This window comes from Hemibagrus wyckioides, linkage group LG11 (genome assembly GCF_019097595.1).
Source record: "Hemibagrus wyckioides isolate EC202008001 linkage group LG11, SWU_Hwy_1.0, whole genome shotgun sequence".
NCBI classification, from domain to species: Eukaryota; Metazoa; Chordata; class Actinopteri; order Siluriformes; family Bagridae; genus Hemibagrus; species Hemibagrus wyckioides.
Genome location: NC_080720.1, coordinates 1,051,200 through 1,123,288, shown reverse-complemented (window position 1 = coordinate 1,123,288; position 72,089 = coordinate 1,051,200). Strand labels below are relative to the sequence as shown.

General features: G+C 40.2%; 1 protein-coding gene, 1 long non-coding RNA gene and 1 pseudogene across 5 annotated transcripts; 1 reads left to right on the top strand and 2 right to left on the bottom strand.

Moving 5' to 3' along the window:
• The window catches only part of LOC131361413 (serine protease 27-like), a 12,803-nt pseudogene extending 1,939 nt beyond the window's left edge, over positions 1-10,864 (top strand).
• Positions 10,865-41,656: 30,792 nt separating this feature from the next.
• LOC131361407 (serine protease 27-like) lies at positions 41,657-44,199 on the bottom strand. Its single transcript, XM_058402478.1, has 7 exons — positions 44,062-44,199; positions 43,357-43,377; positions 43,071-43,233; positions 42,723-42,991; positions 42,488-42,633; positions 42,074-42,280; positions 41,657-41,873 (listed from the first exon to the last, which is right to left on the bottom strand). Exons 1-6 carry the CDS (start codon positions 44,195-44,197, stop codon positions 42,080-42,082), a joined length of 936 nt encoding a protein of 311 aa, XP_058258461.1. The 5' UTR covers positions 44,198-44,199; the 3' UTR covers positions 41,657-41,873; positions 42,074-42,079.
• Positions 44,200-48,897: 4,698 nt separating this feature from the next.
• Positions 48,898-66,580, bottom strand: LOC131361415 (uncharacterized). 4 transcript variants are annotated; one of them, XR_009206034.1, is made up of 4 exons: positions 66,361-66,580; positions 65,110-65,246; positions 50,933-51,605; positions 48,898-50,548 (listed from the first exon to the last, which is right to left on the bottom strand). It is a non-coding gene; the product is annotated as an uncharacterized LOC131361415 (long non-coding RNA). The 4 variants fall into 4 exon arrangements; XR_009206035.1 differs by having other exon boundaries at positions 48,898-51,096; positions 51,311-51,605; XR_009206033.1 differs by having other exon boundaries at positions 48,898-51,380; positions 51,585-51,605; positions 66,361-66,579.
• Positions 66,581-72,089: the final 5,509 nt, after the last annotated feature.

Here is a 72,089-nt window from a genome sequence, read left to right as displayed (position 1 = left end):
TCCAGGACCACTGCAGGAACTTCATGTGAAATTCCACAGAAATACCACCAATTTCCTCCAAAATCAATTCTGTATATATTGTACCATATAATCATGCATATATCTACATAAGTATATTCTGTTCAGCATGTTATATTTTTGGTATCTTCACCTGTTACAATTCACCAAGGTCGAAGACCAGGAAGGAGATGGTAAGTTAAGGTGTACTTTATTATGAAGCTCAAGCAGTGATAAGACAGTGAGGTAAATGTAACGAAACTGAAAGAAAGGCACTCAGAATATTAACTGAAACAGTCTTATCTGAAGTGTCTGATGTCTGCACACATTTAAATAAGTCGCACGGGAAATGAGCTCGGCAGGAGCAGCGACGGTAATCCACAATATCTGTGACAGTACCCCCTCCCCCACAGACGGACCCTGGGAGCGGGACGGTCTGGGTGGAGCTGGTGGAATTCCTTGAGTAACAAGGGGTCGAGAATGTTATTACGGTCTACCCACGATCTTTCCTCTGGGCCGTACCCCTCCCAGTTGACAAAGTATTGAAGACGGCCGCCTCGTCATCTGGAGCTTATGATCTCCCAGACCTGGTAGAATGTGTCGTCCATGTCTACCTCAGGTGGAGGAGGTATCTCTGTTTCTGTGGAGGGAGGAAGAACAGGATTAGTGAATGTTTTGAGAAAGGAAACATGGAACGTTGGTGAAATGCAGTAGTGACTGGGGAGCTGGAGTTTGTAGGTCACTTCGTTGATCTGCCTCCTGATGGTGAATGGACCTATGTAGCGGGGGCTCAGATTCCTGCAGGGTAGTCGCAGGCAAATGTCTTGAGTGGAGAGCCAGACTCACTCACCCGGCTGGTAAAGAGGGGTATCTTGGTGGTGGACATCCACCTGGAACTTCTGCCGTCGGACTGCCCGCTGCAGATGGACACGAGCTGAACCCCATACCCTCTCACTCTCTCGGAACCAATAGTCTACAGCTGGCACCTCGGATGGCTCTCCTGACCATGGGAATAGAGGTGGTTGGTACCCGAGTATGCACTGGAAAGGGTTGAGTCCAGTAGACTCTTGACGCAGAGAATTTTGTGCATACTCGGCCCAAGGAAGGTATAGGCTCCAATTGTGCTGGTGATTGTGACAGTAGGCCCTGAGGTAGCACCCAATCTCTTGAATCTTCCGCTCTGTCTGGCCATTTGTCTGCAGGTGGTATCTAGAGGATAGGCTCACTGATACTCCTAGCTTTCTGAAGAAGCTGCGCCATACTCTGGAAATGAACTGAGGCCCTCTGTCTGATGTCTTCAGGACTGCCATAGTGTCTAAAGATGTTGTGGAAGAAGGCCATTTCCAGGGCTGTAGGTAGACTTTTTAGGGGGATGAGCTTGCAGGCCTTGGAGAATCGGTCTACTGCAACTAAGATGGTGGTGAACCCGTTGGAGGCTGGCAAGTCAGTGACGAAGTCAACGCCTAGGTGGGACCAGGTCGGCGCGGAATAGGGAGAGGTACCAGTTTGCCCTCTGGCAGACGGCATGGTGTGGAGATCATGGCACAGACTGAGCATCCCTTCACAAACCGGGCAACATCATGTTGGGCCACCAATACCTTCCCTCAAGGAGTGAGAGGGTTCTCTGCCTGCCTGGATGACTGGATCCCAGAGACGCATGTACAGAGTCCAGAAGGGGAACTTGTAAGGAGGCTGGTACATAAATTCTACCTTCCAGAACTCCCGGCAGAGCGGGTTCCTCCTCAGTGGCGGCATGTATGTCATCATCCAGAGACCAGGTGATAGGACATACAAAAATTTCTGGAGGGAGTACAGGTTCTGGTTCCTCCAGTGCAGGTTCTGGGTCGTGGATCCTGGATAGCACATCTGCCTTCGTGTTTTTGTGTCCAGGACAGTAGGAGATTATGAAATTGAAACAGGTGAAGAATAGCGCCCAACAAGCTTGTCTAGGATTCAAGTGTTTAGCTTCCCTGAGGTACTGCAGGTTTTTATGATCGGTGATGACTTCAAATGGGTGATTAGCTCCCTCCAGCCAGTGCCGCCACTCCTCAAAGGCCAGTTTAATGGCTAGCAATTCTCTATTGCTATGTCATAATTTTGCTCCGCCACAGACAATTTCTTAGATAAATAGGCCCATGGATGGAGTACTGGGGCTTCTCTTCTCCTCTGGGATAACACTGCTCCCACTGCTAGAGAGGAAGCATCCACCTCCATGATGAAAGGTTTGGTTGGATCAGGATGGATCTGCTTAATTCGGACAAGACAGAGGTGCTTGTACTAGGACCACAGGCAGTTAGAAGTGAGCTTTATGATTACAGAGTAATGGTGGATGGTCTTTTGGTTTCATCTTGTCCAGCAGTAAAAGATCTTGGTGTGATTATTGACTCTGGTCTTTCGTTTGAAGCTCATGTAGATAATATCACTAGGGTAGCCTTCTTCCATCTTAGGAATATTGCTAAGATAAGAAATATGTTGTCGCTTCATGATGCAGAAAAATTAGTTCATGCTTTTGTTACCTCTAGGTTGGATTATTGTAATGTCTTACTATCTGGATGTTCCAGTAGGTGCATACACAAGCTCTAGTTAGTCCAGAATGCAGCAGCTAGAGTCCTAACTAGAACCAGAAGATATGAGCACATCACTCCTATTTTAGCCACACTACATTGGCTCCCATTCAGATTTCGCACTGATTATAAAATACTGTTACTAACCTATAAAACAGTAAATGGTCTCGCGCCACAGTACCTGAGCGATCTTTTAGTCTTTTATGATCCACCACGTCCACTCCGATCAAAGGGTGCTGGTTACTTGGTAGTACCTCAAGTAGCAAAGGCTACAGCAGGGGGCAGAGCTTTCTCTTTCAAAGCCCCAAAGTTATGGAATAGCCTTCCAATTAGTGTTCAGGATTCAGACACAGTCTCAATGTTTAAGTCTAGGCTGAAGACACATTTGTTTAGTCGAGCTTTTAATGTATAGTTTTCTTAGATAAAGGAGCAGATCTGGAAGGTTCATGGTCATAGAGTGTTTGGTGTACTGGGATGTGTTGGATGCTGTCATCTTACCACCCTCGCAAGTCGCTCAGGTTTGCTGACTGTGAAGTGGTTGGATGCTTTATATCCTGGGAAGCCTTCATGTCTGTGACCTTCTGGCTCTCCCTTTTAGTTATGATGTCATAGCTAGTCTTGCCGGAGTCCCTGCCTGCACTTTACACATAATTCTCTTTACACATAATTGTCTTTAAGCATCACATGATCAGAAACATAATATCTTTCTCTTTCTCTCTCTACCTTCTCTGTCGAGCTATACACCCCACTCCTGAGCTCCCAGTGTTTGCCAGTTTCCAGTGTGACCACTGCCCTACCCCTGGTCGGAGCCTCGCCGCTTGATGGTGCCCACTGATGCTGTGGATGGATCTGTGTGGACCAGGAGACAGCCATGGACAGAGCCACTTGGGGACTTTCACACAATCACAGATATGCCATTTCATCTGTCAGCCCGTGACAGCAAAGAACTAGTGTTTATAATGACCTTAGAAACTACACTGACCTAATAGTTCCTCATGGGTCATTGATTTCTGTTATAGAAAGGACATTAATCAGCTACAGTTACATTATTTACTGTTTAGTGTCACCCAAATGAGGATGGGTTCCCTTCTGAGCCTGGTTCCTCTCAAGGTTTCTTCCATTCCATCCCAGGGAGTTTTTCCTTGCCACCGTTGCCACAGGCTTGCTCATTAGGGATAAAATAGTCTAATTATAGAATTTAATAATTTATTCTTATTTCTAGTTAATTAGTTATTTTTTATTTTTTATTATTATTTTTCAGTTCCCCGTCCCCTTTCTCTATTCTCTTCTTTTGTAAAGCTGCTTTGAGACAATGTTCATTGTATAAGGCGCTATACAAAATAAACTGAATTGAATTGAATTGAATGGAGGAGGACTGGAGCTGTACAGAAGGCGGCTTTTAGCTTCTGGAAGGCTTCGATCACATCCGCTGTCCAGATGAGGTTCTTGGGTTTTTTGCTTAGAAGGGAAGTGAGTGGCGCTGTGAGTTCACTGTATCCAGAGATGAATCTGTGACAGAAGTTTGCAAACCCTAGGAAGCGTTGAAGATCCTTGATGGTGAGCGGCTGTGGCCAGTTCTTCACGGCTTCCGCTCTGATACGATCCATTTGGATACCCTCTGGCGTGATGACATAGCCAAGGAACTGGATGGTAGGTTGGTGGAACTCACACTTCTCCAGCTTCAGGTACAGGTGATATTGCCGAAGCCGGTTGAGTACCTGTCGTACATTATGTATATGTTCGGAGCGGTTAGGGGAGTAGATGAGGATGTCAACAATGTAGATCATCACAAACCTGTGTAGCATGTTTCATTCATAAAATTCTGATAGACAGATGCTTTAGAGAGTCTTTAGAGAGTCCATATGGCATGACTTGGTATTCATAGTGTCCAGAAGGAGTGATGAATCCAGTTTCCCATTCGTCTCCTTGACGGATGCAGATGAGGTTATAAGCTCTGCGGAGGTCTAGCTTGGAAAATATGTGAGCTCCACGAAGTTCCTCAAGGGTTGCCAGTACCATAGGTAAAGGGTATGCAAACTTAACCATTTGGGAGTTGAGAATGCGATAATCAATACATGGTCGAAGCCTTCCATCTTTCTTAGCCACAAAGAAGCAGCTGGAAGCCACAGGAGAGGTTGATGGTTGAATGAACCCCTGTTGTAAAGCCTCTTCAATGTATTCCTCCATGGCCTTGAGTTCAAAGAGTGGGTAGATTCTCCCCTTAGGTCCCATGGTTGATGTGGTGGAAGTCTTGTGGCAGCAGTTTTGCTGAAGATGTCCTGAAATGCCTGATACTCTTCTGGAAGGTTGACTTGGGTAGTGATTTCTGGACTTTCGATGGAGGTGGATCCTAGGATGGCAGTTTCCTGGGCAGGAAAAGGAAGCGGTCGTAGGCATTGGAGAATGCAAAAGTCACTCCATTGTTTGATACACCCAGAACTCCACCTGATGTTAGGCTGGTGTTTGGCCAGCCAGGGGCGTCCCAGGACAACATCTACAGCGGACTCCTCCAGCACCAGCAGAGATATAGTTTCCTCATGTAGGCAGCCGATGAGGAGAGTTAACTCTGGAGTTTCCCACTGTACCAGTCCGTTGCTCAGCGGCTTCCTTTGAATGGTAGTGATCTTATACCCCATGGAACTCCTTCGGCGAGGAATGTTACAGGGGGCTAATAGGTGTGATGAAATGAAATTTCCAGATGATCCAGAGTCGAACAGGATTTTTACTGGGAAAGACCAAGAGGCATGGATTAACCGGGCATCATGGTATCACGGATTATGCACTACAGAGTCAACATGGATAGCACTCACTGCTGGGCAGGTGCTGGAACGTGAGGTGTCAAGCAGAGTTTTTTCCTTGCAGGAGACCGCGAAAAGGTGTTGTGAGACCTGCTGGGCTTTTAACATAAAGTTTTCCAATCCCACAGAGTCATCACAGGTCGCCATCTGCTGTCTGAGCACAGGATCTAACCCGCACCGGTAAGCTGCTAAGAGTGCAATGTCATTTGAGCTGCTGGAGGCCACTAGCATGCAGAAGTGAAGGGTGTATTCATGAATAGTTTGATTGGCTTGCCGTAGCCTAAGCAACTCATCATGTACAGAGAGAGCGGAAGCATTACTACAAAACACGTCCTTAAAGTGTGCTGAAAAAGAGTCATTAGATTGGGTTACAGGACTTTTGGAGTTCCACAGTGACTCCACCCACTGACGAGCTTTTCCAGACAGCAGAGACATGATGAACGCAACTTTCGCACGGTCTCCAGCAAACTGATTGGGGAGCATCTCAAAATACAGCTGACACTGCATCAGAAAGCCATTACCCTCAGACAACTCAAAATAGATAGATTTTGAGTTCTATCTATTAAAATATAAAATAGAAGTCACAAAATAGATAACCATAATACCAGCCGCTGACTCTCGGTTGCGAGTGTGCTTTATAGTGCTCAGGTGATTGGGTGCAGGTGTTCAGTGTTCTGGTGATACATCACTGTGACATCACCATTGCACATTGCTTGTATAAACATATATAGACCACTTATATCCCTATTTATCATACCTTTTTCAACTCCTGTACATAGGGCATCCATTTCTCTCTACATATCACTCCTATAGCTGTATATCTTTATCCATGATTTATTGTAAATATACCATTTGTGCACTTCTGGTTAGATGCTATCTGCATTTCACTGGCTTTGTGAATGTACATTGAACAATGTGAATGAAATTAGGTGTAATCTACATAATCATACACTGTTTAAAGCTTTCTATTTCATATACTATTTATAATCTACATTTACACTATTCATAGATGTTTAAAGCAATGTTTTCATGCACATGAAAATAAACATGACACTTGAGCTATAGTGCTACAAAGAATTGTTTTCAAAATGAGGTGCAGAATAGAGCCCTCATTTAGATGAGGAAGTACTACTTTTAAAAAATTATCAATAAATTTCCCATCTATTTTCTATTCACATACCTGGAACTCTTTTCATTAAGATAATTATATGTTATGAGAGTATGCTGAGCAGAAACAACATGCTTTTTATTTCCTGGGTAAAGGAGAAAGAGGCCAGTGATGTAACAGGAAGGCTGGGTAGATATAAGAAGTGTCGAGAGACTGCTGACTTACACAGACAGAGACAGAGAGCTGAACGCAAAGATGCTGAGATTTCATTACGTGACTGTGGCCCTGGTCTTATATTTAAAAGGTAAGGTTTATTAGTTATTACTAATTAGACATTTGATATGGCTTTAAAATGTATTCTATGTTCCATCTGGAGTTTTCCTTGCCATTGTCACCTCTGGTTTGCTCATTAAATTCAAATAATTTTTATTATCTAGATTTCCATAAAGCAGATTTATGTCAATGTCCATCATTAAACGTGCTATATAAATCAAAGTGGATTTACTTGGTTGATTAAATGTATGTGACATAATTTAAAGTTGAATTTGCTCACTCAAGCTGGCATTGGGCTAGTAAAGTTTAATTTGAAGGTCAGAATCTGAGACACTCCTCTGATTGATTCATTTCCTACCCCATGTATGGTGCTCTGGTGTAACTTCTGAACACAAGTCTTTAGTTATGTCTCAGGTCTATATATCTGTGTAAATTTGGTATTAAATCCTCATTATGCATGCTTAATTCAACTCATCTCATTTCAGGGTCCCTTTCCCAGCTCAGTGGTAAGTACTTCTTTTAATCTTAATCACTTTCACTCTTTGATGTAGTTGTTTTCATGACAACAGAATTGTAACTGATGTTTTTATTTTTCCAGTATTAGATTAGATTAGATTCAACTTTATTGTCACTGCATATGTGGGTACAAGGCAACGAAATACAGTTAGCATCTAACCAGAAGTGCATTTCGCAGTGCAAATAATTAGCATATATATTAAGTCTATACAATAAATAATTTGCATATATAAACAATATTCAAAAATATATAAATAATTTGCATATATAACAGTATATAAACAGTATACAGTGGGAGGTAAATACAATGAGTAAATGCAATGAGTGCAAATGAGCAATGATTATAGTAAATGCAAATGAGTGCAAATGAACAATGATTATAGTATATACAATGAGTGCAAATGAGCAAATGATTGTAGTGGTGCAATAAAGAAGGTGTTGTATACCATGATAATAATTAAATATGTAAACAGCATACAGAGGAGTTATGTACAATGAGTAAGATAAATAACTTGTATATGTAAACTGTACACATATGTAAACTGTACACAGAAAGGGTTATATACAGAAAAAGGTTACTTACACTGATAATAATGTGTTCAGTCAATGTGTGTGTGATCGGGTGGAGGCAGAGTTCAGCAAAGAAACAGCTGTGGGGAAAAAGCTGATCCTAAACCTGCTAGTCTTGGTCCGGAGGCTCCTGTAGTGCTTCCCAGAAGGCAGGAGTGCAAAAAGTCTATTGGCAGGGTGATAAAAGTCCTTTATGATTTTGCGTGCTCCGGTGAGTCAACGCTTCCTGTAAATGTCCTCGATCTTAGGAAGTGGAACTCCTACGATGAGTTGTGCAGTTTTCACCACCCTCTGCAGTGCTTTCCGGGCTGACACTGCAGTTCCCATACCAGACAGTGATACAGCTGGTCAGGATGCTCTCGATGGTTCACCAGGATGTCTGAAGAGAGATGGTTCTTCCTCAGAGCCCTCAGGAAGAAGAGGTGCTGGTGAGCCTTCTTGACCAGACTGGAGCTGTTGGTAGTCCAGGAGAGATCCTCAGAGATGTGGATACCCAGGAATTAGAAGCTAGTGACACAGTCCACCACCTCTCCATTGAGATGAGTAGATGTGCGTGTGTCACCTTTCTCCTTCCTAAAGTCCACTATGAGCTCCTTGGTCTTCGCAGTGTTGAGCAGCAGGTTGTTGCCAGCACACCACGCATATAGACGGTCCACCTCCTCTCTATAAGCTGACTCATCATTGTCTTTGATGAGTCCAATCACAGTGGTGTCATCTGCAAACTTGATAATTGTGTTGGAACTATGTACAGGCTTGCAGTCATAGGTGAAGAAAGAGTAGAGGAAGGGACTCAGCACACAGCCTTGTGGTACTCCGGTGCCAAGGATGAGGGTGGAAGAGCATTGGCGATCTATCCGAACATGCTGGGGCCTGTTGGTCAGAAAGTCCAGAAGCCAGTTGGATAGTGATGCGTTGATGCCCAGGTCTCCAAGTTTGGTGACTAACTTGGAAGGGATGACAGTGTTAAATGCTGAACTAAAGTCCAGGAAAAGCATTCTGGCATAGGTGTCTTTATTGTCCACGTGAGAGAGGACTGAGTGCAGCGCTGTGGAAACTGCATCCTCCGTGCTCCTGTTCTGACGGTAAGCAAATTGATGAGGGTCAAGGGTGGCAGGAAGACAGGTTTTGAGGTGTGCCAGGACCAGCCACTCAAAGCACTTAGTTATGATGGGGGTGAGCACCACTGGGCGGTAGTCATTAAGGCAGGATGCAGTGGAGTTTTTTGGTACAGGCACAATGGAGGTGGTCTTAAGGCAGGTGGGCACAATAGCTTGGGCTAGAGACAGATTGAATAAGTCTGTTAGGAACCCCGCCAGCTCCCCAGCACATGCTCTGAGGATGCGCCCGGGGATACCATCAGGCCCTGCTGCTTTCCTTGCATTGATCCTGCTTAGTACTGCACTGACATCATTAGTGGGGAATGTGAGTGGCTGGAAGTCTGCTGGGAGCTCGATTTTGATTGCTGGCTCCAGATTATCCCTTTCAAAGCAAGCATAGAAGTTGTTTAGCTCATTGAGAAAAGAGATATCAGTAGACTGGGGTGAAGGGTTGATGGGCCTGTAGTTGCTAATGGCCTGAATGCCCTGCCACATCTGCTGGGGATTGGAGTTGGAGAAGTGTTCTTCAATACTCAGCTTGTAGCAATACTTGGCCATCTTAATGCCCCACTTCAGATTGGTCCTGGCTGTACAGTATGTGGTCATCCACCCTTAAACACCTGTGTTGTTGGTGGACAGAATTCCTCGGCTGGGGCATGGCCATGGCAGGTTAGTATACAGCACCCTGTATATAAAGATCATTTCTGTGGAGGATCCCTCATCAACAAAGACTGGGTTTTGACAGCAGCCCAATGTTTCTCCAGGTACACATAACACAGTACTAATATTTCTCAGAACGTTAACTGAACAAACAATTAAACTCTTTTGTTTCTTTATCCCTTCAGCACTAACTCTTCTAGCCTGACTGTGTATTTGGGGAAACAGACTATAAATGGCTCTAATCCCAATCAAATTGCAAGAGGTGTTAAACAAGGTGATCCTTCACCCCAACTACAACAATGTAACCTTCAACAATGACATTGCCCTTCTGCTTCTGAGCTCCTCCGTCACCTTCACAAACTACATCAGACAAGTGTGTCTTGCTGCTCAAAGCAGCAATTTTCCAGCTGGAACCAATTGCTGGGTCACAGGCTGGGGAAGCATCGCATATGGAGGTAAAATACATAGACATATACACACAAATGTATGGGACCATGCACAATAACAACATTTATACTTTAGTGTTTTTAAACAAGTTTCAGTCACAGAAGTGTTTAATTTGCATCATCATGTAAAGAGTTTGGTTGCTGCTCAGTGACCCACAAGATAGGAAATTGTATTGTAAGGATACTGAAAATTCCTGGGGAGGCTACAATTACTCCAGAACAAGCTATCAGCTACCAGGACCTTTATCTGATGACTCTATCCTCATTGGGCTGAGGAGAGGGGTAGTGAATATTTGTTGTTCATGGAAATGAAATGGGGGTATAGGTGGGGTCTGGCAACCAAACTCTGTCATAATTTATTTTCGATCATTATATGATATATTTGGTGTTTGTGTGTAGTGAGCTTGCCATCTCCTGGTGTGCTGCAAGAGGCAACGGTGCCCACTGTCTGTACATGTCTTTGTGATTATCTACTGGGATTAGGGTCCATTACCACAAACATGATCTGTGCTGGTTATCTCCAAGGTGGTGTAGACACCTGCCAGGTACACAGAGTCACAGATACAATATAAGCAAATGTATAATAATAATAATAATAATAATAATAATAATAATAATAATAATAATAAAAACTAGATTGACCTTCTTGTTAGAATTTTGCAAGACCATTTATTTTCAAATAACAATGAACCCAGTCTGGGTTCAGGCTGCTATCACTAGTTGGGGTTGGGGCTGTGCTCTGCCCAGATTACCTGGTGTGTATACTCTGGTGTCCCAGTACCAGAGCTGGATAACCAATGTCATTCAAGTAAATCTGCCTGGCTTTGTCACGTAAGACATTATTTGCCTATAAGTATAAGTCATTGATTAACTTTGAGTCATTGAGTCATTTGTCAACTTAACAAATCTTGGTCAAAATATGTCCTTGTGTCTTGACAGGTACTAAATCAGTGCGAGGACCAGTGTTTTTTTCCTGAGATCAATAAGTTTGATAAACAAAACTTTTGCAATTATGATGAATATTTTGATAATCATCATCATGTACTTAAAATGAAATATATGGATATGAATGTTGTTGTGAATCATTTTGTAGAACAATTTAATGCACTTGATGTATTTAGTAGGCAAATGAAACACATACATTTAGGCCTACAGGCACAAACATGTTGCTATCAGACACAATATTATAATAGAATGAATGACTTGAAGAACATGAATGGCACCAAAGAGTCAATTTCCTATATTCAACAAGTTTATTTAAATATCCACAACAAACACAAAAGCCAAAGTCAACACAGCTCCAACATGCACTGTTCAGACAGGCAGTTGGTCTGACTTCCAACTGTAAAGTCACTTAAATGGTGTACATGCTGCTGCCAAGCGTTGTTGTTGGAGATAATTATAAACCATTCATGTAGACAAATCTGTATGCATTATTAAGGTGAAGAATTATGTTCATGAGGTTTCAGAATGAGGCTGGACCCTTTAACAAACCAAAAAAGCCCAAACCATGATCCAAGTACTGTCTTAAGCCCTGTACCCTGGTAAGGCTGATACGGCAACCTCCCAAGTCTTGTGCCAAGGCCTGTACCCTGCTGAAAGCCCCAAGACTTCTTCCACAATGAGGCTGACATAGTGGTCTTCTAAGCCCTGTTCCACACTGAGGTTGATGTGGCAGTCTCCAAAGCCCTGCTCCCTGCTGAGACCAACAAGGGCTGCTCCTTATCCCAACAAAGCAGCAATGCTGAAAAGAACAGCTGCATTTCAGCACCAGCTCGATCATCGACAGCAAGAGAGTAAGCGGAGTTGCAAGGCCAGCCAGGGAAAGTGTGCCAAAAGCAGCCAATCGGAGGCGCCGAACCAAGTTCATTACCCTCTGGGAAATGATTCCTTGGGTGACTGAGGTTCATGAGCACCGGGGTAGGTAAGTTGACCATAACTACTTAGTTTTTGTTTTTTCTGCCATAGCAGATTCTGTTGAGAACCAATGCGATGATGCTTGCCAAGCCTTCATATGCCAGCAGGCAATCATACAGGAGCTGGCCTGTCGCATGCACACAACTAGCAAGGAACTCTTAGTGCTAAAGAAGTTCTCCCAAGCCACCGCCACTCCACAATCTGATCACTGCCACAATGCCCACCAGCGCTTTAGCTGCACAACAGACGAAGTTTATGTCAAAATTTTCTTACAGATGTTTGAATGCACTGCAGTTTGGGAAGGGTGACAGAAACAACAATGGGCCAACCTCCTCATGCTGATGCTGACTGGAGAAGCCCAGCAGGCATTCCATGCACTCTCTTTCAAGACAGCCATGGACTATGACACCATCAAGGTTGAAATACTGATGCCCTGCGGACAACAGTCTCCTGTACATGTTGCGTCTGAATTCCATAAATGAAGCTATGTTCCTGATGCACACCACCGTTCACAGATGGACTCCCTACAAAGGATCATGAAATGCTGGCTACAACCAGAGACACTTAACCCTACAGAGATTTGCTGAAAGAGTGGTAATGTAACTCTTCCTGTGTGCCCTACCGGCTAAAGAGAGAAAGGCTGTTGGTTTACAGGAAGCTCACAGCCCCAGAGAAATGCTGGATGCTCTGGAGTGTGCCATGGAAACCTTGGAGAATGGCCGGGGGGAAAGAAGAGACCTTTAAGCAGGGCCATACCAGCCCTAAACCCAAAACCAGAACCATAAGAGAATAGAAGACCACCCCACCCCAGGACCCATAGATGAACCCATGTCAACCGGGATGCTGATGCATCCTCCCCAGATAAGCCAATCACACACCTTAATCCAATGTCTTCTGTGTATCGGCAGGACACCAAGGAGGGAGGTACTGTTCATTCCCTGGTCCGCCGGGAGGTTTTGTTCGTTCCCCGCTCTGCCAGGAGGTCGTGAGCACATTAAACAAAAACTTTCCTTTCTCCTGCTGTTCGTGCTGCCCAAGCTCCTCTAACTCTGTTGTTTGTCTTGTCTGTTTCGTCTTTGTGTTTTTGTGCATTGTAACAATGGGTGGAATTGGCCAGTCTAAGCAAACTCACAACAGTGATTTGATATACACTATATTGCCAAAAGTATTCGCTCACCTGCCTTGACTCGCATATGAACTTAAGTGACATCCCATTCCTAATCCATAGGGTTCAATATGACGTCGGTCCACCCTTTGCAGCTACAACAGCTTCAACTCTTCTGGGAAGGCTGTCCACAAGGTTTAGGAGTGTGTTTATGGGAATTTTTGACCATTCTTCCAGAAGCACATTTGTGAGGTCACACACTGATGTTGGACGAGAAGGCCTGGCTCTCAGTCTCCGCTCTAATTCATCCCAAAGGTGTTCTATCGGGTTGAGGTCAGGACTCTGTGCAGGCCAGTCAAGTTCCTCCACACCAGACTCTGTCATCCATGTCTTTATGGACCTTGCTTTGGTCACTGGTGCACAGTCATGTTGGAAGAGGAAGGGGCCAGCTCCAAACTGTTCCCACAAAGTTGGGAGCATGGAATTGTCCAAAATGTCTTGGTATGCTGAAGCATTCAGAGTTCCTTTCACTGGAACTAAGGGGCCAAGCCCAGCTCCTGAAAAACAACCCCACACCATAATCCCCCCTCCACCAAACTTTACACTTGGCACAATGCAGTCAGGCAAGTACCGTTCTCCTGGCAACCGCCAAACCCAGACTCGTCCATCAGATTGCCAGATGGAGAAGCGCGATTCGTCACTCCAGAGAACGCGTCTCCACTGCTCTAGAGTCCAGTGGCGGTGTGCTTTACACCACTGCATCCGACGCTTTGCATTGCACTTGGTGATGTATGGCTTGGATGCAGCTGCTCGGCCATGGAAACCCATTCCATGAAGCTCTCTGCGCACTGTTCTTGAGCTAATCTGAAGGCCACATGAAGTTTGGAGGTCTGTAGCGATTGACTCTGCAGAAAGTTGGTGACCTCTTCGCACTATGCGCCTCAGCATCCGCTGACCCCGCTCCGTCAGTTTACGTGGCCTACCACTTCGTGGCTGAGTTGCTGTCATTCCCAAACACTTCCACGTTCTTATAATACAGCTGACAGTTGACTGTGGAATATTTAGGAGCGAGGAAATTTCACGACTGGATTTGTTGCACAGGTGGCATCCTATCACAGTTCCACGCTGGAATTCACTGAGCTCCTGAGAGCGACCCATTCTTTCACAAATGTTTGTAAAAACAGTCTGCATGCCTAGGTGCTTGATTTTATACACCTGTGGCCATGGAAGTGATTGGAACACCTGATTCTGATTATTTGGATGGGTGAGCGAATACTTTTGGCAATATAGTGTATTTGTAGGTGGCTCGTGCTCTAAAACCAATGATAATACCACCTTATGTGGGTATTCAGTCTGTTCTTTGCCTAACGTTGTACACAAAGCTCACTTGATTCATTTTCTTTCATGTCAAGTGGCTGAATTTGTTGCTTTAACAAGGGCATGTTGTCTGTTTAAAGGTCAAGTTGTGATTATACTGATTCATGATATGTGTAGCTCACGATTTTGGTAGGATTTAGCATGCATGTGGTTTTAAAGCTGCAAATGGTAAACCCATTTCACATGCTACACTGGTTTCTGATCTTTTAGAGGCCTTAATGTTAATTAAACATTTAGCTGTTCTTTGTGGAATTTGTATTTGTATTCAAAATCACAATTTAAAATAGTAACTATCTCACTTTGAGATAACTATGGGCAGGCCATTTCCAACCCTTTGGAATCAAAGTAATCCTGGTGTTTCCTTTTCAAGTAACCTGGAGGTAATTGTTAGCAATTATACTCAAACACTAATTGAAAAATTATGTATGATAATGTCTCTGCCCCTCTCCTTCTACTCACAGAGAAGCCAACTCACATTTTTTCTCCCAGGTGATGCAGTACTAGAAAAAGCCTCAGCTCTTGTCAGTGGATCCACTGTTAAAATTAAATAGAATAGGTGATGAAGTTAACATATGTAAATCACCCCAAATACCCAGAGTTAAATGCTGCCTTCAAGTCACTTTTTATTCTAGATCTATTCAACTGCTCATTGTGATCTTCTTGTTTAGTCACACATTTGATTACTATATATATATATATTTAAATTAATATATATAGATATATATATATATATATATATATATATATATATATACATTGTATTGTATTGTATATAGTGTATATATATATATATATATATATATATATATATATATATATATATGTAATGGTGTATGCGGAGCCAGAACACCAGAGGGCACTGTCACCTGAGTATTGACAGTTTGTACTCATTTCCGGTCTTGCTTGGTTATTTACAAAGCTCCCTATCTAGTGTTCTCTGTGAAGTATCGTTTACCCATTTGGAGTACGTACTGAGCCTTGCCTGATTTTTTCTAGATTTTCTAAGTGTATGACCTGTGCCTGTTCTTGTGATTACGATTCCTGGTTTTGCGGTTTTGGTTTGTTTTTCTGAGTGTGTTTGATTTCCCAGCTTTTGACCCTGTTGGCTATTCCATATAGTTTCCGGTTTTGCCTGCTGTTTTGGATTTAATAAAGATCTGCAATATGGATTCTACTTCATCCGCGTCCAGTGCATCCTTACAGGATACTTCACCAGTTGAGAGTCCAGCAGATTTTCAAGCCACCATCGTCTGTCAGGGACATATGATCAGGGTTTACCAGGATCAAGTGGCCGAGTTAGAAGCAGCCAATGCACGGCTACAACAACAACCTCCCAGCGTGACCACAGCTCCACCGCCCGCCGCACGCAGTGAGTTCACACGCTTCACGCTTCCCGAAAGTTTGATGGAGCCGCCGATTGCTGCCGGGGTTTCTTGCGTCAATATGACAACTTTTTCGTGCAACAACCGGAGGTCTACGGCAGCGAGACGGTATGATGTGCATTCATGCTTTCACTTCTGACGGGCAAAGCGTTGGACTGGGCTTCAGCGGTGTGGGATTCGGACCCACAAGTTAAAACATCAGCTGATTACTTCACTAATCTCATCAAGGAGGTTTCGAGTATCTAGCGGGAGGTAAAGACATTTCTGTACAACTCTTGTAATTACGACAGGGGAATGAAACCGCCGCCAATTTTGCGATTAAGTTCCGTACGCTAGCTGCACAGTCAGGGTGGAATGAAACGGCACTGATTGTGGTGTTTCGGGAGGGGCTCAATCGGGAGCTGAAAGCTGAGATGGCCTGCAGAGAGACTGATTTCATGCTGTCACGATACATATCTACAGCCATTTGCCTAGATAATCTACGGTGCCAGCATCGCACCCCCCCTCCACAACACGTCATGTCATGGAATCCTATAGACAGAGGGAGGAAGCCGCAGAAACAATGCAGCTGGGGAGGTCACGCGTTTCAGATGCAGAGCGCGAGCGTCGCTACCAACAGCAGCTGTGCTTTTACTGTGGACAATCCGGTCATAGGATCATTCAGTGTCCAGCTAAACCCACTTCATCCCAGGTAGGGGTCAAGAAACAGGCTTCTATAGTTTCACTTCCCCAGTGTTTCTTGAAAAATGACTCTCGATTTCTCGTCAGAGTGCTGTTTAATTCTGGATCTGCTGTAAACCTGATTGACTGCAACCTGGTACACAAGCTTGGTCTGGCTACTACCCCATGTGTCCCACCGCTAAGAGTTACAGCCATCAACGATCAACCCATTGGGAAAGGACTCCTCACTCACCACGCATCCCTCATCGAAGTGCAGGTTGGACTACTTCATAGAGAAAAACTCAGCTTTTTCATCATTTCGTCACCCTCAAACCCCGTTGTCCTAAGCCTTCCTTGGCTCCAATTGCATGACCCTGTAATCTCATGGAAGGAACGGGAACTTAGAAAATGGTCCACCTATTGCACCAAGAACTGTTTTTTCAATCAGTTAACCCGTCCGTGTTATTCCACCTCCATTGAAAGCCCAGAAATCTCGCTCCCAAGGAATACCAAGACTTTTTGGAAGTATTCAGTAAAGAGAAGGCCTCCAAGCTACCCAAATATCAACCCTGGGATTGCGCTATTGATCTCCTCCCAAACACCACACCACAAAAGAGCCGCATTTACCCCTTGTCACTTCCGGAGAAGCGAGCCATAGAGGAGTATATAGAAGAAGCCTTAGCAGCTGGATATATCCGCCCATCGACCTCACCAGCCGCTGCAGGATTCTTCTTTGTAGAAAAGAAAGACAGAGGTCTTCGACCCTCTTCGACGGCATCGATTTCAGAGGTTTGAATGCGATAATGGTGCCATATCCATACCCACTGCCCCTGGTGCCCGTGGCCCTCGAACAGCTACAAGGTGCAAGAATTTTCACCAAGCTTGACCTGCACAGTGCTTACCATCTTATTCAGATAAAGGAGGATGACGAATGGAAGACTGCGTTCCACACAACACATGGACATTACGAATACCTGGTCATGCCTTATGAACTCATGAATGCTCCCGCTGTTTTCCAGTCACTAATAAATGAGGTATTTCAGGATATGCTGAATCACTTCGTCATCGCATTCATTGACGATATGCTCATTTACTCCACCAACCTCGAACAGCACATCTCCCATGTCTGCGCTGTCCTCCAATGCCTCTCTGATCACAGACTCTTTGTCAAACTTGAAAAATGTGCATTCCTGGGATACGTAATCTCACCTGAGGGAGTAGAAATGGACCAAAGTAAAGTGTCAGCCATTATGTCTTGTCCTGAACCAACCTCCATCAAGAGCCTGCAATGCTTCCTCGGCTTTGCCAATTTCTATCGTAGATTCATCAGAAATTACAGTATCATTGCTAGCCCGTTAACTTCGTTGTTGAAGAATAAGCCCAAGAAATTACAGTCGACTGACCAGGCCAGGGCGGTGTTTCAGAAACTAAAAAGGAGCTTCTCTTCTGCCCCTATACTCTGCCTCCCTAATCCTGAACTGCCTTTTGTTATAGAAGTGGATGCATCAAATTGTGGGATAAGAGCCGTTCTCTCCCAACGTCAGCCAAAATCTAACAAACTTCATCCCTGTGCTTTCTTCTCCCGTAAGCTAACGCTGGCTGAAAGAAACTATGATGTTGGGAACCGGGAGCTACTGTCTATCAAAGCTACCCTGGAGGAATGGAGGCACTGGCTAGAGGGAGCCCGCCATCCGTTCCTGGTGCTCACCGACCACAGAAACCTGGCTTATCTCTGTGACGCCAAACGTCTCAACACTTGTCAGGCAAGATGGGCATTATTCTTCACACGGTTCACATTTTCAGTTTTCCTGGTTCTAAGAAGGGTAAGGCTGACGCACTTTCTCGCATTCACGAAACCCTTGAGCTACCTGCCTGTCCAGAACTTATCCTCCCACCATTTCGTCAAGGAGTTCATCGGCTCGTGCTCCGCCTGCGCCCAGTCCCAAAACAGTCGTCAGCTACCCAAAGGTCTCTTAGAACCGCTGCCCGTACCTCGTTGACAATGGTCTCATATCTCTCTAGATTTCCTCACTGACCTCCCTGCCTCACAAGGTTTCACCACAGTCATGGTAGCTATTGATCCATTCTCCAAGTCATGCAAGTTAATCCCCATGAAGGGTCTACCCACTGCCATAGAAACTGGCACTGCTATGTTTCAGGAAGTTTTTCGCCACTATGGTTTACCCGAGGACATCGTGAGCCAAAATATACCTCCCGTGTATGGTCAGAATTCTGTAAACGACTCGGCATCTGTGTCAGCCTCAGCTCAGGGTACCATCCTCAATCTAACGGCCAAGCAGAGCAGCTTAATCAAGAAACCGGGAGGTTTCTCAGAATGTATTGCAGTCGTGAACAACACTGTTGGAGTGAGTTCCTCCCCTGGGCCGAGTACACCCAGAACTCGTTGCGCCACTCCTCCACAGGCTTGACCACCTTCCAGTGCATTCTGGGCTACCAACCTCCTCTCTTTCCATGGTTCAGAGAACCATCAGATGTACCATCGGTTGAGGATTGGTCTAGACATAGCCAAGAAGTCTGGGAGAGAGCTCATGTGTGGCTCCAGAGGGCAATCCGTCAACAGGAAAGCAACGTGAATCGGCGTCGACGCCGATTTGGTTTGTTTTTCTGAGTGTGTTTGATTTCCCGGCTTTTGACCCTGTTGTACTTTATTTTGAAATATTCGCTTTGTTATCATGGCAACTTTTTGCTTTGGCATCATGGCTGACCCTGCGCTCTGACCCCAACCTCCAAGGGTGGGATATGCGAAGAAAGAATTTCACTGTGCTGTAATGTATATGTGATAAATAAGTTAATTTCATTTCTGAATATATTCTGCTGTTTCCCTCAAGAGTTCCATCATCAAGCAGCCATGCAAACCCAAGCCATGACACTACTACCACATCATACTTGACCCATGAGCATCAGGTCACATGTTTTGGCTCATGAGCAGATCCTTTATCTCTCCACAATTTGTTCTTTCCATGATGTTGGTAGAGGTTCATCTTGGTTCTAGAAATTTTGGTGATCATCTCTGTACATCTTTGTGAATTCCAATTTCTCCTTTTGATTCTTTCTTCTGGTAAGGGGTTTGCATCTTAGGGTATAGCCTCTATTTTTTTGGTCTCAATGTATTCTTTGCACAGTGGACTGTGATTTCTTCACACAGACACTAGTTTTTGGGTTCTCACAATGTTTTTCACAATATTGTTTTCCTTGGTCATGTCTGAGCTGTAATGTGATATTCTTATATTCTCAAATGTCTTTGGTGTACAGCAAAAACAAAGAATTGGCCCTGCTGTTCCAATACTTTCAGAGTTCATTGTACATTTTGAATAGATAGATAGATAGATAGATAGATAGATAGATAGATAGATAGATAGATAGATAGATAGACAGACAGACAGACAGCTAGATAAGACCACACTCCTCCTTCACAACATTTTCTTCATAACATATCTTAAATTTTCATTGTGCTCTATCTACCCTCTAGAACAAGCTTGCAGATGTTGTACAGCACACGGCGCTCTTCCACCAAACCTGGGACGAGTTAACCCACGGATGTTGGTTCCTGGCAGAGGGCTCAGGGAATGTGAAGAAGAGCTAGTTGATGTCTTCACAGACATCTTCAACATTTCCTGAGCAGGTGTGTGTTGCTTACCTGGGGAACACATGGTACCAGGATGCACTATGGGATGAAGGCAATGTTCTGCTGGGAAACCTTGGGTCCTGCTGTCCGTGTGGATGTTACTTTGATACATACCACCTACCTAAACATTGTCACAGACCATCTACACCCTTTCATGGAAACGGTATTCCCTGATGGCTGTGGCCTCTTTCAGCAGGATAATGCACCGTGCCACAAAGCAGAAATGGTTCAGGAATGGTTTGATAATCAAAACAACCAGTTTAAGGTGTTGACTTGGCCTTTAAATTCCCCAGATCTCAATCAAATCCAGCATCTGTGGGATATGCTGGACAAACAAGTGCTATCCATGAAGGCCCCACCTCACTACTTAAAGGATCTGCTGCTAACATCTTGGTGCCAGATCCCACAGCACAACTTCAGGGAACTAGCAGAGTCCATGCCTTGACAGGTCAAGGCTGTTTTGGCAGCAAAAGGAGGGGGAACACAATATTAGGCAGGTGGTAAAAAGGGTATAAAAAGGTTATGTAAAATGGGTAAAAAAAATATATGGTATGTAAAAAAATAGAAAAATAAATATGTATGAGAACCAAATATGTATGAGAGCTATTCATGTAACGTGATACAGAAATACACAGACCAGACTCCAGGGGCATCGCTATGGTGATTTTAATCTAGCCCCGAATGTTTTATCCTGAATTTTGCAACTGGAGTGTAGAGGAATTAAGTAAATGTTGATCGGTTTAGTTGAGCACTGTTGCCGTTTACTGTATGCGATTTTGACTGACATGTCCCTTTCCAAGCGTGCAGACACACACACACACGCCAAAATACCGCAAGAGTGTGAGCTCGAATATGCTCTAGAACCGCTCTCGTGATACTTTAATGTCCTACATATATCGGTCTGCACAGCACCGCTTTAAGTCGAACACACCTATCTGCACTCACCACGTGAGTAACATACCTTACAGCCCTTGAGTGGGACAGCAATGAAAAAAAAACTGTCAGAAAACACAACAATGTTATTATTCAGATAATAGCCTAACTTTTAATTTTTAATGTTAACACAGTTGATAAAAGTCAGCTAACAAATGTATGTTGTGTTAAAAAGGAGGCCCACTGTCCTTGATTCTGAAAACCTCTGCCATATAGGACCCTTTTGAATATTATTCCATACCTAAGATATACAAAAGCCTTAAATTAAATAAGCCTTAAGTCAGATATAAATAAAATATAAACTGTTGAAGTGCTAAGTCATTACAGTCTGAACATCATGACTTTCTATTATTCAACTAATGCAGTATTTAAGTTAAAATACAGACATGGTTTAGGTGAACAATGGGCCAGAACAGACTCCATCATTTGGCTGTTCTGTCAATAGAAAAAGGAATTCTCAGTACTATAAATACTAGTATGGTAACTGACTATTTTACTCAAGTCCAGTCTCAGAGATACTCTCTGATGATTCCACCCTCAAAGAAATAGGATGAATTAGCATGAATTAAACAAGATACAAGCAGCAAGACAGGTAAGAGAATGAGAGATGAGAGAACAATAAGAGAAGAGAGGCTGTTAAAAAGAAATTAACAAACAAAGAATAATGCATACAGTAGTGGCAGCATAAATGAGGAATGAAATGAGAATTGCAAGTATAATATAAATTATTGTAAAATGATAATAATAATAAAAAGCGATCTACACAACACTGCTTCACACACAAGCTGTAAAACAGATAAAACTGCATGGCATACCTGTGTAAGAGAAAATGTCATGAATTTAATGAACTCCTTTTTAGTAGCACTCTGAAATGATGGGAGGAGTCAGAAAAAAGACTGAAGGAAATTTTCTAAAGTTGCATACTCTGATACTCTGCATTCATTTGTGTTTATTATTAAACAATATTACATAAAAATGCCCTTACAAAATGTGTTATTCTTGCTTACCCCCTCTCCCTAATTAGCCCCTGATGTTTCAGGTTCAGCCCCTGATGTTTTCAAATCCTAGAAACACTCCTGCCAGCCTTTATTGGGGAGGTTAACTGGGGGAAGAGAGGAGAGAGTGTTCATTGTCCTGACTGCCTGATGGATAAAACTGTTGTGTAAGGGATGGGTGGAGTCACCTAAAATCCTGCATGCTTTGAAGGCAGCACGGGTGTTGTAGATGTCCAGGACAAAAGGGAGCTGGACACCAATGATCTTCCCAGCTGCCTTCATTATGCACTACAGCAGGGATCCTTAAATCTGGTCCATGAGATCCACTTTCCTGCAGAGTTTAGCTCTAACCTTAATCAAACACACCTGAGCATGCTAATCAGTGTCATTCAGAATCATTAGAAAATCACAGGTAGAGGAGTTTGATCAGGGTTGGAGCTAAACTCTGCAGTGCATTGGCCCTCCAGGGCAAGATTTGAGGAACCCTGCACTACAGGGTTTTCCTGTTGGAGGTGGAACAGTTTCTAAACCACACTATGATGCAGGTAGACTGAATGTGCTCAATGGTTCCTATGTAGAACATTTCCATTATGGTTACTGGGGCTCTGGTTCTAGTTAGGCCTCTAACTGTTGCATTCTGGACTAACTGGAGCTTATGTAAGCTCCTACTGGCCTTGTGGCTTTGCCATAAAGTACAATTGATGTGAATAATTGTGTGTGTGTGTGTGTGTGTGTTGGAGGGGTTGGTTCATGGTACAGAAGTACACAGACCAGACTCTATGGGGGTAATTGACCAGGGGAAGAGAGGAGAGAGTGTTCAGTGTCCTGACTGCCTGATGGATGAAATTGTTCTTCAGCCTGGTGGTGTGGGCCTGGAGACTCTGGAATCTTCTACCAGATTACTTCAATTTTACAGTTTAGTAATTTTGCGTCCGCAAAACACATTAAATAAGAAATGAAGTAGTCAGTCAGGATTACACTGAATCAAACTGGACTATAATATCCATCAGCCCCTGCATGTCACATGACCCTGCATGTGCCGGTCTCACTCAGCACTCACACCTGTCCTGTGTCTGCACTAATCAGTAACTTTATTTAAGTTCCTGTGTGTAAGTATTTGTTTGTCAAAAATATGTATATCTCTGAGAAATCTGGATGTATTATTTTTAATAACACAATTCAGCACTATGTGCTAATGCCAAATCCTCAGTAGTTAAGTATGAGAAGGTGTTTAACCTGTAGTAAGTCATTAAGGTCATGCAATTTTCTCATTATTCTCATTTCTGAAATACCAGAAGTTAGTAGCCAATGCCCAAAAGATAAGATTTAATTAGTATAATTTGTGGCTTAGCCAACTAAAACAGATATCACTATGAAAGGATGATTGATGTAGGACTGATTGAGCTGAAGAGAATATAAGAGCTACAGAGAGGATGTATTTCTACAAGGACAGAGACACAGTGTTGAGTGCAGACATGGTGAAGTTGGGGTGTGTGGTCGTGATCCTGCTCTTTTTTGTGAAAGGTAAGACTCCTGTAATAACTCTCTTGATTTAGAGACCTTGTAACTGAGAAGGGATTAGATCAAGAGATTTACACTACTCACAAAAAGTTAAGGATATTCAGCTTTCTGGTGAAATTTCAGGATGCACCTAAAATGCACTATAACCTTTCCAGGTGAACTTAATTTGACCTTCTCTACACTTTTGAATGCACATGTCCAACTGTTCAGTGTTTCAGTACTTTCTGCAGAACTTGCTGTTCTCTAACTGCAAAATTCACAACTGGTGTTTGATCCATGAATCGACCAATAAATTTTCTGGTTCAATTAGAATTGGTATTTAAACAGTCCTCTTCATCATGCTGTTCACACATGCTGACGACACCTAACAATTGATCAACAGAACCTCACCATTGCGAGGCTTCAAACAAGATGTTCTCAGAGGGAAGTGGCCACTGAGCTTGGAGTATAACAGAGTGTCATCAGCAGGTTGCGACAGAGATAGAGAGAGACTGGAAGAGTCACAGAAAGGCATAGAAGTGGACGTCATTTGGCCACAGCCCACGTTGATGACCGCTTCATTGTGAACAGTGCCCTGCGGAACTAGATGATGAATGCCACTCAACTCCAGGCACATTTAAGGGAGGTGAGAGGAACCCAAGTGTCACGTCAGACCATTCAAAACCATTTACATCAGCATGGTCTGCATGCTAGATGACCTGCAAGGGCACTGTTGTGGTGGTGTTACAGTCTGGGCAGGTGTGTCTACTCAATACAGAACTGCCCATTACCTTGTGAATGGTACAGTGACAAGCCAATACTACCTGAATAACATCATTAATCCAGTTATTGTGCCCCTGAACAACACAGGCCTAATTTCATCTTCATGGACGACAATGCTCCAGCCCATCGAGGTCGCATCATTATGGAACGGCTGCTGGAGGCTGGGGTACCTCAAATAGAGTGGCCTGAACTTTCTCCAGACCTGAATCCCACAGAAAACCTATGGGATCAGCCGAGTCGCCGTGTAGAGGCTCGTAACCCTGCACCCCAGAACCTCAATGAGGGCCGCCCTTCAAGAAGAGTGGAATGCCATGCCTCATCAGAGAATAACTCGGCTCGTGAACAGCATGAGACGTCGTTGTCAAGCTGTAATTGATGGTCAAGGGCACATGACAAATTATTGAGACACTGACATTTTTTGTTGTGGTATACCCACCACTGTTGTTGGCTTTTGTTTCAATAAATTGTTTGAGATGAGGAAATCACCATTGCATGCTTCTACTTAAATGTCCTACTTTCATGATATAATATCACTGTAGCATGAACATTTTACAATTTCCATAAATTTCACCCAAAAGCCAAATATCCTTAACTTTTTGTGAGTAGTGTATATATATTTATCATTTTGCTAATAACCCAGAAGTTATAACTCTTCTACATTTCATTAACAATGGTGCATCTATAAATCACAAGTTTTTTTGTTTCTATTCATTTATACAGTCGGTTCTCCATAAAAATGGATTTTTTAAAATGTGTGAATATGTTGTACCAAATAAACAAGTCAGACGCTGCACAGGTGCTCAGTGTTCCCTCAGCCATAAGTGATAGAAAGAATGGTTGCTACCCAACTATAAAAATCTCATTAGCAAAAAACTCTTTGAACCTTTTCAATCAGGTTTATGTTATTTTTTCTAGCACCGAGACTGTAAGATTCACCAATGATCTGATGCTGATGTCATTATGATTCTTTTTCTGTTAGATCTCAGCTTTTGATACATTGATCCATGACATTTTGTTCTCCTGCCTCGTACTGGATGGTATTTCTGCCCTAGTCCATACCTAGGTCACATCTTACCATATTGGTCAACAAAATTCAAGTGCCCCTTTTACATATGGCAACCCTTAAGGATTAGTATTTGGTCCCCCTTTTTTAACCATAAATATTCTTCTTGGCCGGTCATTCACTGACATGATCTTAGCTTCCTCAGTTACACAGATGACACTTGGGACATGGTCCATCACAGCTCTTCCTCCTACCTCCTTCCTCAAATGTATTTAAGATAAAATCATGGATCCCAAACATCTTGAAATGAAACCCTTGCAAGACTGAGACCTTACTCTGCCCTGTCTGAGCTACCATGGCTCTACACCCCTGCTCAGACTCTCCAGATACTGTTTGTATGTGGTGCACAAGTCCAGACTGACCTCAGTGGCTGGGCGGAATGTGTAATGTTGTAGCTGCCAAACTATGGAATGCCTTCCCTCTGGACCTTCATGACTACACTTCTAATCAATATTCTGCATCCTCTCTATTCATGTTTTAACTGACCTACTGTTTATCCCATTTTAACTCTGCTTTAATTCTTAAATATTCTTTCACATTGCAGGTTCCCTTTCACAGGTAGGTAGTAAGTACTTCTCATATTCTGTAGCTTGTTTGTTCTGTTCTGGTGGGCTTCTTTAGGAAAAGCTAACCAAAATCAGATTTTACAAATCTTTCTCCTTTTTCAAGTATGTGGCATTGCACCTTTAAATACTCGCATTGTGGTTGCCCCAGAAGGGCGTGGCCATGGCAGGTTAGTTTGCAGAAATACGGAAGCCACTTCTGTGGAGGAAGCCTCATCAACAAAGAGTGGGTTATGACCGCTTCCCACTGTTTCTCCAGGTTAATATCACCAACACAATTCTGTAAGTATTCTTAAAGAATTGTACTTTAATTCTTACCCAACTCAGTTTGGCGAACTCCTCTTGCGAGTGCTCTAGTCCATGCACTTTCTGCAATATTTGCTTATACAGACTTTTATTCTCTTTCACATCTATTTCCATCTTTTCCAGTCTCCTCCTTGTTTCTTCCAGTTCTTCTGCATGTGCTTGCGTCTGCTCCTTCAGGTCTTCCATTGTTAAGCGGCTATCTTCCACTTTTTCTTCCATCCTTTCCACCAGTTCGCTTATTTCTTGGAGCTCGCTATCCCTCTTTCTTTTCATTGATGGTATTAGTGTCACTTTTCCTGCTGTTTGATACTCTTCCTCTTTTTCCATTTCAGCTTCGTTTTCTTCCTCTTCCTCACTACACTTATCTTGTTCTTCCCTCTGGGTTAAGGGGAGGGGTCTCTCTTCCCTCATTTGGTTCAATTCCTCATCCTCTCCAAGCTGGGCAAATAAAATCACCTTTTCCCTTTCATCGTCATGCTTGTCCAAGTGTCTTGCAGGGGATTTTCTGTCTTCACTGTTCACCCTTGATGGTGGGTCTCTTTCCCCCTTTTGTGCGGGTGTGCTTGAATAGCCTCCTGATCCTTGCCACTGCATTTTTCCGTCATACTTTCCTTTCTCCAGATTCATCTGATACTCTTTCCATATATTGTTTTCCGTATCCAGTCTCTTGTAGGGTTCTGGCTCCCATGTCAGACTTTCCTCAATTCCTTCCAGGTTCCCCTCTTTCCAGGTCCCCTCTCTCTTTGAGCTCTCTGCTGCTGCTGCGTCTTCACTCGGCCTATATATTACTTTGCCCTCGAATTGACCTTCCACTATCTCTAAATTTACTCTCTGGGGTCATCCTTCTTCTAGGAGAGGATAGAGTCCTGCTGTCTGTGTGGTGGGCATTTCTCTGTATGGGGGTGGTGGTTTCTCCTGCTCCACAAGCTCCTCTGCTGGTGGGGCTGTAGCCTTTTTTTCCCTGTCATCTCTGAGCTCTCTCTGCCGTTCTCCTTCCACTTGGAACCATTTTACAATTTCTTTCTTCCTGTCTGTCTTTTCACTATTTCCTTTCTTTGTCTCTCCCCAACATTCTAGTCTTTTCTTCATTTTTTCACAACTGTCATTATTGAATGTGCCCTCTAGTGGCCACTGCAACTCCCCACGTGTCCGGTCATTCCATTTTTTCATATACTTTTTAATCTCTTTCTCTGCTTTCTTGTGCTTTAGTATAATTACCTCTAGGAGCGTGGTTTGCATCTCTTCTTTACTCATGACACACCCTTGTCCAGCCCTATGGGCTTCACTTTTATGACCAAGGTTACTATTTAGAGGTGTCCAGGACAACTGCACATAAATTTTTCCTACAATCACACACAGCTTTACTGGATTTAGTCTAGATTTTTCTTCCAACAAATTTATTCAATTATATCAATCAATAATGCACACTGTTGCAGTACTACTACCACCCTGGGTTCGGCCGAAATAGCAGCCTTTAGTCCACTAACACTGTTTGGTCTAAACAATCTCCACTAATGGCTCAAAGTACACCACTTCCCTACTTGAGTGTAAGTACAAATACTACTGTTTTTTTATTATAAAGACAGATTTTTTCTTAAGTAAAAGTATAGGAGTATTTGGTTTTTAAAAGTATGTAAGTATCAAAAGTAAAAAATAAATGCCAATGTATTATTGTATGCCATACTTTTGGAGTATTCTATTGAATACACAGTTTGTAAATGTTTTGTAAATGTAACTGTAAATGTTTACAAATGTTAATTAAGAGCTAGAATGTTTAGAATGTTACAAAACCTATAGCAATTAAACGATCAAATTGACAAAAAAGACAAGTATAATGAAAATCATTTTAAGTTCTAAAACCAAGGTACACAACTTTAGCAGCAGTATACAACAACACTGCTTTAACAAAGAGCAAAACAGGAAGATTTATTTGCCATCAAAACAAAAATTTCAAACCAACAATGATACTGACAATGATGCTGTCTCACAGATCACTAGTAGAGAGAAATCGTACTATGTTCAAATTAGCCAAACTTAAAAAAATGTACTTAAGTACAGTTTTCAAGCAAATGCACCTCGCCACTGTCTGCTTTGTATGAATCATCGATAAAATCAAACACTGAAATTAGGATCTGTAGGGGGTTTTGGAGATTCCACTAATGCACATGGTACACTGTAAAAACTGAGATTGGGATGAAGTAAAATTTAAACCAATTAAAAAGAGTAATTCAGCAAATTTGAATAAATATTTAATGTATTTTACTCAATTTTGTTGAAAATACCACTTATTTTATTTATTTTTGACAAAATATACCGAGTAGAATTTAAGTCAGGAAAATTTAAGTCACCAAAAAAGGAAAAAAAGGTGGATTTCATTCAAAAGACAGTGTAACAGTAACTTAGTTTAACTTAGATATTTAGTAAATATCATTTAAATTTTAACAAGGGCCAGTAGTTGAAGTAGATTGAAACTATTTTCAGTCAGAATAATGAGCAAGTGTAACACTTGTTTTTGTTCAAATTGCTTTAAATTAACTAAATGTATTTACTTATATCAACTCATAATTTACTATATTATTAATAAATGCAACACAATTTAGCTATTGCTTTCATCACAATACACAAGACCTAATGTTTTGATTAAATTTACATAACTTATTTATTACAACTCATAATTCTGACGCTTACAATCTACCAATTGTATTAAGTGTCACTTTGTTGCCACAATTTTTTAGGTAACCAATGGTCAACCTTTTTAAAGTGTATTGGGCTCAACACACTCAGCCACCAACTGTTTTCTTTTTTCTTTTTATTTATATTTATTTATGTAATTATTATATTTATTATTTATTATATTATTGTTAGCCTGACTTATCAAATGTCATCAATGCTCACAATTTATCACTAATCTCCTTTCAACCCATCTCTGTCTTTGTCTGTTCTTTCCTAAAAATGCACTCTCAACCCCTTGTTTCTATTGCTAAATCGGTCACATCACACCACACACACCGCTGCTACTCTCTCTAACCTTTCAGTTTAATTTTCTCACCTCAAATCTCCAGCTATGGAGAGTTGAGGTGAGAAACAGGGTCACATGACCTAGAAGCTATTGAAGAAATAGTGACTTAATGAAATTAAAATTAAAATTAAAATCAATGAAGACATTTCTTGGGATACAAAGAGGTGTGCCTTGTGGAGGTGTCCAATTAGATTATTTTGGTACTAGTTTGGGGTCACAGGGTCACATGACCTAGAAGCTATTGAAGGAATAGTGATTTTTTAAATTAAAAATAATAATAATAATAATAATAATTACAAATTACTTCACATGATACATAATTAATACTAAATAACAAAAGCTGTATGCAATGACACATGGCATATGTTTATTTAAGAAGAAATTAGAATAACTGGGGCACGTAGCCAGGTAAGTAACAATACCACATTTTATTCGTAAAGAAATTTGTCAACGGTCCCTAAAATACCGCTTCTGAATGTCTGTCTAATGTCTGAATATCAAGCTAACTTCATCGCGGTGTCGCAATCCCGGTTTTATATCTTGCAAATCTAACTTCATGTTTTGCAATCCTGGCTATATTTATCACGGTTATCGGAAATAATGTGCGATTTGTCCTATAGACTTAACTCAAAATATAATCTTGTTGTTTATTAAATCACAGAAAAAGCATGATAAAGTGGACTTGTTAGATTAACTTCGTCTACATTGCACGCGAGAGATGCAATGCGACAAAAGACAATATGAAAAGAATATGCAACCTTTTATCATATATATTATCTCAAACTCATGTTACAGTCCAACCACTATAAAATATAAGGATATGAAGTATGTGTTAGGTGTTTTGTTCATACAATGTAGGTCAATAGGATTCAAAACTTTTATTAACAGACAAAACAGTTGAGTATGTACATTGCTTTTGCATCCACATCTTATCCACATGCAGGATAAGCAAAATGTTTTCCATGAAATTATAAAAGAAAGACAGACCAGAGGGATGAAAATGGGAATTCTTGCTATAACTGAGGATGATGTTGCCCCTAGCGCACTGCCTACTTTTACAAACTTTGCTGTTGTTTTGGAGGAGGCAGTTGTTCTGAAAGACATTTCAGACCTACAATCTGCTGTTTCTTACCTGTTTGGCCTTATCTTTGCCTTGGATTTTGAATACCCAAAAGAACTCAAATATACTTTTGAGGTAATTGAGAAGGTGTTTATGGAAATGGGCACTCACTACTCTGCAAGTGTACAGTCCCTGAAAACTAAACTCTTTCTGTGAACGTTGAAATCTTGTGTGAGCATCTTTGAAGTTAAACAGATATTAGCATCTTAATGTTAAAATGTTAATTAATCAAAAGGATTGTTCAACTGAGTTGTTGAAAAGTGAAGATAATGTCTTACAATGTCATTTTTATTTAATTTGTTTTGTTGTTGATTGTGTGTTTATTTTTCATCTTTTCACATTCTTTATTGTGCCATTTTATTTGAATTTCATTTGTATTCATACTATTTTTTTTAGTTTATTGTTTGTTTGAAAATTGTAATGCTGATTGCAGTGTATTTTGTAAGGAACATGTTGACATTCTTGGCAATATTACATTGTTGAAAGGTGGGCAGACCATCCAGTGTTGAACTGCTATGTTTTAAAGTTGCAGTTCTAAAAACAATTTATTTTATATTTATTGGTGTTTTAATGTTTTAAGCATTCTAAGGAATAGAGTCAAAGCCCATACATGTTAAAAGGTTAAAAGTGAATCTTCATTTAACTTCAGTTTGTTTTTTATTGATTTTGACATTAATCCAGGATTTTTTTTTTTATTTTTATTTTACTGACTGTCTTTTTTTTCTGTTAGTAAGTATGGCTATTATTTTACCTTGTTTGTATTTCTTTCAACATTCAATATAATAAACAAACAAAACTTGAAGCCTGGACTGTACAATAAACCACACACTACACATACACTATATTGCCAAAAGTATTCTCTCACCTGCCTTGACTCGCATATGAACTTAAGTGACATCCCATTCCTAATCCATAGGGTTCAATATGACGTCGGTCCACCCTTTGCAGCTATAACAGCTTCAACTCTTCTGGGAAGGCTGTCCACAAGGTTTAGGAGAGTGTTTATGGGAATTTTTGACCATTCTTCCAGAAGCGCATTTGTGAGGTCACACACTGATGTTGGACGAGAAGGTCTGGCTCTCAGTCTCCGCTCTAATTCATCCCAAAGGTGTTCTATCGGGTTGAGGTCAGGACTCTGTGCAGGCCAGTCAAGTTCATCCACACCAGACTCTGTCATCCATGTCTTTATGGACCTTGCTTTGGTCACTGGTGCACAGTCATGTTGGAAGAGGAAGGGGCCAGCTCCAAACTGTTCCCACAAAGTTGGGAGCATGGAATTGTCCAAAATGTCTTGGTATGCTGAAGCATTCAGAGTTCCTTTCACTGGAACTAAGGGGCCAAGCCCAGCTCCTGAAAAACAACCCCACACCATAATCCCCCCTCCACCAAACTTTACACTTGGCACAATGCAGTCAGACAAGTACCGTTCTCCTGGCAACCGCCAAACCCAGACTCGTCCATCAGATTGCCAGATGGAGAAGCGCGATTCGTCACTCCAGAGAACGCGTCTCCACTGCTCTAGAGTCCAGTGGCGGCGTGCTTTACACCACTGCATCCGACGCTTTGCATTGCACTTGGTGATGTATGGCTTGGATGCAGCTGCTCGGCCATGGAAACCCATTCCATGAAGCTCTCTGCGCACTGTTCTTGAGCTAATCTGAAGGCCACATGAAGTTTGGAGGTCTGTAGCGATTGACTCTGCAGAAAGTTGGTGACCTCTTCGCACTATGCGCCTCAGCATCCGCTGACCCCGCTCCGTCAGTTTACGTGGCCTACCACTTCGTGGCTGAGTTGCTGTCGTTCCCAAACACTTCCACGTTCTTATAATACAGCTGACAGTTGACTGTGGAATATTTAGGAGCGAGGAAATTTCACGACTGGATTTGTTGCACAGGTGGCATCCTATCACAGTTCCACGCTGGAATTCACTGAGCTCCTGAGAGCGACCCATTCTTTCACAAATGTTTGTAAAAACAGTCTGCATGCCTAGGTGCTTGATTTTATACACCTGTGGCCATGGAAGTGATTGGAACACCTGATTCTGATTATTTGGATGGGTGAGCGAATACTTTTGGCAATATAGTGTATAACACTCCAGTTTATACAGAACTCTCAATAAACTGAGATTTGCACAGGACTCATAAACACGCAGTTTTTGCACATAAACAATTTTTGCACATCAACTAGGTCTGTAACCTTAAACACTTGTTTTGCACATTATTTATCTTGTTTTTTCATCTCATTCTTCATATTTATTCCTTAATTCTCTGTCTTTAGTATTTTTCTGCTATATTTTGTTAAATTGTGTAATATTTTTTTATTTGATATATTTTTTGTTATATTTTTGTTCCCTAATTTTTTTTTAGTATTTTTGTTATATTCCTTCCTATTTTTCTGTTACTTGTGTTTGTGGATACTGCTGGAAGCTGTGAATTTCCCTTTGGGATGAATAAAGTATCTATTTATCTGTCTTATAGTTTTATTTTGTAACATTGTGTAAATGCTAACTACAACAAAACATCTTTTGTCCATGAAACTCACAGAAAAAAGTTCACATATCATTTATTGAGACAGATTAGAAAAGAATTACAAGTATTTTTAACTAACAAACTGTTAGCTGAACAAAAAAGAGACATGTGACTTTACTCAGTGATTTGGGTTGAGTGAACAACTTGGTCCAAAGTTGAATAAACTCAAAAAAGCTGTGCAGCAAGTTGCCTTGAAATTTTAAGTTAAGTCAACTTTTCATTTTTTAGTGTACCATAGTGACTGCAGGGTCTTGGCAGTGTGGCGATACACAGCTGCATGAGCGCAAAAGGTGTTGGGAGATGAGATTTATAGATGGCACCATGAATGCCTGTGGATATATTCTAATATACTACCTGACAAGATAACTCCCAGTCTCCAGAGACTTGGCAGAAGAGAACTATTCCTGCATGATTACGATCCAAAGTACACAAAGCATGCACATTTCGAAAGAAGAAAATGACCTGGACAAGTAGGTCACCTGACCTCATTCCAAAAGAACACAAGTGGGGCAATTTAAAGATAAAGGTCGAGCAATTTAACTCCTCCAGCAAAAAAAGGGTCTCTGCAGGAAGGTGGTATCCTCCATGCTGAGGAGGACTGAAGTGGTCATGAAAAATAAATGAGCACACAAAGATTTGAATCTCTGTAATAAAAGGAGAACTGACTTTTGTTGCATTGAATTCCTACTTTGGAGCCTGTATTTAATCTAAACAGTAATGCAATTATTGCAGTGTGATATCATTTTGAATTTTACATTTAATATTGCAGACACACACAAGCATTTTTCCACAGCTGCGTAAAACATTTGCACAGTACTGTGTGTGGGTGTGTATATACACACCCTAAGTTGCTATGGTTCATAAAATAGTGTGACAACAAGAAACATCAAGGTTAAACCTCAAGGACAATCACTACTTTAAAAAAAAGTAATGTGGGTGTGGTATATACACAATTCATGATGACGGAGCTTATTAAACATTAATTAATCAATGAATATGGCAGAAATATGAGCAAAGACAAAGCAACAATTTGTAGGGTATTAAAATGAAGTGAAATGTAACACTATACTAATATAAAGCACTAATACAAATAATACAAAAGTGATTTAACTACTGTGTTAAGAGTGATGTCATGAAAAATGTTTCACGAATTGCTGTTACCAACTTTATTCATTAGACCCATACAAAAGGTTTTATACATTATATACTTTCACAAATATTGATAATATTCATACACCCTGTATCATTTGGAAAGCTCTACAGTCCCTATGGGTTACAATCAGACCTTAAACCATAGGCATAGATAAAAATAACAGTTTCAAAAACAATATCACACAGAGTCTTCCTCTTCTTCTGCGGTAGTACCTGCCAAAACACAACATCATACTTCAGACACATGGAAAGAGCCAAGACCTCAGACTTAGTGAGGGTCAGATGTTGAACCAAATATTTGTCCTGTAATCTATGACAAAATTGATCAGTTGAAACAAACAGGACACTAGGAAGTCAGCATAGCTAGTTTTAATAGGTCACAAGGATTTATAATGGCACAGCTATAAATGCATGTTAAAACATTTTAACATCTCACCTTTTCCTAAGCTGTAACAGGGGTATAAGTAGCAAAACCAGGCAGATTTAGTTTGATGGTGGTTGATATCCAGGACTGGTACTTGGACACCAGAGTATACACTTACATCTTACAGTCTCGGTGCTAGAAAAAATAACATAAACCTGATTGAAAAGGTTCAAAGAGTTTTTTGCTAATGAGATTTTTATAGTTGGGTAGCAACCATTCTTTCTATCACTTATGGCTGAGGGAACACTGAGCACCTGTGCAGCGTCTGACTTGTTTATTTGGTACAACATATTCACACATTTTAAAAAATCCATTTTTATGGAGAACCGACTGTATAAATGAATAGAAACAAAAAAACTTGTGATTTATAGATGCACCATTGTTAATGAAATGTAGAAGAGTTATAACTTCTGGGTTATTAGCAAAATGATAAATATATATACACTACTCACAAAAAGTTAAGGATATTTGGCTTTTGGGTGAAATTTATGGAAATTGTAAAATGTTCATGCTACAGTGATATTATATCATGAAAGTAGGACATTTAAGTAGAAGCATGCAATGGTGATTTCCTCATCTCAAACAATTTATTGAAACAAAAGCCAACAACAGTGGTGGGTATACCACAACAAAAAATGTCAGTGTCTCAATAATTTGTCATGTGCCCTTGACCATCAATTACAGCTTGACAACGACGTCTCATGCTGTTCACGAGCCGAGTTATTCTCTGATGAGGCATGGCATTCCACTCTTCTTGAAGGGCGGCCCTCATTGAGGTTCTGGGGTGCAGGGTTACGAGCCTCTACACGGCGACTCGGCTGATCCCATAGGTTTTCTGTGGGATTCAGGTCTGGAGAAAGTTCAGGCCACTCTATTTGAGGTACCCCAGCCTCCAGCAGCCGTTCCATAATGATGCGACCTCGATGAGCTGGAGCATTGTCGTCCATGAAGATGAAATTAGGCCTGTGTTGTTCAGGGGCACAATAACTGGATTAATGATGTTATTCAGGTAGTATTGGCTTGTCACTGTACCATTCACAAGGTAATGGGCAGTTCTGTATTGAGTAGACACACCTGCCCAGACTGTAATACCACCACAACAGTGCCCTTGCAGGTCATCTAGCATGCAGACCATGCTGATGTAAATGGTTTTGAATGGTCTGACGTGACACTTGGGTTCCTCTCACCTCCCTTAAATGTGCCTGGAGTTGAGTGGCATTCATCATCTAGTTCCGCAGGGCACTGTTCACAATGAAGCGGTCATCAACGTGGGCTGTGGCCAAATGACGTCCACTTCTATGCCTTTCTGTGACTCTTCCAGTCTCTCTCTATCTCTGTCGCAACCTGCTGATGACACTCTGTTATACTCCAAGCTCAGTGGCCACTTCCCTCTGAGAACATCTTGTTTGAAGCCTCGCAATGGTGAGGTTCTGTTGATCAATTGTTAGGTGTCGTCAGCATGTGTGAACAGCATGATGAAGAGGACTGTTTAAATACCAATTCTAATTGAACCAGAAAATTTATTGGTCGATTCATGGATCAAACACCAGTTGTGAATTTTGCAGTTAGAGAACAGCAAGTTATGCAGAAAGTACTGAAACACTGAACAGTTGGACATGTGCATTCAAAAGTGTAGAGAAGGTCAAATTAAGTTCACCTGGAAAGGTTATAGTGCATTTTAGGTGCATCCTGAAATTTCACCAGAAAGCTGAATATCCTTAACTTTTTGTGAGTAGTGTAAATCTCTTGATCTAATCCCTTCTCAGTTACAAGGTCTCTAAATCAAGAGAGTTATTATCACCATGTCTGCACTCAACACTGTGTCTCTGTCCTTGTAGAAATACATCCTCTCTGTAGCTCTTATATTCTCTTCAGCTCAATCAGTCCTACATCAATCATCCTTTCATAGTGATATCTGTTTTAGTTGGCTAAGCCACAAATTATACTAATTAAATCTTATCTTTTGGGCATTGGCTACTAACTTCTGGTATTTCAGAAATGAGAATAATGAGAAAATTGCATGACCTTAATGACTTACTACAGGTTAAACACCTTCTCATACTTAACTACTGAGGATTTGGCATTAGCACATAGTGCTGAATTGTGTTATTAAAAATAATACATCCAGATTTCTCAGAGATATACATATTTTTGACAAACAAATACTTACACACAGGAACTTAAATAAAGTTACTGATTAGTGCAGACACAGGACAGGTGTGAGTGCTGAGTGAGACCGGCACATGCAGGGTCATGTGACATGCAGGGGCTGATGGATATTATAGTCCAGTTTGATTCAGTGTAATCCTGACTGACTGCTTCATTTCTTATTTAATGTGTTTGTGCGGACGCAAAATTACTAAACTGTAAAATTGAAGTAATCTGGTAGAAGATTCCAGAGTCTCCAGGCCCACACCACCAGGCTGAAGAACAATTTCATCCATCAGGCAGTCAGGACACTGAACACTCTGTCCTCTCTTCCCCTGGTCAATTACCCCCATAGAGTCTGGTCTGTGTACTTCTGTACCATGAACCAACCCCTCCAACACACACACACACACAATTATTCACATCAATCATACTTTATAGCACAAAGCCACAAGGCCAGTAGAAGCATAAACATGTTCCAGTTAGTCCAGAATGCAACAGTTAGAGGCCTAACTAGAACCAGAGCCCCAGTGTTGGTCCTCCTCCTTTTGCTGCCAAAACAGCCTCGACCTGTCGAGGCATGGACTTGGCTAGATCCCTGTAGGTGTGCTGTGGGATCTGGGACCAAGATGTTAGCAGCAGATCCTTTAAGTCCTGTAAGTAGTGAGGTAGGGCCTCCATGGATAGCACTTTTTGTCCAGCACATCCCACAGATGCTGGATTTGATTGAGATCTGGGGAATTTGGAGGCCAGGTCAACACCTCAAACTGGTTGTTGTGTTCTTCAAACCATTCCTGAACCATTTTTGCTTTGTGGCACGGCGCATTATCCTGCTGAAAGAGGCCACAGCCATCAGGGAATACCGTTTCCATGAAAGGGTGTACAGGGTCTGCAACAATGCTATTGTAGGTGGTACGTGTCAAAGTAACATCCATACGGATGGCAGGACCCAAGGTTTCCCAGAATTACATTGCCTAAAGCATGACTCCACCTCAGCCGTCTTGCCTTCATCCCATCGTGCATCCTGGTGCCATGTGTTCCCCAGGTAAGCAACACACACCTGCTCAGGAAATGTTGAAGATGTCCGTGAAGACATCCACTAGCTCTTCTGCACATTCCCTGAGCCCTCTGCCAGGAATGTTGTCTGGTCCAGCAGACTTCCATGGGTTAACTCGTCCCAGGTTTTGGTGGAAGAGCGCCCTGTGCTGTACAATGTCTGCAAGCTTGTGCTAGAGACTAGGTATAGCACAATAGAGGTCGGTAGAGTACAATGAAAATTTAAGAAATGTTATAAATAAAATGTTGTAGAACCCTGGGGTGTGAAGGAGAAGTGTGGTCTTATCTAGCTAGCTGTCTGTCTGTCTGTCTGCCTGTCTGTCTGTCTATCTATCTATCTATCTATCTATCTATCTATCTATCTATCTATCTATCTATCTATCTATCTATCTATCCAAAAAGTACAATGAACTCTGAAAGTATTGGAACAGCAGGGTCAATTCTTTGTTTTTGCTGTACACCAAAGACATTTGAGAATATAAGAATATCACATTACAGCTCAGACATGACCAAGGAAAACAATATTGTGAAAAACATTGTGAGAACCCAAAAACTAGTGTCTGTGTGAAGAAATCACAATCCACTGTGCCAAGAATATATTGAGACCAAAAATATAGAGGCTATACCCTAAGATGCAAACCCCATACCAGAAGAAAGAATCAAAAGGAGACATTGGAATTCACAAAGATGTACAGAGATGATCACCAAAAGTTCTAGAACCAAGATGAACCTCTACCAACATCATGGAAAGAACAAATTGTGGAGAGATAAAGGATGTGCTCATGAGCCAAAACATGTGACCTGATGCTCATGGGTCGAGTATGGTGGTAGTAGTGTCATGGCTTGGGTTTGCATGGCTGCTTGATAATGAAACTCTTGAGGGAAACAGCAGAATATATTCAGAAATGAAATTAACTTATTTATCACATATACATTACAGCACAGTGAAATTCTTTCTTTGCATATCCCACCCTTGGAGGCTGGGGTCAGAGTGCAGGGTCAGCCATAATGCCAAAGCGAAAAACATTAGAAATTCAAGATTCAAGAAGCTTTATTGTCATTTCAACCACATATAGCTGACGCAGTACATAGTGAAATGAAACAACGTTTCTCCAGGACCTGGTGCTACAGAAACATACAACAACAAAGAGTTCAACACAAAAAAAACACCACCACAGAGCTAGGACAGAAGTTTGTCTTAGCCACGTAAAGTGCACAGTGTGCAGCTAGGTGTAAACAGAGCATAGACAAGACAGTGCAAAAGACAATAAATACAATAAAGACAACACAAAAAACACAGGACACTTAGCACTGAAAAAGAAAGAAAAGAACATGTGTACTGGAATGTAAGTGAAATAAAATAAAATAAAGTGAAATGATGTAAAAAAAAATATTGTGCAAAAATACAACAGCAGCGGTTGAGCTAGTGCAAATAGAAATAAACATAAATATAACTATAGCAGCAGATGACAGGTAGAGGAAATGCAGTAAGTAATGAACAATATAAATTATGTGTGTGTGTGTGTGTGTCCACACAGTCAAGAGAGAGAGAGTGTGTGTGTATATGTGTGTGAGAGAGACAGAGAGTTGTATACAGTTCAGTCCAGAGTGAGTGTGTGTGTGTGGGGTGTGTAAGAGTGTGTGTGTGGGGTGTGTAAGAGTGTGTGTGAGGGGTGTGTGGGGTGTGTAAGAGTGTGTGTGAGGGGTGTGTGTCTGTCCTCACTATCCCCTGAAGGGTCTTGTGATCTGAGACGGTCCAGTTCCCAAACCAGGCAGTGATGCAGCTGCTCAGGACGCTCTCCATGGTCCCTCTGTAGAAGGTGGTCAGGATGGGGGGGGGGGATGGGCTTTCCTCAGCCTCCTCAGCCTTCCTGTTTCAGTACTTTTGGAGTGGTCAGTATTTAGTGTTACTGAGTTTTATCCACAAGACGGTGCCAACAGACTAATTACACTATGTAACAAATTTTTACTTTTTTCTTGTTCCTGGGAAATAAGTGTTATTTCCCCATTTTTTGTAACCCAAATAAAGAGAACAAACCCATCTTAGCAATGAAAGTTTGGGTTAGTTTTGGGCAGTTTTTTAGTAAAATTGGCGAATTTTGAGGTTTTCATTCTCTTAACAGCCCAAACCCTATTTTTTTTTTTTTTTATCATTTTCCATCAAGAGTAATTGGAAAATGTCATTCACTAATCAGGAACAAAAATCATGTTACATAGTGTTATTGGATATAATAGAGTTAGTGTTCTATCTGTCACCTTTCTGTCAGAGCCTGGCTTCACTTTTGGCATTTTGTTTTATAGTAGCTCTTCTGTGGAGGTGGGGGTTGTCAATGAAAACTAGCAATCCCAGTGGATCCCATCAAACCAGCAATGGAATTCCAACAGCCTAAAGCACATTGCATTATATCAATATCTATGGATGTTATTTAAGAAAAAAAACACTTGCTTGTTCTTTGGCACAAAACTGCAAGATTAAACATGCTTATTTTATTTCCATAGCACTTTTAATAATGGACATTGAATATTGGGAGCATATATTTAGTTAAATGAGACCAAGATAAATTTGTCTGGCTCAAATGGGGTCCAGCATGTTTGGCATGAACCTGGCCAGGACTAGCAAAGTGGCTGCAGGATCCTGGCCATAAAGAACAATGATGGGGTTGTAATTTATGGATGGCACCATGAATGCCTGTGGAGATACCAATATACTGGCTGACAAGATGACTCCCAGTCTCCAGAGTCATGGCAGAAGAGAACTATTCCAAAGTACACTAACAAAAGCATGCAAGTTTCTAAAGAAGAAAAAAGTGAGAATGTCACCAGGTACAAATCCAAAATATCACCTTTGGCATGTTTTAAAAAGAAATGTATAGCAATATAACCCCTTCAGCAAAGAAAATGTCTCATCGGAACATCTCTCCAGAAATTTGTGCAACATTGGTATCTCCAGGTCAGTGAGCATTGTGACGGTCATCAATAATAAAGGTTAAGATATGAATTTTTGAAAAAAAAAAAGAAATGATTTGAATCTGAAATGAAAGGAACAGAACTTCTGTTACATTGAGTTCTTACCATTGAACGTGTATTCTTAATATAGTTAGTTTAGATTATTTAATCTGTTTAAGAGCAAATACCGTTGTTCAGTGTAGAAGTAATGCAAGATGAGGTGATTATTGAGTCCTGACAGCATGACAAATTAAAAATTAATTTAATATTCTGACTTGTTATTGGTAATAATAATATTGTATGACACACTGATCACTCCATTAGGATTATGCCTCAAGGAAATTTACTGCCTAAAAAGGATGTGGGTGTGGGATGTAAATGCAATATGTAATTAAGATAAGTAAGCACTACTTATGTACAATTAAATCTGAACTAGAATTTTAAGAATTAAGAATATGTGGGTGTGGTTGACTTAAGACGTTCTCTGATTAACAGTAAACTTTTGCTAATTTAAAATGTATTATATATCATATAAAAATATGTAATAACATTAATTGCTTAATATGGGAACTCTGTATGTATTATACACTATGGGAACGACGAGTTTGAGGTATTGACTTGGCCTCCAAATTCCACAGATCTCAGTCCAATCGAGCATCTGTGGGATGTGCTGGACAAATATGTCCGATCCATAGATCAATTCTGACTTGATTTTTATATCAAATGCCGGTGTTTATGGGCAACAGATTCTATGAATACCACCATAATTTTATATTTTACAGTGTGCTCAAGAGTGTACTGGTCCCTCTAGGCTCTTTTTATGCAGTGCTGATACGATTCATGATTTGATGAAGGGGAATTATGGACCTTTATGGTCGAAACTATGTGTGTGGAAAGACAGAGAAAGCAATCTGTCAGGTTTTAAAATGCCCACATGTAACTAATATCAAGTATTATTGAAGATTAATAAATATGAAATGCATAATAATACATATATACATATATAGATGCTGTTGTCAACTTTATTCATATGAACCATAAAGAAACAGTAATTTAAAAAGTTCTTGATTCTCCAACACTAATAATATTCCTCCACCTTGGATCATTGTGGAAGCCCTACAGCCCCTATAAGTTACAATCAGACCATAAACTAAAACCATAGGCAAAGATAAACAGAACTGAAAAACAGAAAGGAGTCTTCCTCTTTGTCTGCTGTAGTACCTGCCAAAACACAAGCACAAATGTGACCTCAGACTTAATGAAGGTCAGATGGTGAACCAGATATACTAAATAGACACACACAGTTTTAATAGGCCCTTCCTTATAAAGCATTATATTTCATAGCAAGTCACAGACGTTGACTGACAAGGATTTCTAATGGCACAGCTATAAATGCATGTTGATACATGTTAATATCTCACCTTTTCCTAAGGTGCAGGAGGGGTATAGGTAACAAAACCAGGCAGATTTAATTTGATGGTGCTCGATATCCAGGGCTGGTACTTGGACACCAGAGTATACACACCAGGTGATCCAGGCAGAGCACAGCCGTAACCCCAGCTAGTGATACCAGCCTGAATCCAGACTCCTGAGCCCTGCTTAGTCACCATCGGACCTCCAGAATCCCCCTTCAGAAAGAGAGAGAGTGAGTGGATCACTCTTACTACAATCTGACCATAACCCTAGGAACTTCAAAAGGGGTTTGAAGACTTGAAGAAACTCTGGACATCAGTGACCATTGTCAATATATACTTGGGGAGGTGAAAATACTTGTCTTGCAGAAAATGGAAGAAAAAAAAAAACCCTTGTAAAAAGTGTATGTGAGATGTGTGTACCTGGCAGGTATCTGTGCCTCCTTCTGTGTATCCAGCACAGATCATGTTTTCAGTAACTTTCACAGATCCCAGCATATTATTACATGTAGTTCTGTCAACAACAGGCACCTCAGCCTCTTGCAGCACACCAGGAGAAGGTAACCTCACTACACACACACAGTATCTGTTTATATTCCAGATGTACTAAAATAGATATAAATGCACTGATATGTATTTGTATGTACAAGTATTTTACCTCCAGAGGCGATGTTTCCCCAGCCTGTGATCCAGCATTTGGTGCCACCAGGAAAATCACTCCCTAGACTGGGCAGACACACTGGTCTGATGTAGTCTGTGAAGGTCACAGCACTGTTCAGATGAAGCAAGGTGATGTCATTATCATTGGTGACCTTATTGTAGCTGGGGTGACTGTAGATCTTTGAGATGGTTTTATAGACCTGATATGGATTGGTGCCAACCAGAGTCTGTTTTCCCAAATACGCAAGCACGCCTGCTTTTGGAGTGCTGCAGAGATAACATGTTCAGTTGTTTGTTCATGGTGTCAGTACAATGTTACATGCAGAATTGTGTTGGTGATATTAACCTGGAGAAACAGTGGGCAGCGGTCATAACCCACTCTTTGTTGATGAGGCTTCCTCCACAGAAATGGATTCCATTTTTCTGCAAACTAACCTGCCATGGCCACGCCCCTTCTGGGGCATTTGTTCCCCCAACAATACGGGTATTTAAAGGTGCAACACCACAAACTGAGAAAAGAAGAAAGTTAAGATTAAGATTTAAGATTAGATTTTCCAGTTTTACTAACTAAAGAAGCCCACCAGAACAGAATAGACATATACTTTAAGCGACAGAATATGAGAAGTACTTACTATCCAGCTGTGAAAGGGAACCTGCGATGTGAAAGAATATTTAAGAATTAAAGGTGAGTTAAAATGGGATAAACAGTAGGTCATTTAAAACAAATGAATAGGTAGGATGCAGAATATTGATCATTTAGAAAACTTGTTTGGAAAACATGTCATAGCTTATTGTACACACGTCCATATTAACCAAAAATCCTTTTGGGAAAATTGAAGTGTTGGAAAAGAAGAAATGATTACTGAAACCAGTAAGATGAGATCTAACAGAATTAGGATCCTAACGACACCTAATGAAGATCATTGGTGAATCTTAGAAATCCAGTCTCAGTACTATGGAGAAGACAGAAATGTGATTGAAAAGGCTCAAAGAGATTGTTGGTAATGAGGTTTTGTTGTTCACACTGGAGACTCCTTTTAAAAATATTAAATAAACATTTCTTTACAGAAAACTTTCATACCATACATCACAGCAATGATTTAGAAACAAATAGAAACAAAAAAAACTGTGATTTACAGATGCACTAATGTTAGTGAAATGTAGAAAATCAGATCTGAGAATTCAACAGTTCTGTATTGTGATTACTTTAAATGCATCATCTTCTGATTTATTAGTACAAAACGTAAAATTAGTAAAAGATAAATTTAGGTCTCTTGTTCTAATCCCTGCTCAGTAACAATGACTATAAATTAAGAGCGTTATTACAGGAGTCTTACCTTTCACAAAAAAGAGCAGGGTCAGGACCACACCCCCCAACTTCAACATGTCTGCACTCAACACTGTGTCTCTGTCACTGTGCATGAAAATGTCCTGACTGGAGCTCTTATTTATACACCATCTCATTCGGTTCATGAGATGGTGTATAAACATATCTTTTTCCTCATAATGGCATCTGCCTTACTTGACTAATCCAATAATCACACTTAGTTTTACATTTTTCTCATTTAAACAACTAATTATTTTAATTATATAATTAACTTGTTTTGTCAGAGTCAGATGCTGTATGCTTTAACTACTGCCCTCTGGTATTTCAAAAATGAAAACAATGAGAAAATTATGTTGTGTCCAAATAATTTTATAACAACATTCTAAACTTACCTCCTGAGGCTTGAACATAAGAACATACTACTGAATTGTGTAAAAAATGTAATATATCCACTGGGAGAATTTGATATAAATAAAATAGACATTTTTAGTAATAATACTGTATGTTTAGCACTGTCTTAATGAACATGTCACATAATTGAACTATTTTGTATTGAAGGAGGAATTCTCTAAAAGTTGCATGATAACTGTCTAGTTAAATAAATGCTAGTGCAGAATTTTATTTAGAGTGTAAAAAGACACTAACAAACTGAACAAGGCTAAGGCTGAGATCACAGAAACTAGATCAGGGACTATGGAAGGCAAAACAACAAACACACGCTAGCATCTAGACAAAGTTGCAAGACAAAGAGATGGTGAAACAAACAGGGTTAAATAAGGTGAGTAATGACACAACACATAACAGGCGATCATAATCCTGGCACAAAAGGGCAACAACCAGTAACAAGACAGGGGTGGAGACAGGACATGAATTAAAGCAAACACACATGGCAACAGAAATAAAAAGGGTATGTACAGGGCTGTGCTCTGGCAGTGAGGTGGGGATGTGTCCTAAATATCTGTAACAATTATCTTCCGATAGAATTTGAACTAGATAATTGAATAAAAATATTTTAATTAAAATAATGAACCTATTTTTTTTCAGTACATTATTTGCGATGTATTATTTGTTACATTATAGTATATTTTATTTTACAATCTTGTCCAAAAACTGTAAATATCTTTTTATAACGTGTTTGAATTGTGAGGATCAATGTTTGCTGTCGTTTAAAATTGAAATGTTCACAGTATTTTTTAGTAAGTTTGGTTTTAGTCAAGTCACTTTAATTCACATGAAGTAGTTATCATTAATTATACTTTTTATAAAATATATTAAGGTTATACAGCGCCCTCCACAATTATTGGCACCCCTGGTTAAGAAGTGTTCTTAGGCTTCTAATAAATTCATTTCTTTTAAACAATATAGAACCACAATGCAAAAAAAGTTACTCAGTGGAAAAAAATATCCCACATTAAGAAATATTTTTTTTTACATGAAATCATGTGTGCCACAATTATTGGCACCCCTAATGTTAATACTTCGTACAACCCCCTTTTGGCAACAAGACAGCACTCCTCCTTATAACATTTCACAAGATTGGAGAATACAGAGAGAGTGATCTTTGACCATTCCTCTTTGCACAATCTTTCTAGATCATCCAGAGTCCTGGCTCCTCTCTTATGCACTCTCCTCTTCAGCTCAAAGTGTTCAATTGGGTTGAGGTCTGGAGACTGAGATGGCCATGGGAGGAGCTTGATTTTGTGTCTGCTGAACCATTTTTGTGTAGATTTCACCACATTTTGGGTCATTATCCTGCTGAAAGACCCAATGATGACCCATCTTCAGCTTTCTGACAGAGGCCATCAGGTTTTGATTTAAAATGTTCTGGTATTGTAAATAGTTTATGATGCCATGCACTCTAACAAAGTTCCCAGGGCCTTTGGAAGAGAAACAGGCCCACAGCATCACAGATCCTCCACCATACTTCACAGTGGGCATGAGGTGCCTTTCCGCATAGTCATCTTTTGTTCTACGGCAGACCCACTTAGAGTGTTTGTTGCCAAAAAGCTCTATCTTAGTCTCATCTGACCAAAGCACACTGTCCCAGTTGAAGTCCCAGTACCGCTCCAGACATTTACGTTTGTGATTGTAGGTGAGAAAAGGCTTTTTCCTTGCATGCCTCCCAAACAGCTTGTTGGCATGTAGATAGTGTCTGATGGTTGTTATGGAGACTTTTTGATGCACTCTTTGATGCAGTTCTCTAACAGTGAGCTTTGGAGATTTTTGTACTTCACTTACCATCCTCCTCACTGTGCATGGTAGCAAGATAAACTCAGGTCCTCATCCAGCCTTGTTTGTCACTGTTCCAGTTGTTTTAAACTTCTTAAAGATTCCTCTGTCTGTAGATATGGTCAAGTTTAGGCAAGTGGCTATTTTCTTGTAGCCATTGCCTGACTTTTGAAAGTCGACACACATCTGCCTTACTTGAATGGGGTGTTCTTTTGTCTTTCCCATGTTGAAAAGTGGATAAGAGAAATAGGCCTCTGTTTCACATCATCTTTATACCCCAGGGAAACAGGAAGTCATTATTAATTAAAAGTTTCTGACTTTAAAAACTACAGTAAAAATTACAAAAGTGCTTCAATTACATTTATTTTATAGGAATTGTTAGGGGTGCCAATAATTAACAGGTGATTTTATAAAAAAAAAACGATTATTTTTTAGTCATGGATTTTTTTACATTTATTTTAATTCAATTTAATTTAATTCAATACAATTTTCAGTGTGCTTCTGCAAAAAAATGATTTTATTAGAAACCTAAGAACATATCTTAACCCGTGAAACTGTGTAAATTAGGTGATTTTCTAATCTATGCCTACAAACATCATGTCAGCTTAAAAGTTAACAATCACAGCAGGAAAACCAAAAATCTAAAACCTCACTATATACTGTGATTTTCTCACAGTTTAAACAGGTTCTTGGAGAGTTACACAACACAGCAAAGTGGAATTAATTCGGGTTTGTAATCAGATAGCTACTGTACTGTACTGTACTGTCACAAAAAACATGGGCTAGTTTTTCTCCATCATATAGCGACATTATATTTCTTATCTTAGCAATATTTCTGAGATGGAAGAACCCTACCCTAGTTATATTATCTACATGAGCTTCAAATGAAAGACCAGAGTCAATAATCACACCAAGATCTTTTTCCTGGTTAGCATATATAAGGAGAAAAGCAGTGGGCCTAAAACAGAACCTTGCAGAATTTTCTTTAGTATGTGTAGAGAAGGTCACCATGTACATCTACACACTGATAACGATCAGTCAAATAAGACCTGAGCCAGGAGAGGGCTGTTCCCTTAACTCCAAAAACATTTGGACCATAGTATGATCAGTGGTGTCAAAAGGTCAAGCAACATCATGAAGGTAACACAAACCCTGATCTGAGGCGAGTAGTGGGACATTTACCACTTTAACCATAGCTGCTATGATGAGGCCTAAATCCTGACTGATCCTGACATTTCACAAATGTTTTTTCTATGACAGTATGAGTCTTTCTATGAAGTTTTTTATTCAATGGTTTGAGAACTGCTTGTTTAAAGGATTTAGGTACAAAGCCGGTGCTAAAGGAAGAATGTGTAATTTTTAGGTTGCTCTATTATTTATTTGAATTAATATGTACAGTAGGTGAGTGATCTAGTACAAAGTTAATGATTTTGAAGAGGAAATAAAATCAGTCTCTCAAAGAGGACTGAAACAATTCTAAACACTAATTTTATATATTAATATTGTTATATACAGGGTTAGCTAATAGTCTGAATCTTTTCCCTGATATTTTTATTTATTTATTTCTCAGGTGTCATCGGGCATTAAGGCAGGATACACCCTGGACGGAGTGCCAACCCATCACAGGGCACACACTCTCATTCACTCACGCAATCACACACTACGAGCAATTTAGAGACTCCAATCAGCCTAGAAGCATGTCTTTGGACTGTGGGAGGAAACCGAAGCCCCCCGAAGAAACCCACCAAGCACGGGGAGAACATGCAAATATGCTAACCACTAAGCCACCATGCTGCCTATGTTATATTATATTATTTTATATATTTTATATAATATTTAATATTATTTTATTTTATATTGTTTGTCACTGTGTTTATTAAAACCTGCTCCACTTGCACTTGCATCATCATATGTGTTTTAAACCCCTGAAACGTGACAGAGGTTTCAACTCTGTCACATGCCATAATTTCACTACATGTTAAGAAAAGGACAATTTCTGTTGACCTAAAATACATTTCTTATGACGTCAATGGTTTGGGTTAAGTACTTATTATAAAATGGCACTAATGATCAAGTATTCTGTCTCTTGCACTTCATCTCCATTCATTTGCTTGGGGTGTAGAATTAATAATGTTACAGAATGTACACCAGACCATAATTAACCATAATTAGATAATTAGATAATTACAGAAAGTAAAAACAATGCAAAAGACAAAATTTATCCAATAGTAGATCAGCAGTTCTGTAGATCTAAACATCCTGTTGACGATAGATGTCTGAGGAGGAATGGAATGGTTTAATCTAACAAAAGCCTATGGTAACTCAACCATAATGTAGCATAATAATCTTCCTGAATGTACTCAGTTCCTCAATGTACTAAGTTACTGTTTAACAGTTTCTAAAATACTTAAATAAACCAAATCAGATACCAAAGGTCTAATTAAAATGTCTAATGTGAACAGTAACTGAATCTTTAATTAATGGATAATTTGCACAAAAGTGAGTTCTGTTGTATATGCAATTTATATATTTAATTGCTAAATTATTATAAATATAAAAGTAGGTAAACCCACTACAGACTTACCAGATGTAGTTTAGGAAAGTAATATGAGGGATAGATAGATAGATAGATAGATAGATAGATAGATAGATAGATAGATAGATAGATAGATAGATAGATAGATAGATAGATAGATAGATAGATAGATAGATAGATAGATAGATAGATAGATAGATAGATAGATAAAATTCCTCCAGATCTCCTCTATCAGAGAGCCCCACAGTTTCTGTCAAACCAGAATATGGTAACTGACAATTTTGCACAGATTTCTGCCATTTTAACCACACGACCAAGAAGGACTTCCAAGAAGGATCTTCTGCCAAGTATTGATGATACCCTTGATTATTTTGCTGTGTCATGCTTTAGAAATTTTGCCACACTTTCTACTTCCAGATGGAGCTGTCCATGATCTAGCATGTTTCTAGCATTCACTTACACAAAGTTAGGTCTATTGTAGGATTCGCAGTATAGGATTCGCAGACTTACATTACTGAGCTATTTACTGGGAATCACAGAAAGTCTTTAGCCAGCCCCTCCCACATTTTCCTAATACACAAAATTCTTGTTCAAATTCAGTTGTCTAAATAGTGCTTACTTATCTTTATTACATATTATTTTAAATGCTTTTCTACCATGAAGCCATAAAGTTCATAGTTAGTAGTAGCAAATACCACACCCACATCCTTTTTAAACACTGAAAGGCTTGATGTATTGCTTATTGTGTCACGCGAGGTTTTCATGAGTAATAGCAAACATCAGGGGCGATTCTAGAATTTTCATTTAAGGGGGGGCTCTATTATACCCAATCAGGCTATAATAGTAATAAATAAATAAATAAATAAATGAATGAATGAATGAATGAATGAATGAATGAATGAATGAATGAATGAATGAATGAATGAATGAATGAATGAATGAATGAATGAATGAATGAATGAATTAAGTAATTAATTAATGAATGAATGTTTGACGGTAGGATGGTAAACTTATTGCAGCAATCCACTGTATTGCATAGATGTGTATAACATTTGAGTACTGAACAAGCCAAATAATACTGAACAAGCCTCTGAATCTCGCTCTGCGACACCGCGGTCTGCGGATTGAAGAACGCACTGAAAGACGTGAAAGAGCCGAAGTCTGCCGCCGTTTTCATATGAAATTTAAAGGGGACTGAGGTGATCACCAATTTGTGTACAGTTTATGAAGAATTTTAAGAGGGCTGAGTAGAAATGTTAGGGGGGCTAAAGCCCCACTAGAAATGGCCTAGCGACGCCCATGGCAAACATTATATTTAGAGTACTGTGCAAAGGTTTTAGGCAGGTGTGAAAAAATGATGTGAAGTAGGAACACTATCAGAAAAAGTGGTAATAGTCTACTTATTAGTTAACAAAATGGAAAGTAAATGAACAGAGAAATCCAAATCAAGTCAATATTTGGTGTGACCAGCCTTCACCTGCAAAACAGCTTCAATTCTTCTAGATAGACTTGCACACAGTTTTTGAAGAAACTCGGCAAGGTTGTTCCAAACATCTTGGTGAACCAACCACAGATCTTCTATGGATGTAGCCTACCCCAAATCCTACTGTCTCTTCATGTAGTCTGGATGATGTTAAGATCAGGGTTCTGTGGGAGCCAAACCATCACTTCCAGGAATATGCTGAAGATAGTTCTTAATGACATTGGCTGTATGTTTGGGGTCGTTGTTCTGCTGCAGAATAAAAACGGGGCCCAATCATACATCTCCCTGATGTGAATGCATGATAGATAAGTATCTGCCTGCATTTCTCAGCATTGAGGACACCATTAATCCTGACCAAATCTCTATTTGCAAAAAATGCAGCCTCAAACTTGCAAGGAACCTTCACCATGCTTCACTGTTGCACTCATTATCGTACCACTCTCTTGCCCTTTGGCAAACAACCTGCCTCTTGATACAGTCAAATATTTAAAATTTGATTCATCATTCCAGAAACCTGCTGCCATTTTTCTCAGTTCCTCAGTTCCTATGTGTTCATGCATAGTTGAGTCCCTTAGTTTTTTTCCACATTAGAAGACTTCTGGCCAGACTTCTCTGGAGGGTAGATTGATGTACCTGGGTTCCACTGGTTTCTGCCAGTTATTTGCTGATGGCACTGCTGGACATCTCCAGTGTCAAAGGGAAGTAAGCATGATGTATCTTTCACCTGCTGAATTAGCTTCTGTCCTCAACATTGCCCATTTCTTTGTGCTTCTTCCAAATAGCTTGGACAGAATATCCTGAAACCACAGTCTGCTTTGAAATCTTTGAGTTGTTTGTTCAGTCACAGCACAGTTGTTCATTTTGTCACCTCACATCATTGTGTTACTACAGTGCTACATGCAGAACTATGTTGGGGAAGTTATCCTGGGGAAGAAACAGTGTGGCATAAACCACATTTTTGCTGATAAGGCTTCCTCCACAGAAATGACTTCCATATCTCTGCAAACTAACCTGCCATAGCCATGGTCTGGGGCATCCTCTCCGCTGACAATACGGCCATTTATGAGTGCACATCGACATACTGAGAAAAAAGATTGTAAAATCTTCTAAAATCATTTGTAAAATCTAGCTTTGCAAACTGTAAACTTTAGATTTCCCTTTTTTAAATGTAAATTTTCTTTACCCCCATTCTAATTATAATTTACAGTGTAATAATTCAAGAGCCCAACAGAACAGAATAAATAGCTACCATGCCCACTTTAAGCGGCAGAATATGAGAACTTACCATCCAGCTGTGAATGGGAAACTGAAATGTAAGATAATATTTAAGAATTTCAATTATTAGAGAGTTACAATATGCCAGTGAGAAACATGAAACATATATGGAAAGGTAATTTGTAGAATATTACACATTCAGAAAATGTTAATGTATTGGTAATGGTAATGATATATTCATATGGTGTTGGGTTACTGAAAACACAATGTGATGTAATTGAGTGAACTATAAATTATATCTAGAAGGTTCTTTATGGAATAAAATCACTGACAAAAAAAATCGTGCATAATTCAAAATGTTTGTGTGTAATTTTAATTTACTTGTGAGTAATTTAAAACTATTGTATGTAATTCTGTGTTTTGTCAGAGTTGGATTCCAAAATCTACACCCACGAATATAGTGTGTTAAACCGCTGTCAAAAATACGTCATCAAGGCCACAGGCACAGGCATTACCATCCGAGGGAAGATGATTTGGACATGTTTAAGGGTTAGTTATTACTAATAACAGAGAGAGTAATATTACAGAGATAGTTTAACTATATTAGATAAGGTTAGCTGTGATTACAAGCAATATAACAGGGTACTGAACTGTATTCCAAAGGCCTTTGTACTGATGGTCAGTAATACAGTGGCCAATGTAACTGAAGCTCTTCATTTACCTTCTTTAATAATGAATGGGCAAGATTTTATTAGGTGTAGCCTGCCAAATAAATTAATTAAGAACTTTATTGACCCAAGATAAATTTCCAAATCAAGCTAGTCAAAATAACCTGACTCAACTTTTTCCCAACAGCTCTATTTTTAAATTAAGATCCATGTATCTCTCCTTTCCCATACCCCCCAAAGACGAGGAAGTACACTTTAAATTTTTTAATGATATCTATCCATCTTTAGAGTTTCTTAGATATAGATTTCATATTGATCACAATAATTGTACCTTTTGAAATGTTGATATTGACACAACTGTATATTTATTCTTTGACTGTTCATTCAGTAGAGCCTTTTGGTCTGAGGCATTCGAGTGGCTTAAAGTTTCAATCAAGCTGTCTTCTCCATTTTCTAAAAATGATATAATTTTTGGTTCATTAATGGAAGATGTACATACTTAATTTGTACTGAATATTATTTTCTTTTTGGGCAAATTTTATAATCATAAATGTAAGTGCCTTAAAACAAAGCCATTGTTTTCTGTTTTTCAAAAGGAATTTTGGATGAACCTTGGTTGAAGATTGTTAAAATGTAAAACTAGAAGAATTTATTGCAGAAATTTAAACTATTAGAAGACCCTACTGTGTCTGTAACATTGCAGGTGCCTGCTTAGGTTCGCGCCCCACCTTGGACAGTTTCTTAGGTTTGTATTTTTGTTTGCCTATTTCTGCTCATTATTCTGCCCGGCTCCCTGATTGAATTTTCCACCTGCTTTCATTCATTTGGGTAACGGGTCTAGCTCAGTGCTCACCCCCTCACTTAGTGCTGAGCCCTTCTTCCCCATAAGTGTCATTCTTTTTTGTTTTTTTCTTAGTTTATTTTCATTTTGATTGGTCCTCTGTTCTTAAGGATCTTATGATCTGGTTTAGCCATATTGTATTTGTGCAATAAAAAAATTGATTCATCTTCCCTTGGATAGTAATACCTGTGCATGTGACCTTAATGACGTATTTTTGACAGTGTTTTCACACTACATTCGTGGGTGTAATTTGGCATGCGGTGTATCACACACACAACACACAAACATTCTGAATTACACATGATTATTTTTGACAGATTTTATTCCATAGTTCTTAAGTAAGGAATACTCTGTGTCTGTTCACTTGTTCATTGTGACAGTTGGGGCCTGGTAGACAATGCATGATGATTCTCACCTGTATCTTCTTACCATCAACCTACTTAGGTGTGACTCTTTGCTTTTAGAGAACACCATGAGCCAGAGAGAGAGAGAACTGTTAAGGGGTTAGTTAAATGTTTATCTAAAGAAGAGATGGGTCTTTAGCCATTTTTTTAAGATGATAGATTGTCCTGTCCGAATTGTCATGTGTAGATCTAGCCAAGGAGGTGGTCCCTGGGCCATGTCTTGTTCCCCTACCTGCCTTTGTGGAGATTCCCTATGGGGACTTCACTATGGAATGGACACATGACAAACTCCTTCAACACCTTTGACCAAAACCAAACAACTACCTTGAAAATCAAAGCATAAACTCCTCTACCTTGAAGACCTTCCCTTGTTAGGAATCTTAAAAATACACCTTTAGCACTGAATATTAGAAGTTCTGACACTGGAGACCCAGTCCATAAATGTTAAATGAACATGCTCATGTTCATCAGATCTGACGATTTAACACTGCTGTGGTATTCCTATTCTGGGGTGAGTGGAAGTTAGGACATTGGACTGTGGATTGGAAGGTTGTGTTCAAATCCCACAATTGCCAAGCTGCTACCCCTGGGTCCTTGAACAAGGCCAATAACCATCAACTGCTCAGTTGTATACAAGTCACTCTAGATCAGAGTGTTTGCCAAATAATATAAACTTTCATAAATGTTACATAATCATTTCCTTTGTGAATTGATAGTTCAGTATTTAAGGTATTGAGCTACTCATCAGAAGACTGTGACTTTGAATCCCAGGACCCCCAAGCTAAGTATAAATGTATGATGATGTGAATAATCTGCCAAATGCTATAAATGTAAAGATTACAATTTAAACCTGAGTTAGCTCTACAAAATCTAACATTGGATAATTATCTATCTACCTGTTCTTTAGACAAATAAAGAATAATAGCTCTAATCCTATCTTAGTTAAGATTGTAAATCAAGAGTGTTATTACAGGAGTCTTACCTTTCACAAAATAGAGCAGGGTCACAACCACGCACTTCAACCTCAACATATCTGCACTCAACTGTATCTCTGACCGTGTATTCACACATTCTCTCTCAAACTCTTTTATTCTCTTCATCTTATTCAGTCCATTAATCATTACAATCTACCTGATAATTAAATTGCACTCTCAGATGCTTTTTTTTTAATCCACTAATTATATTATTTACTCTGATTCTGTTTGCTGTCATTATTTACCTTTTGGGACTGCCTACTGCACAACACCTTCTTGTATTTCAGAAGTGAAAACAATGAGAAATGTGAATGTTTCATCAATGTTATTAGTGTTTAAATACTTATTTAAGTAATTATAAATACTTATTTAAATAATTATGTAAATAACTATACCATACTTTGAGGGTTATGCAAAATAAAATGTGCCAAAATGTGATATTAATTTCCCTGCCTTCACCACATTAAAACATATTTTATTTTAATTGTAGAATTGTATTAAAATAATCTAGATGTTTTTAGCACAGATACATTTAACACTGAATTCTGGGAAACAGACAAAAAGATGAAAAATCTGGTTTTTATGTTTAATGAAGTAGGTCTTGCTTTCTGCTGGACAGGACCACCTTCTGGCATGCACAGTCTTAAAGGGTGACTGTCATGTGAGGTTGAGGCTGTGGGATGGACCAGTTGGCAGTAAGACTGTTTTGATGCTTTCTAATAGTGTGTACAGGTCCCATTGGGACTTAAGAGGGCATTGATATATTCTATACACTCCATCCTGCTCTGACTATGGCCCTTGGCTGAGTGTGTTTCACTATTTGTTCATGACCTCATCTTATTACCGTGATATCCTTTGTTTTGTCCTAAAAATTCTTTGTTCTGTTTTGAGAACATGTGCTGAATGCAGTGACAGTGACAGTTCCGTCTTCCATATCTTAGATAGGCCTTTTCGTATTAAACTCCCAAAACTTCCAGTGAACACATCAACCACCACGTCTGTTTCTGTTTCTTTTGTTTACCTATAGATAATAATGAAGATTATACCTTTCTTCTGTATAAATACTCCCTATTCATCTCTGTAAATTTTGAAGAGTGCTGCTATTCAATCACTGACTCAGCATGGCTCTTTAGCATCTCTTCCCTGAATCAATCTCTGGAGGCAGAGGCAGCAGCGCAACTCAGGCTTCTTCTCCAAGTGAACCTGAAAATTCTAACATTTATTGTCCTGTCTATTTACATTATTGTGTATTTATTGTTCTGTTCTGTGTATTCTTTTTCTCACACTGTTGTATTTCTGCACTTTATGTAGTCATGCATACTGTTCTGGGTGGCATCATGGTCCTGGAAAAACAACATTTCATTCCAAAGCTGCATGAGAGGAATAATGACAAGAAACTCACTTGACCTGACTTGACAGCTTACTGTCACCACATTATTATATTATTATATTATATTTTGCACTGTAATAACTAACATTATATGTTCACACCAGACAAGTCTGGTGAAATATTGAAATGAAAATATTATATAAACAGATGATTATTTACATGGTCTCATGCCAACCTTGCAATCAGAAATCTTTACCACACAAAGTTATAAGAAGCTTTTATTATCACCACACATACATTACAGCACAGTGGAATTGTTTTCTTTGCATATCCCAGCTAAAGAAGTTGGAGTCAGAGAGCAGGGGCAGGGGCAGGGGCAGCTATTGTACAGCACCCCTGGAACAGAGAGGGTTAGCTCAGTTGCCCAACAGTGGCACTAGTGGGCTTGAACCCCAACCTTCCAAGCAATAACCCAGAGCCTTAACCACTTGAGCTACCATTGCCCCTTAGCTCAGCTTAAGGAATTTTCAAATCTTTAAAGATTAGCTCAAATTGCTCAGTTATAGTCCAGTCAGCGCATTTTGAAGCAAACTCAGAAAATTTCCAATTAGCACTGCTTTAATTAGCTCGCTATGCGCAACACACCTCAGGATCACCAAACAAACATGAAACTGGGTTAACAATAGCAGACATTAGCACATGGGAGAGGAATGTTCAGCATGTGTAAAGTTAACAATGGAAGGGTGTGAATATTTAATAACAGGAGCTAAGAAAAATACATATCAGGAAGGAAACAGGGTGCAACTTCTATAACTTTTATGATGGGACGGTCACTAACACAACTAAACAAATTTTTCCACTAGAAGGCCAAAAAACAGTAGGCACACCTTGAGGTGATATTAAATTAAGCTTAGTACTTTGCTCAAAAAATTTAACCTAGTTCCATTAAAACATCAAACTTTACTCAAATCTTTGCCCTTGATCACTTGAACTTATAAGGGTATATGAAGTTCACTCAACCATGTAGTTATCATAACTAACCCTAATTACTAACCTATTTACACAGAATTGTACAATAAGAAAACAAAACAAAGGGTGGAGAAGCCTGTTTACCTGCTTGTTACTAGATAATTTCATGCATTGTGCTGCTTTCACGTGACTGTCTGATTGGATAATTGATTGGATTTTTGTTCTAAAAGCTTACTTAACAAATTGCCCTACTGACCTATCTGTAAAAATAACATTACGTAATCATAAAATTGTATAATCTTTAGGGAATAATCTTTTTTACTGCAACTGCATTTATGCAATTATCATCAAATTCCATTTCGAGGAAACTTCAATGCTGTGTCATGGCTTGAGACTATAGGAATGCAGCAGTGGAACAGGTGTCTGAAGCCAATTTCATTGGCTGAAATTTGGGTCAGGTTACGTAGAAGCATGTGTCAGGCGCCCTTATCCAGAGCAATTTTTACATTTTATCTAATTTTTCATACAACCGAGCAATTGAGGGTTAAGGGTCTTGCTCAGGGGCCCAGCAGTGGCAGCTTGGTGGACCTCAGATTTGAATCAGTAGGCAAACCCCTTAACCACTCAGCTATCTCATCCCATTCGCCTCTAACTCTGAATGCCACCTTTTGGACTCAGAAGCTTGCTTCTTGATTTCTTCCAAGAGGATGATGTAATGTTGTCTGCTATGCCTCTGACTGTCAAGGACTGAGCAGTTTTGTTTAAGGAGCTTCTTGAGTTAGTGACGTGCAGTTGCCAAACTTAACTTGGAAGAACCCGTACTTGGCTCGCATCCACTCCCCTACTGCATCTATTTACTCAGTGGTTCTGGGGCTGCACAACCACAGGTATGCACAGGTTTGCTTGCAAGTCATCTTTCCCCCTCATTTGCGACATCATGGAGAAAACCTGCTTTACCCTCTAGCTTGTGTAGTGCTACTTCTACCCTTTTTAGGCAAAGCATATGTGGCAGCTGGTCAAGTCAGTGTGTCTCTGCAAACCAAGGTGGGTTTGCAGGCCTAACAGGCTGACCTGCTAAGGGAGCTGGATAAGGGCGAGGAATTGGACTCAATCCTTCAGACTCAGGGATTATTAGTTCTCATGGTGCTTGCCTATATCAGGTGAGTGGGATTCAGGCTAAACCCCAAAAAGAGTGTGCTTTCTCCCAGAGAACCACTTTTCTATGGCTAATCCAGGCTTCGACCACCATGCAGGCACACTCCTGCAGAGACTTTGAGGATTTGATCCTTGCCACAATAAAGAGCATCAAGCTAGGCCAAGATCTTTTTAATGAGGGCTGTGTTTTGAATGCTGAAACACTTTCTTCCATAGCTCAGGGGCTTCCATGTGTTAGTCTACATAGACAACACTGCATTTGTCTCCGAAATCTATCACCCCATCATTCATTCCCCTTTTTCAGGCTGGCGCAGCAGATCCTGCTTTAGGCAGTGACCAGATTGCTCTCCTTAAGGGCATTTTACATTCCAGGGCATGCAACAAGAACATCTGCTATTTTTAACAAGCAAAATATTTGATATTTAAGAACCAATTCATTCTTCTAAAGTCTAGAAATAGACAAAGGCTTCCATAATTTTTCTGAATCAATAAACATATTGAGTAGAGGAACCTTGTTGACAGCTTGACAGCTTTCAATGTGACTGATGCCCAATGTGCAATGTTTCAAGCTGTACATCAACCCCAGCATCATATAGGAAATCTGCCTATTTTAGCAGTGGGAGGATAATTAAACACTGTTAAATATTGGAGATTGATGGTCTCAATTGCTTGTTAAATAATCAATGCTGAATCACTGAATTCAAAACTCAGGCCTGCCTCCAGTATCCAGAGAGCTGAGACATCATTTGGAACCAAGCTTATGAATACTGTGGAAATCTGTGATCCCTTAATACACCACAAAATGCTCTATCAGAAGGGAAACACAAATTTAACTTAAAACTAGAATCAGTAAAGGTAAAAAAAAAAAAAAAACATAGTACAGAAGATACTATTTCAGTTGCAACTAAATTTAAATTCATCCAAAATAAAGGTTAGTTATAAGAGTCATGACTGATAATCCAGATGTTTGCCAGAACGGTGTCACTGAGAAAAAACGCCAAAGGGAACCTTTACATGTTTCTAGAAAATGGAAGATAACCCACTCTGGCAATTAACAAGTACTGATGATGTATTTGTGGGATGAAGAATAAAGAGAAATTGTGACTGATGTCTAAAGTTTTTTTTTTTTTTACAACAAATAATACATCATATAGTCACAATGTGATTTGTGATAAAGGTCTTGTGATAATGTGGTAAAGATCTTGTTCATAAGATGGTATTCAGGTATTAGAAAACCACCCCTGGCAGAGTGGTGAAAAAAACTTGTCACTTGCTGCTAAACCATTATCAGAGCTTATAATATAATAAGCACAATAAAAATGTTGTCAGACAGGGTTGTAATTAAAATTACAATGAAGAAGGAAATGCTTTTGGTCAGAGCCTAGAAAAATAGCATACTGTCCTTTATAGTTACTAAAGGGAGGGAACTTCTAAAACATCATCATAAGCAAATACACTATATTGCCAAAAGTATTCGCTCACCCATCCAAATAATCAGAATCAGGTGTTCCAATCACTTCCATGGCCACAGGTGTATAAAATCAAGCACCTAGGCATGCAGACTGTTTTTACAAACAATTGTGAAAGAATGGGTCGCTCTCAGGAGCTCAGTGAATTCCAGCGTGGAACTGTGATAGGATGCCACCTGTGCAACAAATCCAGTCGTGAAATTTCCTCGCTCCTAAATATTCCACAGTCAACTGTCAGCTGTATTATAAGAACGTGGAAGTGTTTGGGAACGACAGCAACTCAGCCACGAAGTGGTAGGCCACGTAAACTGACGGAGCGGGGTCAGCGGATGCTGAGGCGCATAGTGTGAAGAGGTCGCCAACTTTCTGCAGAGTCAATCGCTACAGACCTCCAAACTTCATGTGGCCTTCAGATTAGCTCAAGAACAGTGCGTAGAGAGCTTCATGGAATGGGTTTCCATGGCCGAGCAGCTGCATCCAAGCCATACATCACCAAGTGCAATGCAAAGCGTCGGATGCCGCCACTGGACTCTAGAGCAGTGGAGACGCGTTCTCTGGTGTGACGAATCGCGCTTCTCCGTCTGGCAATCTGATGGACGAGTCTGGGTTTGGCGGTTGCCAGGAGAACGGTACTTGTCTGACTGCATTGTGCCAAGTGTAAAGTTTGGTGGAGGGGGGATTATGGTGTGGGGTTGTTTTTCAGGAGCTGGGCTCGGCCCCTTAGTTCCAGTGAAAGGAACTCTGAATGCTTCAGCATACCAAGACATTTTGGATAATTCCATGCTCCCAACTTTGTGGGAACAGTTTGGAGCTGGCCTCTTCCTCTTCCAACTTGACTGTACACCAGTGACCAAAGCAAGGTCCATAAAGACATGGATGACAGAGTCTGGTGTGGAGGAACTTGACTGGCCTGCACAGAGTCCTGACCTCAACCCCATAGAACACCTTTGGGATGAATTAGAGCGGAGACTGAGAGCCAGGCCTTCTCGTCCAACATCAGTGTGTGACCTCACAAATGCGCTTCTGGAAGAATGGTCAAAAATCCCCATAAACACACTCCTAAACCTTGTGGACAGCCTTCCCAGAAGAGTTGAAGCTGTTATAGCTGCAAAGGGTGGACCGACGTCATATTGAACCCTATGGATTAGGAATGGGATGTCACTTAAGTTCATATGCGAGTCAAGGCAGGTGAGCGAATACTTTTGGCAATATAGTGTATCATCGAGAGCTTTGGAGAGAATCACCCAAATTATGGCATGTAACATGTGGTACAATTCAGATTTTACATATTTATTTCTGACACCAAATGTTACTGGAGTACTTTTGTTATTTATAAATCTGTTCAGGAGGATGGTTGAAATTAGAATAAATAGATAGAACCCTGCTATTTGTGGTCTGGCAGGTTCCCCTGTTCATGTTCTGCAGTTGAATTTTTATACAGGCAAGAAATGAAGCATATTGCAGGTGATAAGACAAAAAATGCAAGTACTGTCCAACTACCAGTAAATATGAAGTTCAGTACATCGTGGGCCTATGATCAAAACACTACACATTGGGGCATTTATTGTGGGGGAATTTGCTCCAGGATCAGGATGGGTAGTAACGACTCTAAGATAAACTAGGCGCTCCCAACTGTGACATTTTGCACGGGGAGATTATTAAATTATTGCTTGCCATCACCTCATATTTATTCCCAAATTATTTGCCTAGTGGCAAGGGCCCTCTGAGGTCACACTGCACCTAAAATAAGTTAATGACCAGGTTCAGTGCACAGGCAGAGGGAAATAGGGTGTTGACTGATACCATGCCGAACCCACTTGGAGACCAACTTTTATTAGTCCAAAGAACAGAGGCTACTAAATTGCAATCCAAAGTTTCGGAGATGTTTTTCTCCCTGAGTTGACAGATAAAGCTAATAGAAAACCGCATAAAGACTTCTCCCAGTATGGTTGTACTGGTTATCTGGAAAATTTGGGGAAAATAGTAGGTATGGGAGTAATAGGAGTCACACAGTGAAATAAACAACCCCATTGTGATGGGGTGCTCTATGTTTGTATGGATGTCTACTATGCGAAGGAAGTTTTGAAATTCGATGCCTATCCCATACTTCATATTAATCAGATCTATGGCTTTTGCTAGATACCCTTTTCACCAATTTCCCAGACAAAAATGACTTTCCCAATCCTATTTGCTTTACAACAAATTATCATAATACAATTTATTGTTGTTTCTCACAATGACATGATGAGAAACTCTGATCTTCCCTGCTGTCCTCACTAGTGCTTCCTGGAAGGCTGTTCCATAACTGCAGGGCTTTGGAAATGAAAGCACTGCCACCTGCTGTAACTCTGTAACTTTCACTATTTGAGGTACCTACAAATAGCCTGCACCTTTTAATCAAAGGAGTTGTGGAAGGTCAGAAACATCCAGAAGTTTGCACAGGTTGTGTGCTACAGGACCATATACTGCTTTATAGGTGTGGTGTGATCATATCTTTTGGTTCTAGAAAAGACTTTAGTTGCTGTATTCTAGACTAATGTCATACCAATGTCGGTATGACCATAACTGCAGTACTAAAGTCCTGTGCCTTTCTAGGATCTTGGAGATAAAGAGGAGGTTTGATATTGGTCTATATTTGAACATAATATATGTAATTGGTATAATTAGTGGATTAGCCAAGACTGATGTCAGTGTGAATGTGTGTGGTCGTGACCCTTCTCTTTGATCTCAAAGATAAGACTCCTGTAATAACACTCATGATTTGTAATCATTACAAAAGATCATATATAGATATTTATCTCCTATTAGATTTTGTCATATTAAACTAGGAGACATTTAAATAAACTAACCCTAACCCTAACTTATACATGAAGATACAGTGCTGTTCATTTCTCAAACCAGATGGTGGCAATCATTGCAAGCTGTGATTCTTGGCTTATTATGTTCAACACTGGTGAAGGAATGTCTGCTTATAATATAAGTAATAACAGGAACTGACTTAAAAGAATCTGTAACTGTAGCTTAATCAATCACACCATCCCATCACTGTATTTTACTGAAACATTAACACACAGAAATTTATTCCTTACTTAAAAACCTAGTCATTAAACTATAAAAATCCCACAATGATAGCAGCATTGTATTTTTCAGTAAATTCCTACAACACCATAATATAAATGTATTTATCATTATGCTAACCTGTTCTGATAATGTTCTTCATCCAGCGTATTTCAAATGTTTTGACATTAAATTAAATTTAAATTTTATACAATTAATGTAAAAAAAATAATTTTACAATATATAAAAATAGAATAAAAAAAACATGTACAAGACAGTGGTGAGACGGGCCATGCTGTATGGTTTAGAGACAGTGTCACTGAGGAAGAGACAGGAGTCAGAGCTGGAGGTAGCAGAGCTGAAGATGTTGAGGTTCTCTTTGGAAGTGACACAGTTGGACAGGATTAGGAACGAGTACATCAGAGGGACAGCTCATGTTGGACGTTTGGGGGACAAAGTTAGGGAGAACAGATTAAGATGGTTTGGACATGTCCAGAGGAGGGAGAGTGAGTATATTGGTAGGAGAATGTTGGACATGGAGCTGCCAGGCAGGAGGAAAAGAGGAAGGCCAAAGAGGAGGAATATGGATGGAATAAATGAGGATATGAAGCTAGTGGGTGTAAGTGTTGAGGATGCAGAAGATAGGGATAGGCTTATGAAATGGGTTCCTTTTCAATGGAACTAGAAACATCATCATGGCTGATTCTATGGGAACACTCCTTTGCAAAAGTTGTGTCTGAAACTCTGTGAAATCACACTGATTTTTCGGCTCAGGTAGGTCATGTGACGAAGCAAAGTGCACCAGCAAGACCATGAAAGGGCATCTACATCCACTCCAGCTTCTTTGTCTTCAGAAAGCACTCTGTGTATGTTTGTGTCACTTGTATGGCCTGTCTATCTAAACTAATGCATATATATATATATATATATATATATATATATATATAAATATAAACCAATATATACTAATATGAACTGTCCTGGACACAGACACACACACATACATAACACACATGCACAAAAAAAGAACTGAACTCTGCTGGACATAGTCAGACACACACATACACACACACTAAATTGTCCTGTTTGCACACACATGTCACTTTAAATTTATTTATATATATTTATATTAATCCTGTTTACATGTGTCACTTTAATATCTGCAATCACTGTATACACTGTTCTTTCATTGACTAACATTGTCTTGCTCTTATATGTTGTTTGTCTGCACTGTCTTGTCTTGTCTTGTCTTGTCTTCCTGTGCACTTCTGTTGTATGTCTAGTCCTTAAAGACTGCACCTTAAGTATAGTTTAATTTTTTAGTTTAATTTTATTTTTTTAAATTATAGTTTGTTTGTTTTTTATCTCTATGTTATAGCTCTATGTTTGTTTCAGAAATTGCATGCACCTGTGCCCCCGCTATATTACAGGGGATGACTCCGACTTTTTCTGCATTTTCTGCTGTTTGTTTGGTAGAGGAGTGTGCGCATGCTCTCGATGGAACCAGCTGCATGCACTGAGGAACTTTTCCTCTCCGTAAGCTCGGGACCTGCATCTGCTGAGGCAGCGTGCTGACTTTGATCATGGGCCTCGCAGATTGAGTTAAGGCTAGTTCACACTACAAGACTTTAACCGTCGGCAGATCACTTTGCTGTTCAGACTACATGACTTCACTGTATGTCTTTTTGTCCTTGTGGTGTTCACACTACGCGACACTTTGTAAATGATCCACAAGAGGGCGTCGCACACCACAGCATCTGACAACAACTCTCAACTCTGTTGACTTGCTCTCTCATTGGCTGGAGGTCGTAGCTACAATTGACACCACGTGATGTCGAGTCGGCCGACCGTCCCAGATATATAACATGCCAGATATCTGGATTTTGTCTGTGAGGTGTCAGCGACGCGTCAGCGAGCCTCTTTGTTGCGTCGTTGAGTAGTTCACACAAAGATTGCCGAGTGCTGATCACCCACTGATTTTCCCACGATCACAGACCAATCTGTCGGCCAGCTCGTTAATTTGCAAATCAGGCTTAACATCCTGTAGTGTGAACTGGGCTTTAGAGGAGGTGGAACAAGAGACAGGTGATCCCCTTTCTCTTGTCCTCTCTCCTGACACAGATTTAATGCCCGAGGGTTACGGTTTCTAGGGATGTCCCTTCATGATCATCTCCATTCACTGCATGAAAAGGCAGATTTTCGTCCCTGTGAATGTCTGATGACCTCCCTAATCACCAGCAGTTATCGACAATTCACAGCCTGGGAAGTTCCCGTTCGCGAGTGACAGAAACAGTCGTTATCATACCAGGGGGTGTATGGGGAGGGAGGTGTGTGTGGAGGTACAAGGTGTGAAATGCGAATTAGCATGTGAATGAAACCACCTTGAATGTTCTACAGTACCTACTGGATGAAAGCACAATTTTCAAAACAGAAAGATCACCTGTGATTGGCTGAGACATGTGTTGCTATTGGTCAGTCTAGGCAATTATAATACCATTTTGAGTAAACCCCTCCCTTTTCCCGTTTGTAATTTATATACAGTAGTACCTTGACTTACGAGTTTAATTGGTTCTGTGTCCGAGCTCGTAACTCAATTTGCTCGTATATCAAATCAAATTTCTCCATTAAAATGAATTGAAATGCTATTAATCCGTTCCAGGCCACCAAAAACCACACCAATTTTTTTGTTTTTTAAAAATGAAAAAATTATATTTATTTATATACTTACAGTATTTATTCTTATTTGCAGTTTGCTGAACATCTCCTTTCAGTGGGAGACATCAGTGCAGTTCAGACGACTTCAGATTTTGTGGCATGTGCCCGATTGGAAATAGCCTGTACCCTCCTGGAATTTCAGGGTGGGTTCTAGAGTAATGAAATATCCACAATAATCATCTAATGGTGTTGTCTCAGTCACGCATATTTCATGATAAAAGCACAAAATGCTTATGGGAACTTCTGTTTGTTTAGACAAGGCATCGGACTACTGTGTCATTTGCTCTATTTTGGAAGGTGATGCTGACAAAAGCCTAATTGAAATGGTAAATTTTTGCAGGTCATTAAATATATACAACAAAATCTATATAAAGTTGTATTACTTATCAAGGGTTATGGTGTTACACACATGTACACATAAAAGCACACACTAACAATTGCAGTTACATGTAAATTGTTATGCACATGTATTTGAACAAACTGTACAAATATTTTTATTTTTTTCTGTCTGCAATAGATTCTCACATATTGCTAATTTATTACTTTTTTATACTCATAGGTGCAGTGTGACCGGTGCAAAAGATGGGCACATTTTCACTGTGCAAATTTAGATCCTAAGAATCAGTTTGATTTCATTTGTACAAAGTGTTTGTGAAAGTTTCTTTTTGGCTACAAATAAATATTTAGGTACCAGTACTTTTGTGTTGTCAGTTTGTCCAGTTCCACCACAAAATAACATTCGTTCATTTATTCGTTCTCTATTCTCACTTCACCCCATAAAACTGTGCTACCCTGATGTGGGGTAGGACTTTTTTATGTAGTGCAGTTCAATTCAAAACTACCCGTTTATATGGATTTTCTGATAAAGTAGGAAAATCTGATAAGGTAGGATAAGTCGTTAGAACACCAGCTGTACCGGAAATTTCTACGCCGGGTCTTGCAGGCAAATAGAAAAAAATGAATGGGTTTTTTAAAAACTACAACCAACCAAACATAATTACACAGATAAATAAAAACAGAATTAAGAACAACAACATGGTGACAACAAAATATAATAACACTATGTAGCCTGGACGAACTTTCGGTCCTAGCTCTGTGTTGTTCTTGTGTTTGAACTCCATGTTGTATGTTTCTGTAGCACCAGGTCCTGGAGAAACGTTGTCTTATTTCACTAGGTACTGCGTCAGATATATGTGGTTGAAATGACAATAAAGCTTCTTGAATCTAACAACTAAATAACAACAACACAGTGAAAATTACTTACCAACAAAGTCATTTTTATCCAGGCCTTCATCGCGCAATTCCGGGCTTATGGACAGTGCTCCACTAAAATGAGGTGACCGTCTCATTATTTGGCGAGTTTAATCTGTGGAGGCAAAAAGTATGGAGTTAAAACAACGTGTTTATTTGCTTCTGAAACAACAGAGTGCATGTTAGCCCATATCTTTAATCCGTCCCCCTGCTCCGGGTCATAGTGCCTACAGTTTACCTCAGAGTTGTGTAGCGGACGGACTGCCTCCTACAAAATACAAGGAAAAATGCTTTGTTACAAAACTTACACTGGTTCTGACAAATGAATGCGTGGGTTATGTCAAGAATTTAGACTTGAGAGCGGGGGTAAATGTAAAGAGCGGGGGTAAATGTAAAGAGCGGGGGTAAATGTAAAGAGCGGGGGTAAATATAAAGAGCAAGGTAAATATAAAGAGCGGGGGTAAATATAAAGAGCGGGGGTAAATATAAAGAGCAAGGTAAATATAAAGAGCGGGGGTAAATATAAAGAGCAAGGTAAATATAAAGAGCGGGGGTAAATGTAAAGAGCAAGGTAAATATAAAGAGCGGGGGTAAATATAAAGAGCAAGGTAAATATAAAGAGCGGGGGTAAATATAAAGAGCAAGGTAAATATAAAGAGCGGGGGTAAATGTAAAGAGCAAGGTAAATATAAAGAGCGGGGGTAAATGTAAAGAGCGGGGATAAATATAAAGAGCGGGGGTAAATATAAAGAGCAAGGTAAATATAAAGAGCGGGGGTAAATATAAAGAGCAAGGTAAATATAAAGAGCGGGGGTAAATGTAAAGAGCGGGGATAAATATAAAGAGCGGGGGTAAATATAAAGAGCAAGGTAAATGTAAAGAGCGGGGGTAAATATAAAGAGCGGGGGTAAATATGAAGAGCGCGGGTAAATATGAAGAGCGGGGGTAAATGTAAAGAGCGGGGGTAAACATAAAGAGCGGGTGTAAACGAAAAGAGGGGGGGTAAATATAAAGAGCGGGGGTAAATATAAAGAGCGGGGGTAAATGTAAAGAGCGGGGTAAATGTAAAGAGCGGGGGTAAATATAAAGAGCAAGGTAAATGTAAAGAGCGGGGGTAAATATAAAGAGCAAGGTAAATATAAAGAGCGGGGGTAAATATAAAGAGCAAGGTAAATGTAAAGAGCGGGGGTAAATATAAAGAGCGGGGGTAAATATAAAGAGCGGGGGTAAATATAAAGAGCAAGGTAAATGTAAAGAGCGGGGGTAAATATAAAGAGCGGGGGTAAATATAAAGAGCAAGGTAAATGTAAAGAGCGGGGGTAAATATAAAGAGCAAGGTAAATGTAAAGAGCGGGGGTAAATATAAAGAGCGGGGGTAAATATAAAGAGCAAGGTAAATGTAAAGAGCGGGGGTAAATATAAAGAGCAAGGTAAATGTAAAGAGCGGGGGTAAATATAAAGAGCAAGGTAAATGTAAAGAGCGGGGGTAAATATAAAGAGCGGGGGTAAATATAAAGAGCAAGGTAAATGTAAAGAGCGGGGGTAAATATAAAGAGCAAGGTAAATATAAAGAGCGGGGGTAAATATAAAGAGCAAGGTAAATGTAAAGAGCGGGGGTAAATATAAAGAGCGGGGGTAAATATAAAGAGCAAGGTAAATGTAAAGAGCGGGGGTAAATATAAAGAGCAAGGTAAATGTAAAGAGCGGGGGTAAATATAAAGAGCGGGGGTAAATATAAAGAGCGGGGGTAAATATAAAGAGCGGGGGTAAATATAAAGAGCAAGGTAAATGTAAAGAGCGGGGGTAAATATAAAGAGCGGGGGTAAATATAAAGAGCAAGGTAAATGTAAAGAGCGGGGGTAAATATAAAGAGCAAGGTAAATGTAAAGAGCGGGGGTAAATATAAAGAGCGGGGGTAAATATAAAGAGCGGGGGTAAATATAAAGAGCGGGGGTAAATATAAAGAGCAAGGTAAATGTAAAGAGCGGGGGTAAATATAAAGAGCGGGGGTAAATATAAAGAGCAAGGTAAATGTAAAGAGCGGGGGTAAATATAAAGAGCAAGGTAAATGTAAAGAGCGGGGGTAAATATAAAGAGCGGGGGTAAATATAAAGAGCGGGGGTAAATATAAAGAGCGGGGGTAAATATAAAGAGCAAGGTAAATATAAAGAGCGGGGGTAAATATAAAGAGCGGGGGTAAATATAAAGAGCAAGGTAAATGTAAAGAGCGGGGGTAAATATAAAGAGCAAGGTAAATATAAAGAGCGGGGGTAAATATAAAGAGCGGGGGTAAATATAAAGAGCGGGGGTAAATATAAAGAGCAAGGTAAATGTAAAGAGCGGGGGTAAATATAAAGAGCGGGGGTAAATATAAAGAGCAAGGTAAATATAAAGAGCGGGGGTAAATGTAAAGAGCGGGGGTAAATGTAAAGAGCGGGGGTAAATGTAAAGAGCGGGGGTAAATATAAAGAGCAAGGTAAATATAAAGAGCAAGGTAAATATAAAGAGCGGGGTAAATATAAAGAGCGGGGGTAAATGTAAAGAGCAAGGTAAATATAAAGAGCGGGGGTAAATGTAAAGAGCGGGGGTAAATATAAAGAGCAAGGTAAATATAAAGAGCAAGGTAAATATAAAGAGCGGGGGTAAATGTAAAGAGCGGGGGTAAATATAAAGAGCAAGGTAAATATAAAGAGCGGGGGTAAATATAAAGAGCGGGGGTAAATGTAAAGAGCGGGGGTAAATGTAAAGAGCAAGGTAAATATAAAGAGCAAGGTAAATGTAAAGAGCGGGGGTAAATATAAAGAGCGGGGGTAAATGTAAAGAGCGGGGGTAAATATAAAGAGCAAGGTAAATATAAAGAGCGGGGGTAAATATAAAGAGCGGGGGTAAATGTAAAGAGCGGGGGTAAATGTAAAGAGCAAGGTAAATGTAAAGAGCGGAGCGGGGGTAAATGTAAAGAGCGGGGGTAACTGTTAAGAGCGGAGCGGGGGTAAATGTAAAGAGCGGGGGTAAATGTAAAGAGCGGGGGTAAATATAAAGAGCGGGGGTAAATGTAAAGAGCGGGGGTAAATATAAAGAGCGGGGGAAAATATAAAGAGCGGGGTAAATGTAAAGAGCGGGGGTAAATATAAAGAGCGGGGGTAAATATAAAGAGCGGGGGTAAATATAAAGAGCGGGGGTAAATATAAAGAGCGGGGGAAATGTAAAGAGCTGGGGGAAACATAAAGAGCGGGGTAAATGTAAAGAGCGGGGGTAAATATAAAGAGCAAGGTAAATGTAAAGAGCGGGGTAAATGTAAAGAGCGGGGTAAATGTAAAGAGCGGGGGTAAATATAAAGAGCAAGGTAAATGTAAAGAGCGGGGGTAAATGTAAAGAGCGGGGTAAATGTAAAGAGCGGGGGTAAATATAAAGAGCGGGGTAAATGTAAAGAGCGGGGGTAAATATAAAGAGCAAGGTAAATGTAAAGAGCGGGGTAAATGTAAAGAGCGGGGTAAATGTAAAGAGCGGGGGTAAATATAAAGAGCAAGGTAAATGTAAAGAGCGGGGGTAAATGTAAAGAGCGGGGTAAATGTAAAGAGCGGGGGTAAATATAAAGAGCGGGGTAAATGTAAAGAGCGGGGGTAAATATAAAGAGCAAGGTAAATGTAAAGAGCGGGGTAAATGTAAAGAGCGGGGTAAATGTAAAGAGCGGGGGTAAATATAAAGAGCAAGGTAAATGTAAAGAGCGGGGTAAATGTAAAGAGCGGGGTAAATGTAAAGAGCGGGGGTAAATGTAAAGAGCGGAGCGGGGGTAAATGTAAAGAGCGGGGGTAAATGTAAAGAGCGGGGGTAACTGTTAAGAGCGGAGCGGGGGTAAATGTAAAGAGCGGGGGTAAATGTAAAGAGCGGGGGTAAATATAAAGAGCGAGGGTAAATGTAAAGAGCGGGGGTAAATATAAAGAGCGGGGGTAAATATAAAGAGCAAGGTAAATATAAAGAGCGGGGGTAAATATAAAGAGCGGGGGGAAATGTAAAGAGCGGGGGTAAATATAAAGAGCAAGTTAAATATTAAGAGCGGGGGTAAATATTAAGAGCGGGGGTAAATATAAAGAGCGTGGCTAAATGTAAAGAGCGGGGGTAAATATAAAGAGCGTGGCTAAATGTAAAGAGCGGGGGTAAATATAAACAGCGGGGGTAAATATAAAGAGCGGGGCTAAATGTAAAGAGCGGGGGTAAATATAAAGAGCGGGGGTAAATATAAAGAGCAAGGTAAATGTAAAGAGCGGGGGTAAATATAAAGAGCAAGGTAAATGTAAAGAGCGGGGGTAAATGTAAAGAGCGGGGGTAAATATAAAGAGCGGGGGTAAATATAAAGAGCGGGGGTAAATATAAAGAGCAAGGTAAATGTAAAGAGCGGGGGTAAATATAAAGAGCAAGGTAAATGTAAAGAGCGGGGTAAATGTAAAGAGCGGGGTAAATGTAAAGAGCGGGGGTAAATATAAAGAGCAAGGTAAATGTAAAGAGCGGGGTAAATGTAAAGAGCGGGGTAAATGTAAAGAGCGGAGCGGGGGTAAATGTAAAGAGCGGAGCGGGGGTAAATGTAAAGAGCGGGGGTAAATGTAAAGAGCGGGGGTAACTGTTAAGAGCGGAGCGGGGGTAAATGTAAAGAGCGGGGGTAAATGTAAAGAGCGGGGGTAAATATAAAGAGCGGGGGTAAATGTAAAGAGCGGGGGTAAATATAAAGAGCAAGGTAAATATAAAGAGCAAGGTAAATGTAAAGAGCGGGGGTAAATATAAAGAGCAAGGTAAATGTAAAGAGCGGGGGTAAATATAAAGAGCAAGGTAAATTTAAAGAGCGGGGGTAAATATAAAGAGCAAGGTAAATGTAAAGAGCGGGGGTAAATATAAAGAGCGGGGGTAAATATAAAGAGCGTGGCTAAATGTAAAGAGCGGGGGTAAATATAAAGAGCGTGGCTAAATGTAAAGAGCGGGGGTAAATATAAACAGCGGGGGAAAATATAAAGAGCGGGGCTAAATGTAAAGAGCGGGGGTAAATATAAAGAGCGGGGGTAAATATAAAGAGCAAGGTAAATGTAAAGAGCGGGGGTAAATGTAAAGAGCGGGGGTAAATGTAAAGAGCGGGGGTAAATATAAAGAGCGGGGGTAAATATAAAGAGCAAGGTAAATGTAAAGAGCGGGGGTAAATATAAAGAGCGGGGGTAAATATAAAGAGCAAGGTAAATGTAAAGAGCGGGGGTAAATGTAAAGAGCGGGGGTAAATATAAAGAGCGGGGGTAAATGTAAAGAGCGGGGGTAAATATAAAGAGCGGGGGTAAATATAAAGAGCAAGGTAAATATAAAGAGCGGGGGTAAATATAAAGAGCAAGGTAAATGTAAAGAGCGGGGGTAAATATAAAGAGCAAGGTAAATATAAAGAGCGGGGGTAAATATAAAGAGCGGGGGTAAATATAAAGAGCGTGGCTAAATGTAAAGAGCGGGGGTAAATATAAAGAGCGTGGCTAAATGTAAAGAGCGGGGGTAAATATAAACAGCGGGGGTAAATATAAAGAGCGGGGCTAAATGTAAAGAGCGGGGGTAAATATAAAGAGCGGGGGTAAATATAAAGAGCAAGGTAAATGTAAAGAGCGGGGGTAAATATAAAGAGCAAGGTAAATGTAAAGAGCGGGGGTAAATGTAAAGAGCGGGGGTAAATATAAAGAGCGGGGGTAAATATAAAGAGCGGGGGTAAATATAAAGAGCAAG

Coding starts and splice junctions, on each gene's coding strand:
- LOC131361407 (XM_058402478.1), bottom strand. CDS start 44,197: ATGAACCGAATGAGATGGTGTATAAATAAGAGCTCCAGTCAGGACATT. Junction 42,634..42,722: donor GGGAAACATCGCCTCTGGAG/GTAAAATACTTG, acceptor GTGTGTGTGTAG/TGAGGTTACCTTCTCCTGGT. Junction 42,281..42,487: donor GAGGCACAGATACCTGCCAG/GTACACACATCT, acceptor CTCTTTCTGAAG/GGGGATTCTGGAGGTCCGAT.